Raw genomic sequence first — 72089 nt, 5'->3', positions numbered from 1 at the left:
TTCGTAAAAATTTGAACTAAAAACGCTTATAAAAAAAAATTGTGACTAACGATTTTTAATTTTTTTAGCTACATTAAAAACAACTCATAAGGAACCTTGTATTAAATTTTCAAAACTTTTTGGTCATCCAAAAATTTTTTATCGACACTTTAAAAAAATTTCTCAAAAAAATCGAAAATTTCAGTGGTCTATAAATAACTCAAAAAAAGTCAAAATTTTTTGAAAATTTAACTATATATGGATACTACTGACATTAACATTTGGTGTCAATTTCAAGTATTTTCAGTGATTAGTTTTTGAATTACAAACATAAAAAAAAATCGATTTGGTCGAAAACTGGTTTTGCGTAAAAATTGCCGTTTTTCCGTTATTTTTTTTTGTTTTTCTCGATTTTTTTGAAAACTGTTGGAAAATGTTAACTTTTTACCTCTATAATGCACCAAGGATATTCACTTTTACATCGGAAACCACCCCCATTGTTTAAAATTGGAGCATTATTTCGACTAGTTATGCTGTACACAGACACAAAAAAAAAACACACATCATTGTAAAATCAATACATTCATCACTTCGTTCAGAATCTAAAAAAATCACAACGATCGTCAGTAGTTTCTGAGAACATATCACTCTAAGGTTTTAAATTTCACATTTATATAATATTAGATATATATATATATATTATATATATATATATATGTATACTAGCTGATCCCGTGCACCTCGTTGCCCGTTAAGAATGCCAATTCTATAATATGATTCACTAAGACATTTTCATTTACTATTTTGATTCTCAAAAAACTTATACTACGAATGTACGAATTATTTCTATGCAACATATATTGCAAATCATATATTATTTGTTTATTTGTATTGGGAGCAATAGACAAACGCCTTTTCACTTCATTCTCTGAGTCACCCATAAAATATATCTGTAAAAACTTTTGTTCTTCTGTACTGGTGGGTAATAAAAAACCAGTTAAATGATAGAATTGACCTTGAACTTTAAATGTTGGCATGACATTTTCATGTCTAATTTCTGTTGCACCAAACGATGTCATTTGGAAAGCCGAATTATAAACACGTAGGTATCATCTCAAAAAAATGTTTTGAATTTTCATGAGAAAAATGTAAAAGACTTTTTAATGGTTCAGGTGGATTAGCAATGTCTTCAAAAATGACTTTTCCTTCTGAACAGCAAAAACTTGCAGACTCTTTGGACCATTTCAATGCACGACAATAATTACATTTTAAATGCATACTTCCTATGATAACGTGAGAATCATTTTTATAATCTATTAATTTATCATAAGTAAATGCCGACATTTCACGGCAACGCCATGGAACGCGTCGTGGTTCAACTAAATTTTCGTCAATAGGAAAATCGTGGGTATTGTTAATTTTACTTAATCTGAGTAAACTTTGACGTTTTATTATATTCGATGAACGACTTAAATTAATTTTCCTTTTCATTGTGATAATTTTTAATAATTAAAAGAAACGAATAAAAATTTAAAAATTATAAAAATTAAATTAAAATTAACTTATTATTAGTACTGTTTACTATTAAAATGCAGGCATTATTCGACAATACATCGATAGATAAAAATTAAGCAGCGTTCCGACTTTTACGAAGGTTCACTTAAAATGTCGGTCGGTCCGTCCTTCGTAGCCTACAGAACCATAATGCGGTGAATAATAATAACTATTATATTCAATCATAACCAATAGAGACTTTAATATAGTTTATTCCTTGCTGTACAGTGATGTCATTACATTATATTATATGGGCGAAAAATGTTACAAAAATGGGGACAATAAATAATAATAATAAAAAGTTGTTACTATGGTTATCGAATGGACAAGGAATGCCCGCACTGCCATGCTCTTAAATTCAAAAATGAGCCAGTCGGCATGTGTTGCGCGTCAGGAAAGATGCAACTACCTAAAGTTGAAACACCACCTGAACCATTGAACGGTTTACTTATCGGCACAGATCCAGATTCCAACGTGTTCCTGAAGTCAATTAGAACATTCAATTCATGTTTTCAAATTACATTGAAAAAAATGTAATTGTAATGCAATTTTAGCGCTAAAAAATGTGGACGTTGACGATTTTAAACTGAAGATACAACAGTTGTTGCCAGGGAACATAGTATCATACAAATCTATTGATACAGTTTGCGATGCAAGCGAAGCTGTACATTTTCCAACAGAGATTTTGAACTCACTAGATTTGCCTGTCATGCCACCGCATAATTTTCAATTGAAGTTTGGATTTCCGATTATTTTACTACACCATTTGAACCCGCCACGACTGTACAACGGTACACGAATAGTCATTAAAAAATTAATGAAAAACGTTATCAAAGCCAGCATTTTAAATGGCAAGTTCAGAGGTGAAAATATATTAATACCACGAACTCTATTATACCTAAAAATTTGCCAATTCAATTTAAACGTAATCAATTTCCGATTAGATTTGCATTTGCAATGACTATCAATAAGTCCCAAGGCCAAACGATGTCTGTTTGTGACTTAGATTTGAGTACACCATGTTTTTCACACGGACAATTATACGTGGCATGCTCTCGAGTGGGTAAACCATCCAGTTTGTTTGTGTTAGCTAAAGATGGGCTTACAAAAAATATTGTTCACGCTATAGCATTAAGAAATTGATATTATTTGTTTATGTTACTGTTGTAATTAATTAATAATATAAATAATTTTGAGGAATAAATTAGAATTAATTAAAAAAATTAATGTTCGGTGTTTTGCTATTTGTTATTTGGCTCCCATGGCTGAATTGCACTTACTGCAGTGCGTTACACTTAAAAGGAGTTGAACAATCATAATTTTTTTGTGATTTTTTCGGGCCACGAAGTACACAGGATCAGCTATATTATATATAAATGAATGTTGTGAAATGATTGAAATGTTGAATGATCTGTGGGAAGAAGATAGGCTAATTTTAAAAGGGTTAAATTTGGTACTTTTTATTCATCGGATTAAAGTACGTTAAGGCAAGGTTAGGATTATGTATTAATTGATTATATTAATCCACCGTATTATGTCAAACTTGGTATAACTTTGATACTTTATTAGAGTTAAATCATACACTTATGTACAAACAGCACTAGGCCCGCGATCTACCGCAGGTAGATTGCTTACCTGATAATATACTGCTGTGAATCAGAATTTTTATTCCAGGCAACAGAAAACTTAAGATAAATTTAGAATATCATCCACCGAATATTAAATAACGAATTGAACAAAGTTTGAGTCATATAGAGTTAGTATATTTAACGAAAAACGAAGTGCATGGAATCAGTTATATATATATATATATATAGATGATACGTGTGTGTAGGAAGTGGACGGGGTTCAGATCAGAGAGTGGGAGAGTGATAGTGTGTGGTGATTTGTGTTAATGTGTGTATATTTGTGTGTGTGTAGATACTTAAAACTAGTGGACAATTATAAAATAGGTAGGTAGCTGTTGAAACGCTGGAAAAATTATAGTAAAATAACCCACGCAAAATAAAATATTAAAAAAGTAGCGATTCGCGCCCTCAAACTGTATATTAAAAATATGACGAGTTGTGCACTCAAAATACAAATTTAAATATATAAATTGCACGACAGCAATTAGCGCACATAAGAGACGTTATTGCGACAACGCTGGAGAGAGAACTTAACTTTTATTATAATATAAAAGCTCATGCCTTTGGGGTAATGAAATATAATACAACCGGTAATTTGACGACGGCCGTTAGCGCGTCGGTAAGTAATTTTAACATGTTATATAATAATTCACAGCGACAATATAATAATTAAACACAGATGACATTGACATATTATAAGAATAATATTTACAGATACATAAAAAAAATAAACAAAAATAACGGACGACACGCGTGTGTGTCGGCCGGTGACAAATATAGGCCGTTGACCTATGTTGTAGACTGCAGACTAGGTGGGCGGTTGAAGAAGAAGATACACATCCCTATCTCTGGGCGCAAATATTCCCCCCCCCCCCGTTGAAAATCTTTATTTTCATCAGTTATACTAGTATATCCTCTTATGTAGGCAATACGCATAGCTTTACGGTAGGTCTCTTTATTTCGGCTCCGTTTAAAATTTCCTATCACTCTGTCCTTAACTTGGTAACTATACCTAATTTCTATCACGTTGGCAGCATACATTCGTCCTTTATTATCACAATATTGTCGATTTTCAGTGGTGTGGTTTTCGCAATCCACTTCCCTCTTAGTTGAAATTGTGGCAAATATTCCAATTACCATCTACGCCAAAACGTCTGCACCAACAATTGTACATAAATGTCCACCTTCGTAGATGACCAATATTTTCGTTTGACAAGTCCGGTTTAGGAGGAAGAGTCATCGTTCCCCCAATAAGAAAATGAGCCGGTGTAAATGCGTCCACGTCGGAAGAATCACTACTCATAGGATTTATGAACCAAGAGTTAAGACAAGCTACGATCTGACACAGCAACATATTCAACTCACTTAGGGTCAATTTGGCTTTCTCTATCATTCGGGTAAAATGATGCTTAGCACTTTTCAGAGCCCTTTCCCATAAGCCGTCAAAATGTGGCGCTGCCGGGGGGTTAAAGCGCCATTCTATTCCCTCTAGTGTCATTTCAAGACCTGCGGTAGTTACATACGATTTTAGATTTTAACTCTCTTTGTGCACCGACAGAGTTCGTACCATTATCGCTATAAATAGTAGTATAACGTCCTCATCGGGACAGAAATCGACGTAGAGATGCTATAAATGAATTGCTAGTCAAATCTTATACCATTTCTAAATTAATAGCCCGAAACACAAAACATATAAATACAGTTATCCTATGTCGACTACCCGCGGTATACCACTGCAAATTGTCAACAAACCAGCGAAGTCCACTCCGGTTACGGAAAACGGCCGTGTGCATTGGACCCTTTGTCTTGGTAATGGCCCAACGTGCACACCTAATACATTTTAACACGCTTGAGCGCGCTACTGTTCGGCCTTGCAATCGAACACGGTCAAATGGTCGTCGCCGTTTAGCCGTCGTCACTTGGCCGTAAAATCATTTCGACGTAAGACCACTTCGCCGTTAAGAAGTACCTGATGTCCCAACAGGATATATATATAGATCAAATATGGTTATGGTAAAAATAGTTTATCACTTTCCCATGTTTGGTTAGAAATATGAGGTTTATCATAACTTATAATCACGTTTATAGCGATAAATAAACAAAGGTACAAATAACCTACATAAGATATTATTAATTTAATAATAGGAATTTTTTAGCTCATTGTGGGCCGTGTATTCTGAACTTTTTTTAACTTACTCATCAGTACCAAAATGGCAGGTGCAGTAGAAACTATTCGTCGGCGTAATGTTTTTGTAGATTACTTCTGTTTCAAAATAAATAGTATACATTAAATACACATAAAATTTAATAATTTAACACGTTCAAAATAAAAGTTAATTTTAAAAATGTTTACACTTCTGCCAAAACCTAACAGAAGAGATCCTTTGCTCGATACTAAGTGTCATATTACAATTTTTAATGGTAATAAATAATAAGTTAGTTATCAATTTCTTTATAAGCTTATACTACATTAATAACCTACCTACTTAGTTATTCTGATATAATGTATATTGTGAAATCTCCCTCTCTATTAGTTGTAATAAACAATATTTTAAAAAAAATTTTTATTTATAAAGATAGAATGTGCATTAAGTCAGTCATATGTGTGAAACATAAATAAGTCGATAATTTTCATTAAATAAAAATAATTTATCTAAGATGTTTTTAGGAAACGATATAAAATTAATTATTATTTTTAAATTAATACAATTAAAATTTAAATAAACGTTTTATATTTGAGTATTGAGTGTCACTATCTATATTTTTTGTCAATAAGTTTTTAAAGGTATATGATTTCAATATGTATAGTACTTACTACTTTTGGAATATAAAGGACGTATGTTTTGTGGTAATATTTAATAATTAAGTTATTATTACAACTAAAATGTTTTTCATAATAATGTTAATATTTGTGATATATTTTCAAACTACACACATAATAATAGTGACTATAATTATTATCTAATCAATTTATTACATTATTATATTATAATGGATGCTCACTTTTACACAAATATTAGGCCATATACTTAGAATAGCTAATTAAAACCAAAACCAAAATAAACTATATTATATTTGGAGTTCAATGAAATAATAATCAAACAAACCAACTGATTCAATAAGGAGAAAACTAAACATTGGATTTTAAGAATTAAGTATTTAAAAATAATAATTTGAAAAAATTAATTAAATTATCTTTAATAATGCTAGATTACTAGCTTTCTAAGAATTTATATGCATTAGCTATATATAATGGGGAACATATTAAATATCTTAAATTAACCCAACAGACGACTGAAAAATAGAATAAAAATAGATTATAGGTGGTATGCTATTTGTCTCGCCGTGTCAGATGAATTATTTTTTTGGTGGGATTACGTGTATCCCATCGTGCCGGAGAGTTTTAACCAATCAATTTAAAATTACACTATGAAAAGCAAATAAGTATGTGTTGCTGCTACTCCTTTTCCTTTATTTATCTAATAGTGATTGATAAAAATTATTAAATTGTATTTGTTTGGTAGAGATCAATTGTCTTTGTTGTTTAAACAAAAGAGTAACATTTTGATGAACCCAAAATTCAGAATGATGATCAGTCTACAAGACATCAAGTCAGTATTTCTGCAGCTAAAATCAATTCTATAATGATGTCAAACCTATTTCAATCCTCTGTGGACGGTCTCGGTACTTATAAGCGAGTTGAGACTTTTGATTAATCCATTTAAATTTCCGCGCAAATTGCATTAATGTTATCATTATAGACTCTTATAATATTAATAAATTACAGCAAATACAATATCTTTTTAGCTTTTACCACGTTCATAATACCTGTTTAAATGTCTTTAAATAATTTAATACATATAATTTATTTAAAAACTCATGAATAAAGAACTATAAAATAACTAGCAATAAGCTCGTGTTAATTGTTTAGGTAAGGGAAAATAAAAATATGCAAATAAGTATGTTTTAAGATAAATAAATATTTTTTGTTTTAAATGTAAACAAGTGTCTTCAGCATTTTAATTACTTATACAATTGTATATTAATAATAAATCAATATTTTTAGTTCAATTTTTCCATAATATTAAGAAGTATCTGGATAAAATAAAATTATAAGTATCATAAAAGAGTTTTCATAATTTTATTTTTATGATTTTGGTTATATTTTATTATTTCTATAAAACGTCTTTAAGGTGATGATTATCTAATATTGTTACTATACTAGGGTATTTAAGTTACAGTGATAAATACAACTACTAACTTTACCATTGCAATCTCCAGTTGGAAACAGTTTTAGTAAGTTTAGCTTTGGAGTGGTTGTGTTAAGGGGATACGTGTTTTGGTTTTGAGAAATATTATTTTTACGAAACAGATATCATTTTATACAACATAAAACAATTAATTAATCAAGTTATACATTTGTTTATAGTAATTAAAATTTAAAACCAATCATTTATTAGAAATAATTGATTAATTGACACATTTCATCTCGGTTCAAAAATGTTCCTAACAAGCGGCTTCTACTGTATATTGTTTATTTACCTATTTATTTATTTTTGAATTTATTCAAATAGGTATAAGTTGTAAATATATTGAAGATTTGTTAAATAATGAATTGTTTGTTTTTGATTTTTGTGTTGACTAACTAATAATTTATTACTTTTGTTGTTTTTTATGTTTGTAAAGAAATGCCTGGTAGAAATCTTTTTTGTATAATAATAGATTATAATTTAATATTTTATTTTATTGGGAAGAAAGTTAATGTTAAATTCTTATTGTCTATTTGTCTATCATCTGGATTGGAATACTTTAAAATATCTAACAGGTTGATTGCACTGATACAGAAATATAATAATATGAAATAATAGTATTTGACAGCAATTTTGGTCTTCCTCCAATACAAAAGCGTTACAATGGCAACAACACGTTGCTCATGTGATTTTTCTAGTCATTCAAACTTCAAACTACATCCTAATTAGTTGTATAATTAACAAAATATTGTGTATGCACAAATGGGAGTACTCGATTATATCTTTAACATTACACTTATTATCAATAACTTACTATGTATTATACATAATACATTTATATAACATGTAATTTTAAAATACCTTATTTTAAAATTTTAAAAAACAGCCAGTATTTTTTATTAAATATATGAATTATTTATGAAAAACATTGTTTTAAATTTTCAATCATAAGCTACAAAAATTAAACATTTTAGAAATTTCCAACTACAAAATAATCAAAAAGAAGTAAAATACTTTGAAAATTATACCACGAGCAAAAAAAAGATCAAGTATTTACAAATATTTGTTTATTGTTGTGTGCCAATATCAGAAATTGAATCCAAAGTGGTATTTTAAATGAAAATTACAACTTAAGAACAAATAATGCGTTTATTGTGTATAAATGAAATACATATAACTAATATAAAGTGACGGAGTGTCGTGAAGGTGCTCCAGGTCTCTGTGGCTATGGTACATCTGCCGTTCCTGGTCTACAGGCTCCCTTATATGTGGTGCCACTCTTGTTTATATCGAACCGTAGTCCGTAGTCTTCTAGGTCAAACCAGGTGTCCTTGTAGTTGTTATTACAAATGAGTATCTATATTTGATAATATACTACAATACCACAGTATAATTATTATAATTGCAATATGAAAATACATTTTCATATGACTAAATGACCACACTCATAAATGCATTCTTATGGCAATGATTGGTGCATCTACTATCCTGACACGTGCCATGGTCATACTAACTTAGCCTTGATATCTCGTAGCCCATAACATTATAAATAACAATAAAAAATTAAAAAGCTTATAAAAAATATATTAATATATATGATCTTTAAGTAAGCTCATTTTGTTTATTGGTATGGAATCTTGAAAGATATTTTGGATATAAAAATAAACAGTTTTACAAATTTTTGTAACTTAAAATGAATTTTGCCAACATTTAAAAAAAATATATTGTCTATGTAATTTTGATATGCTAGACAATTTCTATAAAATTCTACCAAAAACTTTTATCAAAACAAATCCCATACCTCGTATTCAAATTAAAATCTTTGAATTTTGAACAAAAATATATTTACAATTCTTTTTTTTTAATTGCGATATAAATGTATATAAAATCTTGTTGACAGTGTTTAAGTAAAATAAAAATGATATGCTTAAGTCAAAAAAGAAATTAAAAATATATTATGAAAACTTTCAAGTTTAATGATGGCACAAAATACCAAAAGATTTTGAATATCTTATTTAAAAACGTATATAGGTAAAAAATTAATCTATACTACATTCTACATTTCATAAAGTGAAAAAAAAATCATCAAATTGTAATGGGTTATTTTATGAAATAATAATAGGAAATATTTGCTTATTTAATTAATTAGTATATTATGTTGGATTAAGGCTTTGAAAGAGCAAATGTAATTCCATCTACCTGTTATCGAAACAGTCAGTTCTATTATACAGTAGGTTGCAAAAATGTAATAGGCACATGGATATTATGATTAAACAAAAACAATTTGTAAATTATGGTATTGTATTTATAGATAAACATCAAAAAGAGGAGTTGTAATTTTTACACAAAAGTTAAAATAAAATGCACATCATAGTTTTATTAGGTAAAAACTAGCAAACATTTTAGTTTAATAACTGCGTCCAAATAGTGTAAATGACCCAGCTGTTAGTCCGCATTCTGGATGTATACATTGATCATTGGATTTTAATTGTTCATCTCCCTTAGGTTGTTCAAATGGTACGCATAATGATTTTGCTCCCATTGTTGAAGCTCCAACTTCTGCGGTACCATCATCCCTATAAAATATTTAGTATAAAAAGATAAAATTATAGTAAATCTCAAACTCATTAACTCATATAAATGCATTTTCATACAATGTGGTATCACGTTTGATGTTATCCTCGCAGTTAGGACGTCCACAGAACGGAATCAATAATAAACGTTTTGCTGCTAAATGTGCAGCACATTCAGACCATTTACGACATATTACAACATTTTCTTTCAATTCCTTTTCTGCTTTAGCGTACATATCTTGCTGTATTTGATTCAATAATTCAGTTATTCTTACAACCATCTTATCATTTCCATCATTATCTTTTGAACATCCTTCTAAGGAAATAGTTAGTTTCTCTCCACTATCTCGCCGTACAGCTACCATTTGGTTTCGATCCAAGTCTTTTGGTCCAATTTCCAACCTCAATGGAACTCCCTAAAATTAGATTTCACAATATTACCTTATTTACATCACACATGATTTGAAATTAAATAAATACCTTTAACTCCCAATGGTTGAACTTCCATCCAGGTGAATAATTATCTCGTAAGTCTGTATCTGCTCTGATTATTGTCGAAGACTTATGATGTTGGGCAACACTATTGTCATTATTATCATCATCATCTATTAAATTATTTCCTTTCAAGCGGTTGCATACATCTAAACAGGTTTTAGTCAAATTCTCTTTGACTTCGTTTGCTGTACTAGCGCCTACACCACATGGTACTATAATTACCTAGATTTAAATTGTAACTTGTTTAATTAAGTAGTAATCAAAAGCTAATTTTAAAGCAATAATAAATTTCGGAAAAAATTTATACCTGAATAGACGCTATGCGTGGAGGTAAGACAAGCCCACGATCATCACCATGAACCATTACCATAACACCAATTGTTCTTGTGGTCATTCCAAATGAAATCTGATGAACAAATGTTTTTTCATGTGTATCTGGATGTTCAAAATGAACATCAAACATATGAGCAAAATTGGTACCCAGGTAATGGGAAGTGGCGCCTTGAATTGCTCGACCGCTAGACGCTACGTATGCTTCACAAGTAGTAGTGAATTCTCCTCCAGCAAACTTTTCTTTTTCTGTTTTTTTACCTTTTATAACTGGTACTGCCAGAATATTCTTGTAGACATATTCATAATAACCTATAAAAATCACATATTAATAATTATTCAACTTAATAAAATAACTTAATAATTTTTAACTAACCTAATATTATTAATACATCACGTTCTGCTTCTTCTCTAGTTGCATATGCATTATGACCTTCTTGCCACAAAAACTCTCTAGTTCTCAAGAATGGTTGTGGATGTTTAAATTCCCACCTCTGAAATAAATTAATTAGATACTCAAACATGTCTCCTAAACATTTTACAAATTAACGACAAAAAATATAACGTACCACAACGCTGTTCCATTGATTGAGTTTCAAAGGCAAATCTCTATAAGACTGAATCCATTTGGCAAAAGCCGGATACATTCCTGTTTCGCTAGTTGGTCTTATAGCAATAGGCTCAGCTAAATCTGTTTCGCCAGATTTGGTAACCCAAGCAACCTATCAAGGCATTAATTCCATTAGATCAGTAAAAATGATATTTTATGTTATTGAAATTTTACCTCTGGTGCAAAATCTGCAATATGTTCTTTTTCTCTTTCTAATGCACTTTGTGATACAAACATTGGAAAGTAGCAATTGCGTACATTAAGAGGTTTTCTTTTAATCCGGGCATCAAACCATTCTTGTATTAATTCCCATATTCTATAGGCCCAAGGCCTAATCACATAACATCCACTTACGTCATAATACTCAATCATCTCGCCTTTAACTAAGACTTGAGAATACCATTCTCCAAGATTTTCTGATACTTTTGGTACTTCTAACCCTAATTTGGTAACTTTTTTGGTGTTCGTATTATCAGTCGTTTTAGAAGTGGTCACGGCAATATTGTCTTTTTTTTTAGATTTTTTATCCTAGAATTATTAATTTTTCATGATGAATTAAACATTAACACAATTATGAAAATATGATTTTTTATTTTAAATTGACTGACTGATGTTGTTGATGATCTGCCATTTACAGTTGGAGGTTGATATTCTTTACCAGTCATTGATTTATAATCATTTTTTAATGTTAATAGAACTTTTACTTGTTCTTCAATATCAGTCTATATAAAAAAATATATAAATATACACATTTGAACTAATTAAACTGAAATTAAAATCCATATTTTTCAAATTTAATTCATAAATAATTTTCATCTAATTTTAGTATTTTTGCTTAAGTATTAACTATATTTTAGTTAATAGTCGATTTCGTTTTAATATAAATTGACTACTCATACGAAATTCATCTGTGTTAAATTTGGTTGCCTAATGCTAACATTTAGCATAATACGTGTGAATAATTAATATTTTTTATTTTCTGATTTAGTGAATAGATGATATTTCCAAAGCATTAAATTTACATAGCTGCCCCACCTTGCATTGCTGTTGTTTTTATCATTTAATAATAGTTAGATTTTTTTTAAACGATCCAAATTTGATTTCCTTTTCATTCTGGACCAATAACCAACAAATCATTGAATAGTGTAAATAATAAAATAGTGAAAAGTTTTATACTATTATTATACTACATCAACTATCCATATTATCCATATTCTTCTGCTAATGAAATAGTAAAGAAAATTATCGAACAAAGAGATAAAGTGCGGTTAATGAAAAACAATAATGCTTCCAAAGTATGTATATAGTTAATGAATGTATTAAAAAAAGAAGTTAAGATAAATAAAAAAGTGCATGGTAAAACAGGCTCTAAGGCTAATTTTGATTCTTATGTTAATAAAAATGATATTAGTTTTTTAATAATTATCAAATTTTTTTCATCGGTGTTCCCTTTATTTGTTATTATTAAAAATTAGTATTTTATTGGATAGTTGATGTAGTATAATAATAGTATAAAACTTTTCACTATTTTATTATTTACACTATTCAATGATTTGTTGGTTATTGGTCCAGAATGAAAAGGAAATCAAATTTGGATCGTTTAAAAAAAATCTAACTATTATTAAATGATTAAAACAACAGCAATGCAAGGTGGGGCAGCTATGTAAATTTAATGCTTTGGAAATATCATCTATTCACTAAATCAGAAAATAAAAAATATTAATTATTCACACGTATTATGCTAAATGTTAGCATTAGGCAACCAAATTTAACACAGATGAATTTCGTATGAGTAGTCAATTTATATTAAAACGAAGTCGACTATTAACTAAAATATAGTTAATACTTAAGCAAAAATACTAAAATACTACCATCTAACTAAAATTAGATGAAAATTATTTATGAATTAAATTTGAAAAATATGGATTTTAATTTCAGTTTAATTAGTTCAAATGTGTATATTTATATATATTTTTTATATAGACTGATATTGAAGAACAAGTAAAAGTTCTATTAACATTAAAAAATGATTATAAATCAATGACTGGTAAAGAATATCAACCTCCAACTGTAAATGGCAGATCATCAACAACATCAGTCAGTCAATTTAAAATAAAAAATCATATTTTCATAATTGTCTTAATGTTTAATTAATAAAAACAAACATTAAAAATAAAAATTCATAAATTTATATGACAAAAATATAAATTTTAAAAAATAGAGAAAACTCATACAACAACAAAAATCTAAGGCATAAATGAAAAAAAATAGTTAAAATACTATGTTTTATACACTATAACTAATTATATCAATATAAGTTTTAAATTACCTTAGCATTACTTTGGGCAATTGCTACAGGAACAGTAGTTATTGGAGTTGTTTTTGTGTGACCATCAGGTATATTAAACAATACTAATGGAGTTTCTTTCCCAGTGTGAATGCTTAAAAAACCATTTATTTTTAATGAATATTTTAGCCCAAACGTTTTCCTAAACTAAAACTTACCTAAATGGCTGGTTTGTTGAATCACATATAAAGTAACCTCTACGTTGTAATTGAATCACATCTCCTTTCTTTATATCTTTCAATTCCGAATCACCTAACATTTGCAATTCCCAACGACTATTTTCTGTATTTAAATAATCCTTAAAATCATCATCTTTGGCTAATACTGCTTTACTGATTAAATTATCAAAATAAACACAAACAACTGGTACCAAAATAGGCAAGACTTCTTCAGATTCTGAATTATCAGTACTAGGTAACCAAGTAACTTTAATGGTAGATTTAAAATCAGTGTTCCCAAGGTCAGACACTGCATAAATTTTCTCTATTTTATTATCTTGATTCCTAAAAGATTTAAATCACAAATGGTAATCTATAAGTGAAAAATTATAACTTCTAATTAATAATCATTACCTTTCAATACGATTTATTAAAAGATTGCCCCAGTTTATAAATGTCGCATGACGTCCAGCTTCTAATAACTCTGCATCACTATAATCTATAAGAATTTTAGGTGCTGCCCAGACACAATTTTTTAATCCTAGTTGGGAATTTTTAGGATGTCTAGGGACATTGTCAATTTTATATGCTTTTTTAACATCTTCTACCACAACTTCAACAGGTGGATAAGATAATACAGCATTTTCTTTATTTGAATTGGATAACAATAAAGTAGTATGCCTTGGTGCTATTAAATCAATGATACCGCGATTCAATGACCAAATTTTATCCCACTGCATAGCTGTAACAGTTCTGGAAGAGCCTTGGGCCACAATGAATTGTTTCAATGCTTCGACCTGCATACCTCTCCTTAATACACCACGAACAGTCGGCATGCGTGGATCATCCCTTAAAAAGAATTAATTATTATATATTTAACAAAATTAAGAACCCAACAGTAATTTCAATTTGTAAACTTTGCAAATTAAAATTAATTGTATACTATGCAATTATTAGTACATAAATTTATCAACTTTACTAACCATCCATCTACATGACCTTGTTCAACAAACCAAGTTAACTTTCTTTTCGACAGAACAGTATTAGTCATATTTAATCTTGAATATGACCACACATAAGGTCGGGTTTCATGGTTGCGAGTTCCGAGTTTTAATGCATCACAAAACCAATAATATTGTGCATCTCGATCAGTATACTCTGTGGTACGTAAACAATGAGTAACGCCTTCTAAACTATCCACAATAGGACAAGCGAAGTCATAAGTTGGATAAACTCTAAAATTAATTCAAATAAATTATTAATAAAAATAAAATATAATTACCTATTATATTAAATTTATTTTTATTTTTATTGAAATTACAGAGTTATCACTAAGTCAGATTTAAGTGGAGGCACATAGTTGTTTTTATCACATGTTTAAATTTATAAAATTAATTATACATTATACATCAAATAAGTAGAAATAATATCTTCTTGAGTGTCATACTATTATTTTATCATAAAAATTACTTTGTCAACATACTATAGACAAATTTTTTATTTCATATCCGATCATATTTCTGTATATCTAGATATCAAGGTTATTAATGACATTAAATGATTTACAGTGAAATGGGGCTATACTTTAACAATTATCATCATGAATTTTAATTAGTATGTTATCTGTTATGCGAGCTCAAATTGGAATGAAATATAACAGATGTTTTTCAAAATTTAAATACAAGCTACCAAAACCTAACTAATAAATTATCAATAGATTTTAGTTCTCTCATTTTTTTTTTTTAATTTAGAAGAATATGAATTTCAAATAATCTTATATCAACATTTTTTTAGTTTTACTAATTTGAATCGAATAGTTTACAGCATTAAAACTGCTTTGTATGCTATGTTTTTATGTCCTTACTTATACTTATCACCAGTTCTAGGATGGTGTTCTGGTTTACAACGATATATAGTAGGGTCACGCAAACATCCATTTGCCGATTGCATATCAATTTTGGCTCGAACACAACACTTTTGACCAATTTCTGTACCTAAAACCATTTGTTTCCACAACTCTAGGTTCTTCTCGATTGCTGAAATATAAGTAAACAAATTTAAAAAGTGCATAACATAATCAAAGTCCAGATAATATAAATAATACTTATAGTTAATTATTTATTTTAACAAAATTAAAAGAATGATTAAAACAATAATAACCACTGAAGTTGATCGACTCTAACATCTCTGATAAAATAAATTAGATATTATATTATTATATTGTCTAAATAATAAAATAAATAGCCATAACTTTTAGTTTATACTATAAATTATAGTAACCAAGATATTAACTTTACTTCATAACCCTGTTAAGTGCTTAAAATCATTTATTAACTGTATTTTAAGTATAATATTTAAATCATAACACTTACAGTTGTTTCGATTTATTGAATCTATCCGTTGTTCACGTTCCAAACGAATTTTATCTCCATCAGTGTCATCCACATAAGCTAAGCCTTCTTTTAACATTCCATTCTCACATATATCTAACATTTTATCAAAATGATCAGAAGTATATGTAAAAATATCAGGTTTAATTTTCAACATATCAACATCTTCTAATATAACCTTAAAATAAGAATGACCCAAATGTTAAATCTCATAGCTTACAATAATATGGTTTATATTATTTGTTTTAAAATCATTAAATTATAAATAGACAAAAAACAAATCAGAAATATTATTTTTTTACCTTCTCAAAATCTTCTTTTTCCTTTGCTGGATTTGTGTCATCAAAACGCATTATTAAACGGCCATTAAAAGCCAATTGGTAATGTTGATTTAAGAGAGCAGCTTTTGCATGTCCAATATGCAAATATCTGAAGAAAAAAAATTTAACATTATATTAAGTATAATGCAAAGAACAATCCAATATTTTAATTTATGTTCTAAAGATAATTTGTTACTATAAATGTTATAAAACAAATAGGTACTAACCCACTTGCTTCTGGAGGAAATCTAACAACCACTTTTCCCATTTCAGCTCCTGGTAATTCCACAAACTTTCCTTGTTGCTTACTATTTTCTTCAACCGATTTTTGCGGTTTTGGTGGTTTTTCATTTTTTTTAGTATCTGTTTTCTTATTCTTAAGGACAGAAGTAGAACCTATATATAAATAAATATATTATTAATTATTACTAGTATTACCTAAACAAATCATTAATTGTTGAAAAAAATTAAATACTTAAGATTTAATAAATGCAATATAGATTTAAGTTTTAAAATTGAGATAGGTATGAAGTAGGTAAAATAAAATGTAGAAATAACTACAATATGATAATTATAATGTAATTAGAACTTAAATAAAGGTGTGCTGTTGTTATTAAAATTAGTTATAATATTCTTATTATAACACCAAAATAAATACATTTATACAAATATATAATATAAACTAAAAATATGTAATCAATTTTATAGATTATAAAATTAATCTAGGTATATTAGACTAATTTTGTACATTTTATTAAACAAAAATGAATTGATTAATAATATAAACAATAAATATTAGTCAAATACAATTACAAATGTTATAAATAGGTTAGGTATTATTAGGAAAATAAATTTGTCTATTTCAATTTTTTTCGGATTGGTAAAATTATAATTACAAAACATAAAAATAAATTAGTTTCTTTGAGACTATACCTGTAAGGTAATTATTGAATAAGTAATAAAAGAGTTAAAAGTATTTTAAGGATCATATTATAGATGATTTTGATAAATGTTCACTAAATTAAAATTCAAACTCTTTTACAAAAACTGTGTACATAAATTATTAAAATTGAATCTAACATCTTTTATAACTAGCTGATTGACAGTTATTTTAAATACTAAAATAATAATATAATAATATGATAAAACATTCATCAGTTAATGGTAACTATTAAGGCACTAAAATAATTTATTTAAAATATTTGTATTGTAAATACAAATAAAAGTCACATCATAGAGTATTGTAGCTCAATAATTTATAAAATTTAGCATATTTTAATAACTAGGTACCTACATTAAAGATCAAAAATTACATAGAAAATTACCTTGTTTTTTTGCATTTGTGTTTTGCAAGTCTGGAGCAGCCAACTAAAAAAAACAAAAAATAATATACAGATTTGGTTTGTGTTATTGATTCAAAAAGAACCTGGATGACATATTTTTTACTGGCAAAAAAATTAAATATTAGTTGGCAGATAACTGTTATTTTAACGAACTGTCGACCGATACACACAGCATTGAGATTTCATCACAGCTATGACTATTACAAAATCTAACTAAAAATTAGCGACAAATCGTATACACATACTTTCGTTGTCTACATACAAACATAATATCATTTTATCCTGAATGTATGTGTAATTATTTAAACTTTCAACTGAAAATTGGTAAAAGTCGATCATCTTACCTGCTGCTCCAGACTGGCCTGATCTTTTTCGGGAGCGTTACTCATGTTCAATCGACTAATGTCAACGAGAAATCACAAGAAACGAGAATGCCACGAAGGGGATATAAGTCGAAAAACCCACGAATGGCGAAAGGAAGAGAAAGCAAAATTGAAAATAACGAATAAAGTATGGCGATTACAGCGTGTTAGTTATTGATAACAACGACGCGTCGACGCACACACATACACATGACGTACACATCGTGTGTGGTGTGCCCATAGAGTAATAATGTAGAGTAACCGTGCCTTCGATAATTCAGCGCCGCTAAAAGTATGTTTGTAGCATGATGTATGTGATAAGAAGGTATGATGAATATGATTGTGATGAAAAATAAAACACAAATTTTAAATATCACGTTATCACAGTATCATCATTGATATGATTATTTTGATTATACAAAATATAAACATTATAAACACAAAATACGTTATCCTTATTCCTTTCTATATTCGAAAAGGTAAAATGGAATTAATTGCGAGTTCTATAGCAATTGCTAGCAAATTACTGGTATTGGATCGTGATGAAGTTACTCAAAAAAGTGATCTTGATGATATTTGTTTTTATAATTGGTTCCAACAAACTAAACGCAATAGAGCAGTTAGTAATTTTGAAAGTCGTTCCAAAATCAAATCCTACATTGGTTCAGTTGTTTTAAAAAATACGCCATCAGAATTTATATATCATTTCCGTGTGAGTCATGAAATATTTGAAGTAAGTTGGTCCATGGTTTATTGTTTATGGTAGTGCGGTGCCTGCCCTTTTTTCAGGTGTAAATAATTACCTTTTATATTTTAGATACTTTTGATGTCATTACCACCTAGAAGTAAATCAATAAGAGGAAGACCATTATTGGATAATCTTTTTGTTTAATATTAACTCTATGGATGTTGGCTAATGAAAAGGAAACCTATAGGTTAGTATGGCTCTAATGGTTGAATAAATTTAATTCTAGCTATGTTAACGGATGTTGCTTTTAAATTAATTTTGAATATGTCCACATGAATAGCGTTTGTAATTGTAGTTTAGTGATAATATGTTAAGTTCTCAATTATTACATGTAAAAGAATATGTACACTAACTGTGTAAGCAAAATATTTTGAAGATCATAATAACTTGTATGTTATTTAATTTGTAGACAAACTGGAGAGCGGTTTGGAATTAGTGAAAGTACTGCTTTTAGAGTCTTTAAAAGTACCATTTCATCGATTTCTAACTTGGAAGAGAAATACATTGTATGGCCCACAGGTAAAAGTATAAATTGATCATACGTTTATCTATATATTTTATTCGTTTTTTAACTCCTCAGAATTGGCAGCCCAAAGAAACATTAATGGATTTTATAATCTTAGAAAAGTGCCATTTCCCGGAGCGTTTTGTGTAGTCGATTGTTCACATATACGCATAAATGGTTCACTAAGTGATAATAGTTACCTTAATCGAAACCACTATCACAGTGTCATTATTCAAGGAATATGTGACTTTGAGGGTACTTATTGTATTGAATAAGTAGTTAATTTATATTAGCCATAAAATAAATTAGGCATCATTTATAAATACATTTTCCATTTCAGGAAAATTCATTAATGTATTTGTGGGATATCCTGGATCATCGCATGATGCTGCAGTTTGGGTCAACAGCCCCGTACATAAACAATTGATGCAAAATCATTATGAAGTTATTCCACCAAATTGTTTCATCTTAGGGGATTCAGCATATCCATTATCAGAGTTCCTAATGAAACCTTATCGTGACAATGGGCATTTAGAATTACACCAAAAAAAATTTAATACAATATTAAGTTCAAGCAGAGTTGTTATAGAACAGGCATTTGGTAGTCTAAAAGGTAGATTTCGAAGATTAAAAGGTATTGAAACATTATGTGTTGAAGCCGTTTCCAAAACCGTAATTGCAGCTTGTATAATACACAATATGTGTTCAGATTCAGATCAAGGTAATTTTAGATTGCAGAAGATTTTCTTTTTTTAGTTCATTATTTAATATTTAGAAATACATATTCTAGACTTTGAGGTGGATGATCTTGCTGACGATTCATTTTTTAACTTTGAAGCTGAAGAACACTCTAATTCACGGACAACTAGAGCATCTGATGCACTAGCTATAAGAGATTCTATTGCTAAAAACTTATAAGCTATAACATTTTGAAAAATATATTATTTAAGATAAAGAAATTCTTGTTTTTATTTTTTAGTAGTCCTTACTTAAAAATAATTAATGTGAAAAAAAATAAAATATATAAAAAAAAATAAATAAAATTTAAGAAACAAATAATATTTTTCAGTCTTCTTGAACTAAGAATAAATAATACAACATAAATAATAATGAACTCCATATTATGACTATGTACAATATTATAGTTATTATAGTTAAATTATAACATTTAACTCTTATCAGCTAAACATTTTAAAGCCGAGGCTATATCGGAAAGTGCTTTAGCTTCAGTTTCTCTGATAGTCAATAACCTTTTTTGATGCTCTTCCATTTTAACCATTTCTTCTCTCTTAAGATCTATGTATGCATCCATACCATAAGATCTCTTTTTTGACATAGATTTTTTTTTTGGAGATGGTTTTAAGGGAGACTTACTCGTAACTGGTAATTTACTAGATAAAATGTCTTTGGCAGGTGAAGAATTGTGTTTTGATGTAGATGCCAATGTAAATGAACCTTTTAAATTAGTAGCGGGGGGGTTTATATTGTCTTTGGTTCCAAAGTGCTCATTGAAATCGTTATAATATTCCCAAATAATTGAATCAGTACCGGTACTATTTGATTTTTTAACATTTGCCTTATATGTTTGCCATAAGTTTCTCCATTTTCTGTCACAAAGTTTATCTGTTAGGTTAATCTTATTTTCAAACGCAGAGTTTATTTTTAAAGCAATTGACCTCCAAAGTTTTATTTTTTTACATGATGGCCGTTGGAATAATGGGTCGCATTCAATTCGTTCAGATATTAAAGCTTTTGTGAGTATTGAAGTCCAAACTATTTCACTATTTTCCTGTGCTATTTCTGAAATTATAAATGGAAAAAAAATTAAGAAATTATTTTCATATCATAAGACTCTTTAATTACTTACCTTGTTTAGAATCAATATTATGGATAGAGTGAGATTCTTCATCATGGCTAGATATGGACTCATCCAAAGAATCAAATAAGCTTTTTTTTGCTTTAACACTATGGTCACTTTTTTGGGGGTTCCAATAGGTTTGATGGTCATCACTAGATTCTCTTGATTCTAAACAATAAATACAAATAATTTAAAAATGAATATATTTTTTTAATTATTTGTAAATAGTGAATGTGAATGTAATTTATTACATCAAGTTATTGCAGTCAATTATTTTGAATTATTGATAAACACATATAGGAATCAGTATCTTAAAAAAATTAGAAAAATAATAGATTTATTTCTCAAACACCAAATTTCTCACACTATTTTTACTTATATTTATCAATTACAAATTTTAATAAATGGGTACAATATATAAAGATGTATTTGAGTTTATAGTTAATTGTGTTACTAGTTACTATACATTAATTTTTTCTCAGTGCACATAAGTTCATAATAGCAGTAGGAATATACCTATTAAAAATACATAGGCACATTTTTTAATTATAACCATTTAAAGTTCAAATATTGACAAAATGTATTTAATTGAAAATTTACAAGCTCTTTAGTTGTTAAAAATGTATAAAATGTTTAAATTTTATAGTTAAAGATTGAAAATTTAAAATAAGGTTCCACATAAGTAGTTAATTCTGCTGCAAAAAAAATCAAAAAATATAGTTTTTTTTTTAGTTATTTCAAGTTCAAATTTACCCATTACCCCACAAAAAACATCCAAATGCAACAACTTCTTAGGCCTTGTTATATAATAGTGAGGAAATACATGACAATGTTTCTTGTTTATGTTAGACATTATTAACATTAACAGATTAAATTACATGTTGTTATTAAATACTCACTTTCATAGCAGGCTTTTTGTTTTTTATAACTTTTAGCTGAAGAAACTGTAGAAAGGGATATTCCTTTTAACTTCAGCTCTTCAATATCTACAAATGCATATGTCATAGATTCATCTGTACAAAAAAAATATAATTCAAATCACTGTCTTACCTTGTCTTAAGTGGTACAAAAAATGTCAAAGATTCAAAAAATGGTCTTCAAGTGCATTTAAAAATTAGAAATTCTGAATTTTAATACAATATGCATAATTTAACCATAAAAATAGGATGAGCATTTTTTAAAAATCACCCTACCTAACCGAAAATATATTTATTATAACATGAACTTTATTCCATAATATATTATTTAGGATACTTCAATACTTGTACTTAGTTTTTACTAACCTGGATCCATTACTTTGCAAAGGACTTCGGTACCATCTTCGCTATACTCGGGCTCGTTGTTAGGGTTCATCACCAAACTCAAAAATGTCAACGCCATTTTAATGTAGGTAATGTTAGCAATGTTAGCATCGGACGATAGTATTTAAATTTAAAGGCAGAATGTTAAGTTAATTGTTATAAGTTATAATATCTAACAAACAATAGACAAAGACAATTATAGCGAGAAGCGGGATTCAGGAGTACATAATAATATAAATATTATAAATTAAGTTGTTACCCGGTATTCGGTATGTAGTGAGCACCACACATAGATGGGTATTAAAAATAATGTGATAGTCAATTTATCGCCGGTTTGATTTGATTAATGATTATTAATACATTAATTGGCGCAAAGACGGATTGTATTTTAGACATTGTAGCAATACCACAATTTAAGATTTGGCGGTAAAATCAAAACTTTATCAATATAGTGTTATCGGTAATTATCAATGATTCATCTAACCAGCATATTTCAGATCTGCTGAAAACGCTGTTTGGTTCGCTAGGTTGTGATGAATTAAAAAACGCCATCTATCACAAGCAGCGTAGTTTTGCGCTGAATTAAAAAACGATAATTTAAAATTGCTGACTAAGCGATACAGCAGCGCTGAATTATCGAAGGCACGGTAAATGTGCCGTGTGGCAAAGCATCTGCAAGCGTATGGCACTATCGAATTATTCCACTATCGATAGTATCGAAACATTCGTAATAAATCTGGTTCATCAAGTATTTTCAATTTTTATGGATCGTATCTAGTGAAATGCAATTATTTCATGGTGCATTGGTGCAATCAGAATTTTACGATCGGGTTAGGTTGTACTTGTGCAATAAATTTATAATAATAATATATTAATATCGGGCCTGTATTATTTGTTCCACAAAATATTTGTTCCAATTACTATTTGTTCCACAAAACACTTGTTCCAAACGTGGAACAAATAGTTTTTGGAACAAATAGTAATTGGAACAAATATGTTGCGGATCAAATAGTAATTGGAACTAATTATTTGTGGAACAACATAATATATTTAAATTACCCCTATATTTTATTCCATCATAATATTTGTTCCACATTACATAATATGTCCCACAAAAGAATAATCATGGCGGGTGTGATAACAAAAATAAATAAATAAATAAAAGTAATTTTATTGATGTAAAAAATAACATTTTTGTTGAAAACTCAAAAATCAGAATATTTCTGTAAAGCCTTGTTTCCACGGTGACACTATGCAAATTGCATGACATTATACAATTTATTATTTTTCATGTAAAACGACTATAGTGAAAATAAAACAAATAAATTGATATAAATGTGGTAAATCAATTATTATTGAATATACCTACGTATAATTATTAAGTACGTCGTCGTCCGTTGACTTGAGACTACAGTACTTACCGGCTTATTGCATATAATCAATGATTTAATCTATCACTATGTTAATTTTATTAATGATTGCGATAGACCCATAAATAAGCTCATAGGTCTATGGACTATGGTTGCAATGAATACCTATGAGCAGCCAATGCAACGGCTGTATTCATATAATTGTTATATTACATTACAGTTAATAATAAAATTGGTATTTATAAAAAAGAATTTGATGGAATCCTATGGCACAAATCACCTATTTTTCGAAGAGGCATGTTTTGTTGTTGTTTGAGGACAGTGGAACTCGCAGATCAAAAGTGGGACCATGTTAAGTATAACACTGGGTCATTGGTTATATGAAAAACTGTAATGTTTTGGAAACATACTCTGGTGATCAATATTAAAACAAATTGGCGGGATATTTACATTACGATTAACATTGAAGGAATATTCGACAGTATAAAATGTCGATCGTAATCATACAAATCGAGTATAGTTAGTACAAAATTAATGCCATACACGAGTACGGAGTAGGTAGGTACTTCATTTATTTATCTTATATTAGGTACACCAACTTTTAAAAACTTTGCAATTCTGAAAATATAGGGCTCATCGATGCAAGCCAAAAAGTTAAACTGATTCAAAATTTCAAAATAAATCGATTCAGTTGGAAATAGTCATGTTTTTCAAAAAAATGTTTAAAAATATTTTCTTCCGAATTTCGTAATATTATGTATATTTTGTGTATATATAGGCATATAGCAAAGGATTAACAACCAAGAGGGGCTCCAATGTTATGTTAGAAACAAATCGGAAGACTTCATCTTTTTGTGAGAGGGCTAAGCTCCCCTAGGCCATAAGCCTCCTATTTATGCATATAGGTATATTGTGTATAGAAAACTATTGAAAATATATATATTATACAAAATATTTTACACTCGCATTACTAAAATACAAAATACATTAGTGACAAATTATTACAATATAATATTAGATTATTAGCTACCTATAAAGATATATAGTATATATATATAGATAGATACAAGATTTAATAACCGCATTCAACCTGTTTTACAGGAATGGCTCCTAATCCCAGCTACTTCAGATCTAAGGTAGTAATTTTTTGCACATATAATACACAAATGATAAGTCTCTTAGGTCATAGGCTCTAACACCTCAAATTCTAACTTGAATTTAGCATTGCATATAATATGATTTCATTTGCACGGAACTATATTGTGACAGTGTACGTTTCCGAGTGAGATTAATCGTACATCATAGCACAAAAGGTAGTGAAAATGTAAAATGTATAAGTTCGATGATACGGATATTTACATAGATTTCGTTAAAGTGGTAAATTTAACGAATATTTAAGTAATTGTGTCGTTAATTAGTTGTTAATATCCATAAATCGTAGAAACTAAACAATTAATCAATACCTATTCGATTAATCAATAATCACGATTTTATTTTATGTTTAGTCGATCACCAAATGGGCGGATCAAATGAGCAGACGATTGGTGGAACGGACATTTTTCATGAAAATTGAATTGATCAGAATAAAATATAAAATGTTTCAAAAATCTTGAATTTTGTATTTTTTTGAAAAATTCAAAATATGTAGGTACTAGCTGTAGGTATATCGTTAGAAAAAACAACATAATATCATGACTCTGTTGGTGACAATGTTACCGTTTTTGTGTAAAAACAACTCGTAACAGATTTTTTAAACTTTCATAAAGTATTAATAATACGCTCCAATCTCCAAGTATATTAATTTGGTTTAGGATTTTTGAAAATAGACCAATAGTGGTATACCTACCGTATTAGTGTACCTAATAGGTAATAAGGTTAATAGGTACCTAACGAATATTATTTTTTTTATAAAGCTTATAGGTAAATAAATAAACTAAATAATTAGGTAGGTATATAAATATATAATTTATTTTACGATTATATTTATGTATCATTAATTTACGTAGGTATAATCCTTTTAAAAGGGCTATAGAGTATATGTATACCTATACTCTGGAAAACAACGTATTTTGGAAGATTGTGACACACATTTTACATTTTTAACTACATATCTAATACGCGTTTATTGAGTACCTATATTATAGTTTACATATTATAGGTATATAATATACAGTTTAAAATTTATTTGAATTCAAATATAATACCTATATAATTGATACTGTAAATAACTGCACATATTATATAATATGTAAGTAAGTACCTACAATGTATATTAGGTACACAATTGCACATATAGTAGAGAGGTACAGCAACAGCTATTAAGTATTAAGTAAGTCATTATATTACAAACATACATGAAGTCGGGGTCAGCGAATAATATTATACCACCCCATTTTTTTTTTTTTACAAATGGCTGATACGTGACAATAAACATTTTTAAATTTTTACTCAAAAGTCAAAAAATAAAATTGAATAAAACATATTAAACATTAATACTTAATAGTATTATGTTGAAATTCTGTGCACACTGTACACCTTTGGACTTGGGCTTTGGTATGAGTGTATGACGGAAAATCCTAATTATTTTAAATTTTCGATCAACTACAATATTATATTTTTAACAAATGTTAATACCTATTTAAAAATAATAATATACTATAGTCTGTGTTACTGTGTTAAAGGCAGATCTATATTTAAAACGCAGAAAATATTATATAGGTAGTTTAATAATATTTTGTTTTATATTTTGTGCGTCCGCCTATGATAATAATATTTATGTATAATAATATAACCATGCATAATTAATAATATTAGTAGGTAGTAGGTACCTAACGTTACAGTTATTTCTGTGAATTTTTATTTTTATTTATAAAGAGTAGGTATAGATATGTTTTTTAGTAGTTTGAAGTATAATGATATCAATTAAAATGTATAATAATTTGAAGCATTCCGCCGACAATTATAAAGGTCCTTTTAAAACTCTTTAATTGTATTCAATATTCAAATGATCGGCAATAACGGTTGGGTTTAAATGGCTTCCCTGTCATTTATCAATGTACCATCATCTGTATTCTGTATGCTGCAGAACGTAGCGGTACCTATGTTATCTTAATAAAAGATATGTTATTCAATTAAAGACTGATTACGGAGAATTTCTGTATGATTATTTAAAAATAAAAATACAGATGGAATTCGGCTGCAATTATTTTTATTTTTTTTTTTTTTGTCACACGATTGTCGGTTAAAAAAATAAATAAAACAAACCTTGTTCTTAGCTGAAAATCTACTGATTGCGAATCGTTATTTAAACGACGGTCCGAAATTTTTTCTGACTTCGTCGTCTTCATCCATTATTCTAATAAAAATAACTGTCAATAGTTGGAAATTTTGAATTTTCCCGTAGAAATTACATATTATAATAAACTACTTAGGTTATTGATAGGTGTAATAATTAGGGCTAGGATTTATGTGCAATAACAAATTATAAAATATAGATACATTTTATTTACCAAAATATGCAAAAACAAATTTTTATTATTTCTGGATTTATTTATTAATTTATCATAATTCATAACTTACTGCTATTAGTTATTACTTATTACATTAAATATTAGTTTATACCTACAATTATATTAAATATTAAATTATAATATAATTCCATTAAATATTAGTTTATATTATCACGTGCTATTAATATTGTAGTGATCTCTCACTATCGTTTATAAATGAGTGCTTGACATCTGCAGTTGGATCAAGTTGTTGGGAAAAGATTACGGTTTTTAAAAGTGAGACAAAGACACAATGTTAATACAAGAGTTTATTAAAATTAAAGTTATAATTTGTTACAATAAAAACAAGTGTATAAGAATTTGAGGACAGCACGTTAAGTAGCTGCCCGAGAAAAAGTTAATCTTAGAAATTCGGACATAGACTAGCTCTATGCGAATGTGAAACTAATTCTAAATTTTAAGACGGACAGAGACCTGTATTTATATGGTTCTCTGTACCCCCTGGTTGTACATGATAGAGACTAGGAAATGGACAAAAAGGTGTGTTATAGAATGTTGTCATCGTAGCTGCAAAAGTGGTTTTGCGCCCAAGACACTTGACACTGGATTGGACTTGTTGTTGTGCTATTAAATCAAGGCGTGCGCATCTATGAATTATGTGCATGGCTTGATTGTCAAAAAGTGTTAAATAAAAGTCGTTTGTGACTGTGTTTTCCATACGCTTTGATTCTTGGAAATTGCCATCAGAATTAATTGCGTATCGCTACGAGTATGCTAATAAAATATTTAAAAGCGAAGGACATTGTAGTACATGTAGATAAGTTAAAATAGAAAAGAAAAATAGTGAGACGACTCCGGCGGCTTACTACATTCCTCCCCTCGAAGCTGGAAGTCCCCGACTTTCTTACTTAAAACCGTAAGGTTGTAAATTTGCATAGTGGGGCTCCGGGCTATTTCTTGCTGTAAGTGGAAATTCAATTATGTCTTCGTTTTGATTTCTTGTTACTGGTGGATTAAGCTCTTGGCTTTCTTCTTGAGTACGTTCTGAAAATTGGGTTTTGCATTTTTCCGTTAATTTCGTCTTTATGCTGTGTATTATCATCAGTGTCATAATTATAGCGACAAAACTTATGGTTATATATAATGCATAGTTAAACATTTGTTGTATGTCTTGAATTTCCTTGATTTCTATGTTGATTTTGCTTTGACTGTCCAATTGATTTTTTGAGTTAGACACTAAGTGTAAGTCGTCCATGTTATTTGTTTTTACATGATAGTCTTTCATTAAACCGTTAGTCTCTGTTCGTGGTGAATATTGGTTACGATCTATTATTGATTTTGAATGTAGCGGCGCACTAAGAAAGGATTTTTCAAAATTCGCATTTTAAAGGGTTGCTAAAACGGGGATTTTTTGATTTACGATGGAATTTTTGTTTATAAATAGTTGCTATAACAACCTGATTTATGTGTTGATACATTTACATTTAGTCTTTTTTAAAGTTTGTATACATTTTATAAAGCTATATATATGTATTGTTTTCCAACTGTTAATCGCTGTTCAGTGTATTGATAGTGCTAATAATAAGTGGAATTCACAATTTAATAATAACAACCAATTATATATAGCCTATAGTCGAAGTTATCGGCGACCCGCGATTGCAACACACAATAGGTACGGGCGGTAGACGGTCAAAGTACAAAGATAACGCGAAATGGTGAATACGTGCTGTCTACAACTCCGTCAGCCCTACTCACTCCCCACCATTGACGATTAGCCACCGTTGTCATCGAGTTATTAAACGTGAATGGGGAAATGGTATCTCACATGAAATGGTGCCTGTTTATTTAATTCGCTCTTCTATCTTATGTACGGAACTGAACAAAAACTGGCCAGAGAAATACGCAAGCTTATTGTGAGCCACGTAACAAAAAATTGGACGGAGTTTTCTATCATGTCTCACGACAACAATGGGGATAACTATATGAACTCCGCTGAGTATTTTGCTGACATTTCTCAACTATATACTTACGGTGGTTTATGTGAATTGGTGGCCGCTGGATAATTGTTCAACTACGTTTTTGAAGTTTACCGCAATTATCAGCTCTATGAGCGTTTTGGTATTGAAGGTTACCCTGTGTTGAGGATGCGTTTTACGCAAAATCTCTCTAGGGGTCATTTTGATGTATATCTGCCTAATGAGTCAGAAATATTGATCCCTCAGAGAAATTCCATATTACAGCAATCACCTTTCTCTTTATCCCTGAAGAATGGTAGAAAACGCCGTGCCAGATACACTGGCAATATAAGAAAAAAACAACTTAAAAACTCTGCAAAGACATATGCACTTCGTAATCCTTTAGTGAACAGATCTACAGTTGCCAGGTACCAGCTAGATAATCCTGAGATAGGCAGAGCTGCCGGAAAGTTGAAAGACTGACACTTCCATGGAAAATAATGGTCAACTAAGGAATGACGTACAATCCTGACCTGGTTTATGAGGCAGAAAAAACTATAGCTCTTGGTTCTATGAACCACAAGTGCAAATACTGCAATGCTCTAAAATGGAAAGAAAAAAACCCCGGAAAGTGCTGCAATAATGGCAAAGTGCAGCTTCCATCTTTTAAACATTTGCCAGAACCTCTCAACAGCCCGCTTATGGACAGACACCCCCATCATAATCATTTTATGGACTTTATACGAAAATATACCATATTGTATACTTCCGCTCCCTCTTCAGTCAATATTTGGTCGACATATACGCAAAAATTGAAACTGAAAGGTTGAATTTTATTAGGAATCATCAGAAACAGCTAAGAGCTGAGAACTATATTCATCTCAAAGATGCTGTGGGGAGGAATGATGTTAATGCAATTGATCGAGGTCAAATGGTAGAAAATAACTTTAAAAAACATAGTCTATCAGAGAGAGATAAACTACGACCTGAATACCTTAACAAAGGTAGTAGTGAGCAACGAGGCCTTACAGACGAACGAGCAATACAATGTCTATAGTCGGATAATGCACAGCATTAAATCTGATACTGGAAAAAATTTTTTCTTAAGTGCTCCTGCAGGAACAGGAAAAACTTTTCTTATAAACTTGCTTTTGACAAAAGTAAGGAGCAATCGTAGTATTGCTTTGGCTGTTGCATCTTCTGGCATTGCTGCTACGCTTTTGGAGGGGAGAGGACGGCCCACTCAGCATTCAAACTTCCTCTCGATCTCATTAACATAGAAACGCCAATGTGTAATATACCAAAACAAAGTAATATAGCCAAAGTGCTTCACAATTGTAAGTTTATTGTTTGGGATGAAAGCATTATGGCGCATAAAAGAGGTTTTGAGGCACTTGATAGATCTCTTAAAGATATAAGAAATAAAAATGAAGTGATGGGAGGAGCAACTGTTCTTTTAACTGGAGACTTTAGGAAAACTTTACCAGTTATACCAAGAGGAAGTCGAGCAGATGAAGTTCAGGCTTGCATAAAAGCTTCTTATTTATAGCTGTTAATAGAACAACTTTCTCTCAAAAAGAATATGAGGGTCCACCTGGGAGGTGATGTCACAGCTGGAAAATTCTCTGAACTTCTACTCAAAATAGGAAATGAAGATTTTCCCGAGTTAGCTGGGAAGCTGGTTATCACTAAGGATTTAGGTTTAGTAGTGACAACACTACAAGAACTTATAGTTCAAATTTATCCTGATATTGCCGATATAAAAAACAAATGGTGGATTGGTTATGTGAGCGCGCTATTTTGACCCCTTAAAAATGACAGGGCAGCTGTGATTAATGAAATTCTTCTTAAATCATTTAAGGGAACAGAAATGGACTATAAGTCTATAGACATGGTACTGAAGACAGATGACGCAGTTCACTATTCTCTGGAGTTCCCCAACGCACTTAATCCCCCTGGCTTTCCAGCACATAAGTTAGTCCTTAAAGTAGGAGCTCCAATTATGCTGTTGCGAAATCTTCACCAACCCAAACTCTGCAATGGTACTCGACTGTGAGTGAAAGCACTCCAAAACAATGTAATTGAGGCAACAACAATTACAGGTTGTGCTCAAGGAGAATCAACGTTTATACCACGTATACCACTTTTATCATCAAACTATCTATTCGAATTTAAAATACTGCAGTTTCCTATCAAGGTATCTTTTGCAATGACTATAAGTAAGTCGCAAGGGCAGTCGTTGAAGATAGCAGGGATTGACTTGAGTGATGACTGCTTTACACATGGGCAATTTTATGTGGCATGCTCCAGAGTTAGTTCCCCTACAAGCTTAGTCATTCTTGCCCCAAACGGAAGAACAACCAATGTAGTTTATAAGGAGGTGCTATAATAATAATAAAAAAAATAATAACAATATTCACATCCTATAAATAAATGTTATCATTGAATCTAATAGTGCTATAACAATAGCATTAACACACACACACACACACACACACACACAAACAATTCAATTGTGAATTCCACGTAATATTAGTACCATCAATACAATTAAATTAAACATTAACACACGGCCTATGAAAATGCCAAAAGGGGAACTAACACACGGCAACGCCGTGTCGGGTCCGACACGATTCACTCATCAACGCCCAGACCAAACCGCTGGGTGTAGAGACCTCAAATTTTGTACAGAGTTGCCTTAAGCAATTTAGCGGCTCACTAAGAAAGGATTTTTCAAAATTCCCATTTTAAAGAGTTGCTCAATTGGGATTTTGTGATTTACGATGGAATTTTACGTTGATAATTTTGGTTTATAAATGGTTACTTAACAACCTGATTTATGTGTTGATACATTTACATTTAGTCATTTTTGCCACAAGTGAAAAAACAACCAATGTAGTATATAAGGAGGTGCTAATAATAATAATAAAAAAAATATAATAATATTCACGGCCTATAAATGTATGTTTTCAATGAATCTTTAACACACCCACACACACAAAATTAAATTGAGAATTTGACGTGATATTGGCACTATCCATACAATTAAATTAAAAACTAATACACGACATACGAAAATGCAAAAAAAAGAAAGTAATACACGGGCAACGCCGTGTCGGGTCAGCTATATATATAAAGGAAAGTGTACTTTACCAATAATCAACGCAGAGCCGAACCTATTTGAATTATCAACTTGAAATTTCGAGGATAGATTTTTATAATAATTTCATCGGGCACTAAGAAAGGATTTTTCAAAATCCACATTTTAAAGGGTTGCTAAAACGGAGATTTTGAGATTTACGATGGAAATTTTGTTTATAAATGGTTGCTATAACAACCTGATTTATGTGTTAACACATTTATCACTTTATTATTACAACTTATTATTATGTATAAAAACATGATAACATGAAGTCGTAAAATACCCTACGCATTTAGGTGTTTTACTTATTATTTTCGAATATTAATTATTAATGCGTCTTCGTATACGCAACCCAGTTTATGTACGGTTATTTCTAATTTTTATCTAAAATTGTTTAAATTCTTACAAATTAATAAAAACTTATTAATAGGGTTATCGAATGTGAGCTGGTGGCAGCCGGACAATTATTTTTGGTATTTATTGAGGTGTACCTCAATGATGAACTGTATGAAAAATTTGGATCAGAAAGGAACCAAGATTTCAAGTTAAAGCTCTGCACAAAAATGTAATCGACGCTATACTTATCACTAGGAAAGCTAGAGGAGATATAGTTTTAATCCCGAGAATAACGTTGATTCCAACTGATTATCTCTTTGAATTAAAAAGAATACAATTCCCACTCAAAGTTTGCTTTGTTATGACTATTAATAAGTCTCAAGGACAATCATTGAGCATGACAGGGATAGACTTGAGAGAAGAATGTTTTTCACATGGACAGTTCTATATCACATGTTCTAGAGTTAGCTCTGCCAGTAGTTTGGTTATTTAGTAGTTTGGCTGCAAATCAGAATTTTTATTCCATCGAATATTAAATAACGTATTGAACAAGGTCTGAGTCATATAGAATTGGTATTTTTAACGGGCAACGAAGTGCAAAACGAAGTAAGCAATACGAAGTCTGTCGGGTCAGCTATCATTATTATTAATATAATATAGAAAAAAAATCTCGGTTTTCACTTGAGGTGATTTTTGCGCGGGCAACGCCGGGTGGGACAGCTAGTATATTATATTACATTAAAGTATAGACTTAAAAAAAGGCCAATAAAAGTATGAAATTCACAACCTCACAACCAATGAGTTTGTTGACAAAGTTTTTCCCAGATTACAGAAATCGTGAGGGGGTCAGTGCTCGGGTTATTAGTTGGTAGCAAAATGTATGATGTAAATACAACCAATATCACCATTCTAAGCGAAATTCCAGTCAACACAACGTACCAGTCTATCGATACCATAATGAATAAAGACGAAGTTGTCTAATAATTGAATTGCCAAATTCACTTGATTTGTTAGGCATGCCACCGCACGTTCTAAAATAGAAATTTGACGTGCCTACCATTGTTCTACGAAATCAATTCACCACGACTCTCCAACGGTACCAGGCTTTTAATGAAAAAGTTGATGAACATCATTATCGAAGCTAAAATTTTAAAACGAAAGTTTAAGGGCAAAAATGTACTTTGTGTCATTATTTGGGTTGATTTTTATATTTTATTATAGGTCACGCAACGGAACACCGGATCTGTTGAAGAAAACGGAAAGGACTTGAACTAAATTTATAACCGATGCAATAAGGACTTTGGTGTATTGAGTAAGGGGATGACCGGGGGATGGTCGTTTTTTCACCAAAAAATCGAGAGGTACCCCCCCGTTTTGAACTTTTATCATTTGCCGGGTGAATACATCAGTAGACCACTAATGCACAATGAGATTAGTTTTTCAAAAAAGGTCGATATCTCGGTCAATATTGGTTTTTCGACCCCCCTCCAAAGGACCGAAAACACTCCCTGGATGTCGTTCCATAGGATTTGTCGATAAAATCAATGGGTTATCGGAGGCTAAAATTAACACATCTCGCGAATTTACGTAATATTACCGACTCCCCGCAAACAAAACTTCCCCGTTCAAAAACTTCTGATTCCGCTTTCAAATTTTTGCGGAAATGAATACCGTGAACGTTTTTGAGCGGGGAAGTTTGGCGGGCGGGGGTTTGTATATATTACGTATATTCACGAGATGTAAAAATTTTAGCCTCAAATAACCCATTGATTTTTTCAACGTATCCTATGGAACAGCACCCGGGGAATGTTTTCAGTCCTATCGAAGGTGTTCGAAAAACCAATATTGGGTGGATACTTATTTTTTACGAATGTTCCAAGCTTATGATATGTATACACTATACTTAACCAAAATCTCCCAATATCTCCGTAAAAATTTGAATGATTTTTTTTTTGGCCTTTTATTTACATAATATAAAAATAATATAAACAATATACCTATTTAAATTTTTTAGTCCAATTGATTCCAAATGATATTATTGTTGATTGGGAACCGGTTGGCACAGTTGTAAAGATTAACAATCCAATTATTAGAACTAAACGTCATAAAACTAAAGTGTACCACAACGAGGTAAGTATTTTACTTACCACTGGAATAAAAACTAAATAACTAATAAATTGTTATATTATTTTTAGAAAGTCATACAATACATTAAAGAGACATTATTTGAATTACAAAAAATAGGCTATGTTATTATTCCTCTTGACTTAATTAAAATTTGTTTAAAAAACCACGGGATATTCAATGTTAAAATTTCTGACTAGGTACATAACCAAATTCGACATTCAAATTCAAAATTCCTTTAATAATACATTTAAATCAATCTTTCAAAATCAACATTTAATTAAAAAAATTTTTTCGGTCATCAATGAACACAAATTATTTGATACACTTTACACAAAAACTTTATAATTTCAACAATTTTAAGAGATGATTTTCAAATTAAAAAAACAAAAAAAAAAACAATTATCTATAAATTCAAATTGAAAATATGTGATGCCATTGACAGCCAAACTTTGAAGAGTATGATAGATTTTGAAATGATGTAAGTTAATTATAAACGAATATATACATATTAATTTACATAATATATGGGGGACGAGGTGGCCGGGTTCGATCCTCGACCACTGGGCGGCATTTTTCCTTCACTTATATTTATTTTTTACAGTAAGCGAATACCAAAGGATATATATAATAATGTTACTTTACAATTGGAATATAAAATCGAAAAAAATGATCGATTAAAACATTTAAAATTTTTCAATATTATACCGGAAGTGTTATACGATAAATTTAAACAATATAATGATGATTATTTGTTTATCGAAAATAAAGAAATCTATATACATAACATTTTAAACGGAACAAATTTTGTAGAAAATATGTCATATAATAAAGAGTAGGACTATTTTTATATTATTCACTGTATAAATTTTTAATTATATACATTTACATTTATTTACAATTATTTACAGTAAACAGAATCCAATCTTTGCAAAATTAATGCATGACACAATATTTGATATGATGCTATGTGCACAATTTAATGTTGTTTACCAACATATTGATAAATTCTATGATTTAAACGACGCATTAACGGAAGGAGGGTATTCCATATATCGCAATGAATATTTTTATAATTTTAGACATATAGTTTCGAAATTGGAGGATTTAGAAAAAAATAAATATTTTAATATTGATATGATAGTGTAAGTTCCTGAAAAAAAATTAATTTAAATTTAAATCACAAATAATTTTTACATATATACATCTATTTACAGAAAGGGTGTAACTCAGTATACTCAGTGTATTTAGATATTGGAAAGTATTATAAAAAATGTATAATAGAAAAAATTAAAGATTTTACAAATATTGAAGTCATAATTATTGGTATATTTCAATGGTTAAATAAAAATAAATATGATAATGATTTTACCGTAAGTTATTTACATATACATATTTTATTAAATATTTCCAAAATGTATTATATATAGTTATAATAATTATAATTTAAAAAAATTGCAGATGAAATGCCTGATAAAAAACATAATAATATTTTCCAAAATAATAAAATTAAATTTTAATGAATCATTTTCAAGTTTCCTTCTTAGAAAATCAGTATTTACTTTAAACAACAAAAAAATTCTCAAACGCTTCCGATCCTCTTTAAAATCTCCGTATCATTACTCATTAAACCAAAATTCATTTTCATTCAAAAATTTAAACAGATCCAAATTATTTTATACAATCGTAAATATACCTCTTTCTGTGTTTCAAAACTATTCCTGGCGCTATAATTTAAAACCTCACGATTTCGACATTTCAATTAAAAAAAAAAATTAATTTCCTTCATCAAAATTTAAATTCCATCCTCTACGATCACCTAAAAACAAATCTAAACTCCTTCCATTCTGATTTCCGCCTCCATCTAAAATCCTATAACTCTAATATTTCAAAAATCGACAATTACATTAAAGAAAACAGCTTAAAATTTATGAAAAATCATATGTTTATATCATCAGTTATAGATACACCAAACTCTATAAGTACTATACTTTATATATATATATTATATATAAATTATAATTTTTATAATTATTATTTATTATTAGCGGCTAGTAGGTAAGAAAAAAATGTACATTTATAAACTGAAATTAATATTTTTGAAAAATATTATTCATTTAACAAATTATGAAGTATTATTAGTCTATTAAATAGGTAGTTGTGGTAAAACCTAATGACAACTAGATCCTAAATTGTAAGATGAAATGAGAAGCAGTACGTATCCGACGTTCGTTCGTTCGTGATTACATTTTAATTATTATTAAAGAACTTATAACATGGCCCCACGGAAAAGAAGTACTATGTGGAATCATTTTCGTGATTTAGAAAATGATAAAGCAAAATGTGGTTATTGCTCCAAAATATTGAGTGTTGCAGCAGGTTCATTTGGTAATTTAAGCAGACACTTTAGAACTGTACATCCTGCAGTTATTTTGTCGGTGCCAAAACCCACTGAAATAATACATGAAAAAGATAGTATAGACGATCCCGGTATTTACATATTAATTTAACTATTTATTTGAGATAATTACAATTTTAAAAGTTCAAACTAACTAATGATTTTCATAAAATTGACAAGGTCATAGTATTATGTACATGGTGGCATGGTGAAGGGTGTTTTATGACCCATAGGCGTCATGTTGCGATTTTTTTTTCGGAGTTGGTTACTTATACTTATACTTATTTTTATGATAAAATATAACTGTTATAGGAATTCCGGTAAAATCCAATACCCCACATTTTAATATAAAACAGCAAAGTAGTATTACTAATTTTATACAAAGTAAAAAGCCAGTCTCTATTGTTAGATAAAAACAACTAGATGATCAAGTGACAAGAATAAAACAAGGTTTCTTAGAGTTTTTAATTCTAAATAGATATTATCCATTTCGTATGGTGGATGATAAGGAATTTCGAAAATTTGTTAAGATGCTAAACCCTGGATATCAGCTTCCATGCCGACAAACAGATTCAAAAAATTTAATTCCTAAATTATACAACTGTACATTGGAAAATCTAAAACAACAAATAAAAAGTTCTACAGCTGTTTCACTTACAACTGATGGTTGAACATGTATTAATAATAGAGATTATTTAGCAATAACTGCTCATTTAATTGCTCCTAATGGCACACTTTCTTCTATATGTCTTTTTTGTGAAGAATTCAATGATAGACATACTTCAATAAATTTGGCAAACTACCTAAAAAACATTACAGTTGAGTGGGACATCGATAATAAATTTGTAGCTATAGTTACTGATAATGCTCCAAATATAACAGCAGCAGTACGTGAAATGAAATATCGACATATTGGATGTTTTGTACACTCAATAAATTTAGCTGTACAGCATTCTTTGGAACACATATCGACACCATCAAAAAAAGTCAAATGTATAGTAGAATTTTTAAGAAAAGTAGTTCAGCTCTTTCAAAATTATATTCTGCACAAAAAACATGGGTTTACCTGAATTAAAATTAAAACACGATGTTGTGACTAGGTGGAACTCCACATATGATATGTTAAAAAGAATTATTACCATTAAGGATGCCGTATTATCAACTTTGGCAATACTCCAAAGTAATATTCAAGTTTTAACACCGGCTGAATGGGAAGTAATAGAAAAAGCTGTTGAGGTGTTACAAATATTTTATGAAGTTACTGAAGAAATTAGCTCTGAGAAAACAGTTTCAATTTCAAAAGTGATAGTATTAGTGAGTTCTATGTTCCATACTATCGATATGTTCGTTTTAGATATTAATATTCCTAGTGAAGTAAATCAAATGGCTATTTCTCTCAAGTCTGAATTAAAAAAAACGTTTTGATGAAATTGAAGATAATGAATTAATTTCTCAAGCAGCAATCCTGGATCCTAGGTTTAAAAAATATGGTTTTAGAAGTGAAAATAAATTTGACAAGGCGTTAGACATTTTAAGAACAAGGATAAGCAACATAAAATTACCATCAGATTCTAATCCAGAACAGTCATTAGAAACAGTAACAAGTACTTCCAAACCATCTTCTTCTCTGCTCTGGAAAGTTTATGAAAACAAAGTTGGGCAATTAAAATCCATTCAAAATCCTACAGCTGCTGGTATAATTGAATTGGATAGATACATGCAAAAACCATTGATTGACAGACACGATGACCCATTGAAATGATGGCATGAGCGTAAATCTATTTACCCTAGACTTCACACTTTTGTATTAAAGCGTCTTTGTATAACAGCTACAAGTGTGCCATGCGAACGCATTTTTTCTGTAGCCGGTCAAATAATTACTCAAAAGAGAAATAGTCTAAACACAAAAAAAGCATCTCAATTAATATTTTTACATAATAACTTATGAATATCATTTAATTTAATAGTACATACCAAATCAATTAATCTCTTATATTATTTATATTATTCATTTATGACAAAATGTATTATTGACACATTACTATATTATACCAAATTATGTTATTATACATATCTATTATACTATGTTTTTTACATATTACAATATTAGACTAAATTACATGTAATAATTACTACTGACACACCTAATCTTAGTATTTATATACCTTTATCTTTTTTTTATCTAACAATTATTGTATTTTATTTTTAAGTGTATAAACATCATAATTTTACGATCTGTGTCAAAATCTCGAAAATTTGCAAGTAACTTTGTAGTTTGTAGTTGAAAATTATTAAATTATTGTGACTGTAATTAATAACTAACTTTAATTTTACTATTAATATACTTTTATCTTATTTTAACATTTTTATAATATGAGTAAAAGTATTTAGTTTTTACTTGCTATTAATTTTTAAATACTTCTTTAAATTTGACGAACACGTGTTAGGTTAGGTGCTGCGAGTAAGTGGCGAGTGCTGAATTATTGACTGACACCTAAGACGTAAAATAAACATCGTAAATCAAAATAATCGTAAAGCCGTGTAGTTCATGTCGTATTATCGTTCAGAAACTTTATGAACTTGATGAACTACACTACAGTTACTGTACTACTACTACAGTCTACACTCCGGTAGAGCTCTTAAGTTCGTGAACGAATAGTTCATAGTACTAGTAACATAGTTCACATGCGACGTCAATACGTCATGCACCCATGCCTAGTTGACAGTTGTCTACCTAGTTCAGTTGTTCAGTAGTTCACAACCTAGGTTTATAAATTATAAATTATAGATTATAATCTATAAACCTTGGTTTTAAACAACTACATAGTTCAGTTCATAATGTTCATATCATTCACACTTCTTATCAATCATAGTGACCATCCTTAATAGTTAATACCAACATAATCTTTTTACGAACTGTGAACTATTAAACAACATACACTGATTTAGTACGGAATAGTTCATTTTAAAGAATAGTTCATATGAACTATTCGTTCACGAACTTAACAGCTCTATTATGTACGTCTCTTTATATTATACGTTATGTTAATTGATAATAATACAAGTTAATAAGTAATTTGTTATGTTTTTATGTTTTAAATTTTATTATTTGTTTTAATAATTTATAATACCTAGTTCCTAATAACTAATAAGAAGGAAGTCATATTTCAAATAATGAACACTCGCTCTAGTCGTTGTAGGAAGCTCATTGCTTTATGCACTAATAATAATGATGATAGTTAGTAATGATTTCGAAGTATTATAAATTATAATAATAATATATTGCTTACTAATTTAATAACAGAACAATATTTTGTTATATTTCAATTAAGTATTATGAACAGATCATATTCGAAAAAGGGATGAATCGTTTGCAGCTAAAAACTTTGACAAAGAAAAAGCTTCAAACTGCAATAATTTTTGCAGTGCTACATTTGACTTACAAAGTGTATTACAGATTCCTAGTTCTGATGTCTCTAGTATGTACTACAGTAGAAAACTTTGTACTTACAATTTAACTTTGTATGAGGCTGCACCCCCACACAATGCCTTTTGTTTTTTAAGGACTGAAATAAACGGACAAAAAGGAAGTTCAGAAATCAGTACAGCTTTACTAAAATGGATTGAACAGCTCCCATCAAATATAAATTATATTTCCCTATTTTCTGATACTTGCAGTGGTCAAAATAGGAATAAATATAGGTACAGCAGCTTTATTCTTATACATTGTCACGCATTCAAAAATTGATGTTATAACACATAATTTCATGGAGAGTGGACATTCGTACATGGAAGTGGACAGCATGCATTGCACAATTGAGGCAGCAAGAAAAAATATTCGTGTGTATACTATGCATGACTGGCTTAAATTTGTCGACTAGTTCGTTCTAATAGGTATAATAAAAAATATTCTAGCTACACTGTTCAAGAATTGAAATATACTGATTTTCTTGACTTGAAAAGTTTAGCAAGTTTAATAATAAAAAACCGTACAACTGATATACAAGGTAATAAAGTGAATTAGTTAAAAATTAAGGTTTTAAAATATGAGAAAACTGAGCCTGGTGTTATACAGTTTAAATATAACTATTCAGATGAAGAGTTTTAAAAAAGTATACGCGTTAGTGGAAGAGGTAGAACAAACAAAATATCCTGATAACCTTAAAAAATAAGATCTCATGAAACTTTGTAAGACTGAAGCCATTCCTGTAGAATTCCATGAGTGGTATCAAAGTATTCCGACATGTTCAAAACAAAAGGATACAGTGATAATCTCTGAATCTGAAAATGAGTCTGATTAATATAATTTATTTTAAGACTGATTAAAATAAAATAAGGTACCTACTGTAGTTATTTAAAGAACTTGTCAATAAAAAGTTATAATTCTTATAAAGTTTACATCGTGTTTTTATCTAATTAAATATTATAAAAGTAATTTAATCTTTTATTTAAAATTCAAAATGTTGCTCATTAGTATTATATTATTATAATTAAGTTATGTGATACACAAAATTCTTGTAATTGATTAGAATTATGATAATAACTAAAATATATTGTTTATGTTTGTTGTTATAATGTTGTTTATTTTAAAGTATAAGTAAAGGTATAAAAATATTGTGTTCTATTTTAAAGCTTATAATTTTTTTTTTAAATCTGTTCAATTGTTTTTAAGAAAAAAAAAAGTATAATATTGTATTTATTTTAATTGTGATGGTAAAAATAAAGTTTGTTATTTTAAAAATTTAAGTAAAATATTAATTTGATTGATCTTAAGTTTTAGGAAAATATGTAATGACTAAATTAATCATAATATAATTATATTATAAGAGTATAATACATTTTTCATAGTTAATTATAAAATGTTTAAGTGAAAAATTGTCACTTGGCCACTTTTTACTCTGAAGTTAAGTTGGTAATTTACAAATAATTAATTGAAATAATAATTATCTAATACAATTTTTGTACCATATTGGTAAGTATAATATTTCGGTTTTATTGATATCAAGTTTGTTAATTTTTGAATTTTTTAACCAAAACTTTTTGAATCACAACTTTTTCAAGTTCGAATTTGGTCTTACAAATACTTACTAATGGAACGCTTTGCAGGGGTGAAAAATTTTTTTTAAAAAGTTGAAGTGACCCGGCTGGCCAAACTTTCAGGGATACATCGAAAGTTGTTGACTTACAAATTCTGATTTTGTGCTTACAAATAATTACTAATGACTTACTAAAAGATTTCCAAATATGAGTTAGGAGGGGTAATGTTGGGCGGCTAACTACACGGACATTTAAACCAACATTCATTTTCCTCAATCAAAAATTTAAACAATTATAAATTATTTCATACCATCGTACGTACACATCCTGATTTATATCATTACTACTTCAGAAACCATAACATAAAACCCCATCAATTCGACTTTTCAATTTTAACAAACAAAATTAATTTCCTTCACCAAAATTTAAATTCTTCCCTTTACTATCACCTCAAAACAAATCTCGTCACTTTCCATTCTGATTTCCGACTCCATCTAAAAACATATAAATCTAATATTACAAAAATTCATAATTACATAAAAATAAACAGTTTAAAGTCCATACAAAATAATAATTTAATATCATCAGTAATAAATACACCAAATTCTATAAGTAAATCACAATCATCATTTTATCCAAGGTATGTTATTTTTTTTAAATTAAATCGACGTCTCACCAGGATGTTTTTTCCTTACGTTCATAACATACCCAGCCATGCGGGTGCGACGTCCTCTTAACTACCTGATTATTTGTTATAATTTTTTAATTTTTTTTTTACAGGAGTAATGAATTGCAAATGTATATGGATGAATGTATAAATTGTAGTAATATACTAAAATAACAATGAAATATTGATTTTTGTTTTAAATTTAAATTATGTAAAACTATATTAAAAGTGAGTCTATGTATACTTAACCGAGTGAGTACCACCAAATTACAGGATACTCTATGTGAAATGTAACATAAAAGGACTTGAAACCTTGACTGTAATATTGCAAATGTTTCTGGCTACCGTCCCTGCTAGTTTCGTGTAAAAATACTAAAAACCCTGGGTGCACTGAGCTGACGGCTGGAAATTGACAGTTTAACGTGTAATCACCCGGTAGATGTGCAAATTTTGATTTCAAAAATTAATTACTTATCGAATAATAGTACTACCGACTTGAAACCTTCACTGTAATATTGCAAATGTTCTTTGCTACCATCCCTGGTAGTATATACCACGAAATTTTCAAAATATTTTGCTGATTTTTGAGCTTTTTATAGGCCTAAGAAGTTTTCGGTAATTTTTTTTTAAATGTCGATATAAAAAATTTACCTTGTCAAAAAACTTGAAAATTTAATACAAGGTTTTTCATAACTTTTTGTAAGTGAAAATTAAAAAAAAAGTTGAGCATATTTTAAAATTTGTTTTTTATAAGCGTCTAAAGTTAGAATGGCGAAAAAATACGTAAAAATCATGAAAATTCGTTACTTTTTTGGATTAAGAAATTCATAAAAATTTTTCTATTTAAACCTAAAATTTGAAAATTTAATACAAGATTCTCCATATGTGTTTCTATTTTTATATCAGAAAAAAAGTTTACCAGAAAGTCAAAAACAATTTTTATGAGCGTTTGAAATTTGACATTGGATATTCATCCGTAAACTGACGATTCCTGGCATTCCTGGCACCTATGTTTGGGACCATCTAAATGAAGGTGTTGGTGCTCCCGCATAGTATCTTTTCTTTTGAATAATTTGGGACAATATTGACAGGCATAGGTCCCAGGGTTGTGGACAACCATGTGCCTTTTAAACCAACAATTGTATTTAAACCATAAGTCACATTCGTTGCAATGATATTTAAAAGGTGAGTCCATGTCACTTGTGCCCGTTGATTTTATTGATCCTTCGTCATCTAATATGTTTTCCACTACATCTTCATCAGATGAAGAAGGGTCAGTGTCCGAAGATCTTTGGTCAACTGCCAATGTCTCTACTGTAATATAAGTAAAAACTTATGTCATAATTTAATTTAAAAAAAGAAAAGAAAAATGCTTGTAGTTAAACTATTGATATGTGGTTTGTACAATTGAATATTGTGTGAGCTATATATGAATATACTTGACGATAGGGCAGAAATTTCCCACGATAAAAGTAAAATGTTTAAAAAAAAACTGCTGTATTACCTTCTGTTTTAAGAATGTTCACTGTATCTGGTGGGTTGTCCCCTGCCATAGTCTCTACTGTAATATAAGTAAAAACTTATGTCATAATTTATAATAAATAGTACAAATAAAATAAAACACACACATAATTGACACTACAAAATTTTCAGTATAATACAGAACAATAATTTATTTAATGATTACAAGGTACATAAAAATACAATAGTTTCTCAAATAATTTCTAATGATAAAAATTTAAAAAAACAAAAAACTAAACACATTAACAACTATAAAAAAAAAATAAATAATGCGATTAATAGTAAACAATTGAAAAACATCATTGAATTTGAAACTAGGTAAGTTTCTTATACATTGATATATGCATATTTTCATATTTTAAACATCTATTATTTACAGGAAGCAAATACCAAATAAAATTAAGCAAACCATTCCTATTAATTGGAATATTTCCAAATTTGACCAATTAAAGAACCTGAAAATGTTTAATTTTATACCAAATATCGTATTTGATAAGTTTAAAATATTTAGTGATAACTATAATTTTATAAAAAATAAATACAACACTATCCATAATATATTATACAGAACAAATTTAGCGGATGGTTTTTTGTCGTATATACATTTATAATATTGAACATAGTAACCACTCAATGTTCTTAATATTAGTCTGCAATATAAAAAAATTGACCATTTAGTTTTTGATACTATAACTATTTTCTTTAAGTTTATATTGTTGTTAATTTGAAATATGAATTATATACATATTTAAAATGGTCATTATATTTTTAATTAATTAATTAATTAAATTTTAACTAATTATTACTTATTTATCATAGGGAATAAGAAAATAGTAGTGTCCTAACGGACCATAGGGACTTTTAAGTATAGTCCTTAAATGACCAATGGGACTTATTTGTCCCACTCCTTAAAAATATATTAAAAAACCTACAATTTCAAATTTCTTAATTTCTAAATTCATCAAAAAAATAATAATTAATAAAGGTGCAAAAAAAAAATCAAATTTCTATCACCATTTATTGTTGATCTTATTTAATTTAACCAATAAATCAGAATTGAAATATATGAAGCCTGCACATAGTTATTGAATGTTCTCATTTATCGTCATCACACTGTGAACATTTTTAATTATTTACATTTACACATTTATTGAAATTAATTACAGTAAACAGAATCCAGTGTTTGGTAAGCTCCTGCATGAGGCATATGACAACATAATTATGTGTGCAAAATTCAATATTTTATATGAATATATTGACAGCTTTTATGACACCAATAGTGTGTTTACCGATGACGGATATAGAATATATAAATATGAATTCTATCATAATTTCCGTGAGATCGTTTCCAAATTGGAAAAAATTAGAAAGACATTTGTACTTTGATTTTGACATGATTGTGTATGTATCTAAAAAAAATAATTTTACTATATACTATCAACAAATTTATCATTTATCCTTCAAGAACATCTTCAAACAAACTTAAATTCCTTCACAGAAGATTTCCGCCTTCATCTTAAAAAATATAAACGACAATTTATCACAGAAGTTAAAATGTTCTAAATGTGATTCTACACCAGATTCATTTTTTCTTTTTTCCAAAAACTCGTTATTTCAAATTTTGGGTTTTCAAATCCGTTCGACCTAAGTACGACGTTTAAAAATCCTTAATAACGGTTTTACGAAAAATCAAAAGCATACAACTTGTGAAGCTGGTTAAGGGGATCAATTTTTTGTCTTACGACTTTCGTCCTATCTCTCGCGGTTTTCCCGTAAAACATTTCGTAAACGAGAATTTTCATTTTTCGAAATTTTACCCCATTTAAACCTAACCCCATTAACTTCAACTTATCAATCTTAAAAAAACAAACTTTTCTTCTAAAACAAAACTTAACTTCAATCATTAAAAATCACCTTCACACAAATTTAATATCATTTACTTCAGATTTCCGTACGCAACTTAAAATCTATAGAGAAAATATAAATAAAATTAATGAATACATAAGAAGTAACAGTTTAATACCCTACAAAAACAAAGAATTAACCTGCCTGACAAATACACCTGAATCCATTATAAAAAAGAAAAAACCTTCATTTTATCCAAGGTATACTTAAAGTTTTAATTTTCAACTGATTTACCTCATTATGTGTTATATTTATTTTTTTACAGGGACAATGTTCAAAAAATAATAAACGACACAAATTTTAACTATTTTAAAATTCTTAAATAATTTATACATTTTACTATAAGTACTATAAGTAATACTACCTCTTTGTAACAATTTAATAAAAATATTGACAAGTAATTTGATATGTTGGAATTTAACACTTTAATTATGTAGTTTTTATAACCTTGCATAGTCGGTCTACCGCGGGACTCACCCGGATAAAGCTTATCTCCTTTCCGATGGTCGTGTAAAATCAGGCTTTCGACTTAGAGCTTTGTAAGTGGTACGAGTGCATTCCCGAGTGCATTTATTATCGTTCTGTAGGGTTTTTGTATACATCAATTGCAAATAACGACGGTCCGGCAGGTAAGTATAACATTTACCGCAGAATCGCACATCCAAAAATAATATTTTCAGTTATAAGCTCTGAAGACCGTAATTCTTAGTTCATATTTTTGAAACTCGAACACTTATTTTTTCAAGCCCATCGTCTATTATAGATACTCCGAAAAGAAAAAATATAAATGACTTAGTAGATATGCCCACTCCAAATTCAAAAAGGTTGATTTATGCAGATGAGGATGATACACCAAGGAAAAAAAAATTGAAAATAGATCAACAAAAAATTAAATTACGTAATAAAAATATCCAAGTTAGTAAATTAAAACAACGTGTAGTACGGTTTAAGACTCGTAACACTTTACGAAGTCTTTTGTATCCACATCGATTTAAATCAAATAATGCTAGAGCAATCGTAACAATGCAACTTAGAAATAAGCAAATACCTTGGACACTAGAAGAAAAAAATCTAGCTTTAACTTTGTTCTATAAATCTCCAACAGCCTACAATTTTTTAAGGCAACAAAATATTAACTTACCAGTAGCTCTATTCTGTAACTCGATACCGAGTTAACGAATTTATTAGATAGTGATCACTATCGACGTTTTCTGAAATGTATCGAACTTCGTTATCAACCATGTGTTTCTGTAAATGACTCTATCGATAGTTTGTGCTTACAACTTGTGCTACCGCAAAGTCGATAAGAAACCGACCGATAGTATCAATTATCAAGGAGATTTTAAGTTTTGTCCAATCACAGTGGCTTTGTGTATCAAGTTTTCTTATCAAAGAATATTTGCAAAAGTGAAAACAGAAAATTTAAAAAGTGAAAACCATAAAATCACTATGTAAAGGGCGACTATTCAATCGTAAGTACTTTTATTATTATATATCTACTATCTGACTACCTATTTGGGTTTTTGAAATACACAATTTTATTTAGGTATTTTTTATACATTTATTTATTAACTTTTGATTATTATTTGAATACCCTTAGTGGATCTCAAAATGAGCAAGAGACAAATTTAAAGAAGGCAAGACAAGGGAGAAGGAATGACAGACAGCTGTCATTCATGATAGATTATATGGTGCAAAACCCACACGTAGCTACGGGCAAATTTCATACTTTGAATGGGAAAAATAGTTTAGCTGGCTCATGGGAAGACTTGGTTACAAATTTAAATAACCTTCGTAATCCTGGTGTGAAGGAAAAAAATGTTAAGTCATGGAAAGAGGCAAGTAGAAACATACATTTTATAACGTAGAAATAATAAAATACTACCTAAACTTAACTAGGTATAAAGGAGTTTTTTTTTATCTTTATTTAATATTTTACATGTGAATTATGTTATAATTATATTTTGTTTAATAAAGGCAATACTCGTATATTTACTTAAAATTCCGTATGCATATATGATGATATTTATTATATCATTTAAAATGTAAAGTTTTCATTAAATTGAAAAAATAACAAGTTCAATCAAATGTATATATTGACATTATGATTAAAATTTCAAAATTTTAATTTTTAATATCTTATTTAGGAATCAAAAAACTAATATTATTTGATAGTTTTTTTGAAAACATGGGCATGTAATTGATTTTATTCGTAATTTTAAGATTTTCAGTCCATAATACATTAAAAATAAATGAAATATAAAATTTACCCAACAATTTTAAAAGCGTATTAGATTCTCAAATAATCTTTTTGGGAGATATTGAATTTTCTCTAAATCCCAACATTTACTTATTAAAACTGATTAAAGTTATTCATTTGTTATCTATTCAGAATGATTTATTTTTAAGTGTTCTATTATATTATTAAAAATTAGCAATACCTACCTAAGTAAAAAAGAAGTAATTTGGTATTTTAATACAATTTTATAATGTACTATGAACCCTATACTATTGCTGCAATGCTGCCCAAAAATAAATAACATCATTGAAAATTAATTTTATGGTCCACTTGTAGCAGTCTCTGTTTGGAGTTTCACTGATACCAATTTGTAATTGTATTATATTAAGTTCTTTAAATGCTAGTGGCATGCATAAAAATTGTTTTAAGAATGTGTAGTTTAGAGATTATTTGGTAAATGTACCTAGTTAAATATAGAAAAAAGAAAAAAGATTTCACTAAGCAATAATGAAAATATCATTAACAAAACCTCCTATGTGCTAAAATTTTAACAAAATACTCAATTTTTCTTCAGTATAAAATTAATATGATAGTAATGTTGAATAAATTACTAAAACTACTTACACTACTTTTTTGTTGCTGGATTTTAAATGTGTAACATATTTCCAAACATTCCTAGTTTAAATTTGCATTATTAAAAATGTAAAACTATTCAACACAATTCATTAATTTTTATTTTTATCTTTATATTTAATTTTAGTCTTAGAGAGATTTAAAAACCAAAGTTTCAAAAAAAGCATCTGCTTTAAGAAATCATAAGAAACAAACTGGCAATAAGCAAATTGAATTAGCTGAGTTATCTGAGATTGATAATAAGGTTTTAGGACTAGTAGGATACGATTATGTTGAGGGGACAGTATGTCCAGATTCGTGGCCAGAAGAACTGGTTAGTTTGTATTGAAATTTAGTATTTATTTATTTTTTTTTTTTGTTATAGAATTAAAATTTATTGTTTTTTAGCCTGATGATGTTGAGCAATTGGCTGGTGGTAATTATGATATTTTGAATATAGTACCTACTCCACTCATCATTAGGCCAAACCAGGATCCAGATATAATTGGTTAGTAATTGTATTTAATATATAAGTATTATAAACTAAAATTAAGTGTATAACTTGTGTAGCTCGTTCTATTTTTCAATATAATATTTTGTTTCTAAAAAAATGGTATCTACAGTCGATTTGTTAATTTGTATATGTATTTTGTGTTTATATTTTCTACTTTTAGAAGCTGATGCAGAGGAAATCATTGACGATCCTTATTATACTGTTGAACTAATAAAAGATAGTACAAATGAAATAAGTTCACTTATAGAAACCAACAAGACAATGACACCACACATTCTAATAAATGTACCTGCTGAATCAAATACATCTTTTATTTCTGAGACATCCATTGTTCATTCATCTGGCAAACAACCCATATTGCCAAACATATCTGCCGAACATTCTAAATTTTCAAACACACCAACCACTAATTTAAAAAAGACTAAAAGGGGTAATTAATTAAGAATTACAAATATAGAATGATTTATCTAGTTGTACTAATAAACATTTTTAATTCTAGATGTCAAACTTAATACACAGTTAAGCAATGCACGTGCGGTATTCACTGATTTAGCTAAAACTAACAATCAACAATTGGAGGTACTTTTCTAATATTTTATTGAAATCTACTTAACTATATTATAGATAACTGAACTAAATATCAATGTATATTTTAGTTGTTAACTACTTCATTAAACATGTTTGCTGAAAGCAATAAGCAAATGGCTGCTGCACTTAACAAAATGGCTGAAAATGATGAAAAAAGACTGTTAATGGACGAGAAACTTGTTACCATATTATCAACTGTAATTTCTAAATTAAATTAATTTTTTTGTTATTTCTAATATTTTTAGTTAAAAAAATTAAGATCATATCTATATTTTGTTTTGTTTTATTATTTCCTGGTACATACAATTTATATTTTAATTTGTTAAAAGTCTAGATAAAAAAAATATATATGTTGTTTTGTTTTAATATATATTAAGTTACATATACATAATTATAAATTTAGTACACAATTTTAATTTTGTTAATTTTTTAAAAGATAAAAATAAAGGGTTGTTTTGCTGTATGTTATTTATTGTTTTCATAAATCACCATCAATATAATCAGGAAACCAATTCTGCATGATTTGCTTTTGAATCCGCATTGCTATAGCTCTAGGTCCACCTCTCTCCATCATTTCATTATCTTCATACATGATAAAAATTTCAAACACAAATGCCCGCAATTAAATGTGTTATAACGTTGATGCCTAGTGTAATTATACTGTATGTTACATCCACTGAGGTACAACTGTAGTTCTAGTGAAGGCGGTAGATTACCAAAACTGTCGTAGTATGTAACTTGTTTTCCAATTTTTTTATACGCTACCCAATGAGTTCCTGTACTTTTTTCAATGTCCAAATTGATAACCGCTGATTCTTTATGCTTTGGTCGTGGAGGTAACCTATCTCTAGAAAACACTCCGATGAAATGAGGTATTTTCATTATGCGCGCATGTTTTATAATTTCGTAATCATACAGCGCTCTTTTGGGTAACGTAGAAATTAGTTTTTTTGCCGTTTTGGAGTTTTCTTTAAAGATTTACGGGTACCCTTTCTTTTATACGAACCACCTCCGTGTGGAGCGAGATATAGTCCTTTTCCTTTCTCTATTTTATACGTGCCGCCTTTATTAGGTGCGAGATATAATCCTCTGCCCAAATGCGAAGGTTCATTTCTATTAAATTCACTAACGGTTTTTACAACGTTAGCAATGCCACCTGTTAGCGCTCCGAGTGCAGATAAGCCAGCAAAAATTGGTATCAACGGTAACATACCACCAGTTTTCGGTATAGGTATAACACGAGGTACTCGAGATTTCTTGCCGTTTTTACGGAATATTTTTTTAGCTGCCGCAACACATTTTTTTGTTAATTTCATCAGGTTTTTTTCATTAATATTTTTTTTGAGTACATTTTTAGCCGCCTTTATTGCAGCTTTGAATCCACATCCTGCACCAATTTTACGTTTGGCCTTCATGCCCGTTGTGACTAACCACGCTGCAGACTTTTCTTTTAAATTTGAGTCTTTTGACTTGAATCTATTCCAAGCCCTATTTTCTAATATATAATCTGCTTTTTGACGATCTGTCAAAGATTTGCTGTGATCATAAGCGATATCGTGTTCTTTACACGCCGAATCTAAAGGATTGATACCTTTATCACCACGATCCAACCGTTTTCTCAATTTTGTCCCCGGACCGCAGTACTGATAACCTAAAATGATAAATAAAAACTATAAACTTGTAAAGTGATATTGTTAGTTTATGTGTGTGTGTATGGTAGAGTGTATAATTACCTGGTAAATGAAGTTCAAGTGGTAATTTATTTATAAGAGTGTTAATTATACCTCCGCCTTTATTCTTGTTGTTTCTTCGAACAGGTGACATCGTGTAATGGTCAGATTACAAAGATTACACAGCTATTTATACATAATCATTATATTATAATGAAGTTTGTCGATCAACAAATAAAACTTACAGTGGAAAACCATCGACCCACCTACGACTCGTGAATCAAGACATGGAGCGCTTTTACCAAATACCTGTCGTGCTTTAGTTGTTGGTCCTTCTGGATGTGGTAAAACGAATTTAATTTATGCCTTATTGACTAATATCAATGGTATACGATTTCATAACGTTTATATATACTCGAAAACACTCGATCAACCTAAATATAAAATGCTTTGTAAAATTTTAAAAGATGTGGACGGAGTACAGTTATTCACTTTTCATGAAAACGATGAGGTTATCCCTCCAGAAAAAGCATTACCAGATTCTGTTTTTATATTTGACGATATTTTATGTGAAAATCAGAATATTGTACGTTCTTACTACACGCGCTGTAGACATAACAACATTGATGTGTTCTATCTGGCACAATCATTCGCACGCATACCAAAACAACTTATTCGAGATAATAGCAACATGATAATATTATTCAAGCAAGATGAGACTAATTTAAAACACGTTTACATGGAAAACTGCTCTGGTGATATGAATTATCCCGAGTTTAAAGAGTTTTGTACTTTGTGTTGGAGTAAGGGGAGATTCAATTTCGTCGTAATAAGTAAGGACTGTGAACGTGACAACGGACGATATCGACACGGTTTTGACACGTTTGTCGTTATATAAAACACTATAGTACGATATTAACCATGGAAGACGATAGTACAGTGTTGAACGAATTAGTTATTGCTAAGGAAAACATTAAACGTAAATTTGAAGCATTAAAAAGAGGTGATGCCGACATTCAATCTTATGTATCACAAACATTTAAACCAATAATCGAGCCTCTGAACAAATTACATAACCAATCGCCAACACCACAAACTTCCGAAGCAGGTAATGATAATGACATTTCGAATGCAATTGAAGATTTAGCTACCGATAATCGGACGGGAACTTACCGGTCATTAGAAGAATGTGAGAAAGATAAAATATATGGTCCAAGAAAAAAATCTGATGGTGTTATTAAAATAGGCCATGAAGAAGTAAAATTTAAAAACAATGAAATAATTATCAATGATTCATCTTATCAGCTAACACCGGGGCTTGTTGAGTTATTGTTTTCTAGATATCCAATGCAATATACTGATAGTGATTTAAATACATATAAATCAATACTTATTCAAACATCGGCACATTTAACGCTGGAAGGTACAAAAATTAAGCAAGGTGGTGCAAAGTATAAACAAATTATTTGTAAGCTATTTTCCTCGGGGGCCGGTGTGCAATTACAAACGCATAATTTAGTATATTGGAATGATCCGAATGAGTTGGTTGATAGATTAAGACTTCTTTTAGCCTCTCAATCTGCGGGAAACACCGGAGTTTCAAACGAAATATTATCTATTTTTGAAGAACTCTATGAATCCGGTATAACAAAGAAAATACCTAATGTCTAAACGTGATATAGCAATCGAACTTCACAGACCGGCTAGGAAAAATTATACTAAACGAACAGTAAATGTGTACGGAAAAAACGATTTATGGCAGGCAGACTTGGTCGAGATGATACCACTTTCAAAGAAAAACAATGGATACAAGTATATTCTCTGTGTGATTGACTGCTTCACGAAATTCGCCTGGGCTATTCCATTAAAAACAAAAACGGCTTGCGAAGTGACCGGTGCCATGTCAAAAATACTTATAAGTAGATCGCCTAAACTGCTGCAGGTAGATAATGGAAAAGAATTTTACAATTTGAAATTTGACATGTTAATGACAAAGCATGATATAAAAAAGTATAGCACATATTCAACGACGAAAGCTTGTTTTGTAGAAAGGTTTAACCGAACTTTAAAAACAAACATGTATAGAGAGTTTACTGCTCAGGGTTCACATAAATGGTTATATATTTTACCCATCCTGATAGATAATTACAACAATTCAAAACATAGAACGATCGGGATGATACCAGTCCAGGCGGAAGAAAATCCTGCACTAGTGACTTTGAAACAACGCACAATCGTTAATAGGAAAGTAAAATTTCATGTTGGAGATAAAGTTCGAATAAGCACTCAGAAAGGAGTTTTTACAAAAGAATTTTTACCTAATTGGTCAACAGAAATATTCACAATAGTAAAAATAAACAAAACAGAACCACCCACTTATCAGTTACACGATTATCATGATGAACCAATAGCCGGTTGTTTTTACACCGAAGAAATATCTAAAACAAATTTTCCTAATGATTATTTAATCGAAAAAATTATACAAAAGAAGGGGAATCAGATATATGTTAAATGGATAGGGTTTAACAATTCTCATAATTCATGGATAAATAAGAATGAAATTAAAAAATAATTGCAGTCAATGTTCAGAAGTGAATGTGCTTGGTACCACGAAATTATTTTTCAATATTCCATACGGTGAGTCAGCTTAACAATATGTCTTCGGCTATTTTGGACATTCATTGCATTCTCGGAGTCAACAACAAGTATTTTATTAAAGAAATGTCTATAGCAGACACTGAAACATGGACCCATCAACACTTTATATTTAAACATACATCTTTAAAACAAGACGCAAAAAGTCGAAGCGTAAACAGTTGGCTTGAACGGTTGCAACACGATTTATCATTGGAATACAGTGATATCGAGTATGGAGAAATACAGAAAATATTTCAATCATTAACATTTGATAGAATTTACGTCAAAGGTTTGCAGAAACAAAAAATTATCGAAGAGTTCATGCCGCACGCTACCGTCTTCAACATTGAAAACTTAGAATGTCCACGGCTTAGTCGATTGAACGGAGAAACACTACCATGTTGTATTTTTCATATGGATTTTAATCCTCAACAATGTACATTGTATAAAGTATTTGCATTAAAAAAATGGTATGTTTATAATGTTTAAGATTGTATTCTATTAATTAAATAAACAATAATAATAATAATAATAATAATATTTTAGCATTGTTGAATTATTTTTTACTATATAACATGGTATAATATTATTAAAAATAAAATCACACAGATATTTACATGACAATAACAATAAATTATAGAATATATATATATTATGTACACAGTATAATAATTTTTAACATTTAGTTGTTCAAGTACCCCCATGGTAACGTTTCTATTATGTCACCTTCCGAATACATAGCCATCCGTTTGTCGTATTCCATTTTGAAAGTTTTTGATGTAAATGTTGTTGCTAATTGCTTAGTTTTGGAATTTCGGGTTATTTGTTGAAATTGTAGTTGTACCTCCTTTATTTCGTCGTTCATTATTTTCTTCATACTGTCCATATTTAATTTTTGAATATTTTCATAACCAAGAGAAAATCCTTTTATTTTTGTTGTTGTCCGGTTTTCGTTATCTGTGTGTGCTATGCTTTTAGGACCAGTCGACACCCAGTCTGTTATATGTACACCTGGACCTAATTCATCAGTCCATTCACCTAGCATGCACCCTGTCTTTACTTCGACATCATCGAAAATATAAAATACGCTATCTGTGTCGTAATACACTACTTTCTCACCGAGATTGTCCAACATGTTATACAATTTTAATCTGGCATTTGATGTTGTGAACGCTGCTATGTAAATGTTGGTATTATGCTCGTTTCCGACGTATTCGTTAATTTGTTTATAAGACACTTCGACTAAATCATCCGTCAAAAACACTATGTTTTCAATTTCTAGTTTACTGTCCAACAATACTTGATACCATCTGTCCGGTTTTGATATGATCTCGGTTTTTGTTTGATTAGGTCTTTGTCCAAACTTACCCCAAAACGAATTTAGGCATATTTTAGCAAGTGCTCTTAATCCAGGATTTTCTTTTATATTTTCTACATCCAAATAAATTCCCACTGCATTTTTTACTGCTAAAATATAATCATTAACTGTTCGATAGTCATTTTTCCAAGAGCTAGTTTCTAGCTTAATTTTTAAAAATCGTTTTATATATTCCTTAAACAATGTATTAGATTTTTTTTCAAAATGTTGCACTTCATAAATTTTTAGTATTTTATAACCTTTCTCTATAGCTTTTTGCACTTCGTCTGTGGTCCAAGTTCCTGTAAGTGACTTCTGATCAGCGTTGTGTGTACACTGTCTAATTTTATCAAGATGACATTGATTACAAAGTGTAAATACTAATTTTTTAGATTTTATCGGAAGTACGGGATGATATAAATTGGTCGGTGGTAATAATTTGCATTTGATAAAACCATACCAATTTGATTCCGAATATTTTTTAATTGATGGATTAAAAATCTTTTTAGGATGGCCTACGGGGTAATTATCATAATACATTACTGTCGGGTATAAACTGCATACATCGATGTATTTAATTTTTTTATTTTTAACCATTAATTTTGTAGCGTTAGTTCTTCCTCCGAAAAATGCATCTCGTGGGTTTAGTGGCTCAATCACATCATCTGGATATTGCATCATTTGTTTATAATCGGCGTGCTTTCTCCATTTACAACTCCATATTTCTTCAACTTGGTACCCATTTTCTTTCAATTGAGTTGTCCGTCTAATTGTGTTGTTGTATAAATCGGTCATGGAGTGTTTATTAAAGGGGTTTGTATCATTAGGGTTGAAGCAATCCGGACAGCCATGCCAGAAACATCCATGATACTGATATACTTTTTTTTCCGACACATCATAACCGTCGACTTTAGCACCGCATATGACAGCTTCTCCGCCGTTTAATGCATGCTTTATATTTTTATTTCCATTTAATATTTTGCTTTTCAACCACTTGATTGATTCGTCTGAAAATTTCTCTTTTTTCACATTTTGAACGACTGCTATAGTGGAATTTGACAAGTCACTCTGCCGATAAATTGCCATACATACACTCGCAATGGTTATGTATTTAAAGGGGTCAATGTTGCACACGTCTAAAAATTGTTTTCTGAGTTCTAAACATCCTCTTCGTAGAATGTCAACGTCCGAATTACAATATTCTTCCAACTCTTTTTTGAAATTAAATGTATAATTGTTATTTGTCATTTCATCATGCCAATTTATAAAAGCTGTTCTTTGTTTCGTTGTCATAGTATTATAGCCGTAATAAGATTTGTTCGGTAAAGGTCCTATATAACATTCATTTTCTGGAGTATTGAAAAAATGTGGAAAGTATCCTTTTTTCGCTTCTGTAAGTCCAAACGTTTTTGGGAAGTCAGATAGTTTAGACTGTATAAAATTAAGGCTATCGATGAATTTTATGTTCAAGCCCCCTTCTTTTATTTCGAGCATCATAACTTTTGTCCCGTTACGAATTATTTCGTATTTGACTGTTGGCATGTATTTTAAAATGTATTGTATTATAAAATATGTATCGTATGATTTTGAATTGTGTGCTATGTATGTTGTTCCTTTCATATCTTTACTTATTGCCCATTTGCAAAATTTATCATTAGCCGTGGCCACGTCATCTGTCGAAAACACATATTTTGTACCTTCAAAATTTTGCGCAATTACCATATTTGGTATGTGTGTTCCTGTGTTTTGTTGGGCTTCGTAATCGAAAAATATATAATTCGTTGTGAACGTAGTCTTTCCGTTTTTCTGATGATTTGTTGTTACAAACGCAGGCTTCCACACAATATCCTCCTTTTCCTATTTTTCGTTGCATAAAACATTCATGTAGACACAATTTGATGTTTTCTTGTTTGCAATTATGGCATTTTCCATATCCGCAAACGCTATTGTGTGTGTGGTCATTTATTTGTACTATTAAATTACATCCACTGCATTTATACTCCTTATCGCAAACATTTCTATGTTTTCTTAAACATTCGACATCGACACAGTAACGGTTGCACTCTTGACAAAAAATTTTTTCTTTTCTGAAGTCATGGATATGATATTTTTCGTTACACAGCTTACACTTTAGCCCGGGTCCTTTTTTACACACGTGTTTATTTTTATTATTATTATACCCCGTATCACATAATTCGCAGTAGTATACACGTTCCTTAAACGAAGGCATGGAATAAATAGTATGAAAATGATCATTTTTTTTCAATAGATAAATCTTAATTCTATTTTCATTTCCCGAGTAGTCGATTTCACAAAAATTATCCACATTCACGACTTTCACTTGAATGTTCAACAATTTTTCGACGTTTTCTATATCGCGGTAGGTAAACGGTCGGTTATCAAATATTTTTAATTTTTGACATAATTGCTTTGTCAGACTTAATATTTGTAGTTACCATGTTAATAAAAAAATTATCACACTCTAAATCGTTACTACTAGTAACACTTAAAGGCAATCTAGATAAAGCATCTGCATTACTATTCTCTATACCTTTAATAAATTCTATTTTGTAAGTATAACCAGATAAAAATATAGCATAACGCTGTAATCTATAAGCTGACATAAGAGGAATTCCTTTCTTTTCACCAAAAATCGAGACTAAAGGTTTATGGTCAGTCCTCAAAATAAATTCTCTACCGTACACAAACTGGTGGAAATATTTAATAGCAAAAACCAAAGCTAGAGCCTCTTTATCAATTTGAGAATAATTTTTTTCAGACTCATTCAACGTTCTAGAAGCAAAAGCAATAGGCTTTTCTGATCCATCTGACATTTTATGTGATAACACAGCTCCCACACCAAAAGGACTAGCATCACTAGCTACTATTAGTTCCAAATGTGGATTATAATGCACCAGAACCTTATTGGATAAAATAGATTCCTTAATTTTAGAAAATGCATTACTCTGATTCAAATTCCACACAAATTTAGTATTGTTCTTTAACAATGCATATAATGGACCAGCAATAGTAGACATATTTTCTACAAACTTGCCATAATAATTAACCAAACCTAAAAATGCCTTCACATCCTGTGTACTTTTGGGTATTGCCACATTATTAATTGCTTTAATCCTTTCATCCGGTATATGAAGACCATTTTTATCTACCTTGTAACCTAAAAAGGTAACATGATCACTAAAAAATTTACACTTTTCTTTCTTTACCGTTAAACCCGCCTCTGAAAGTTTATTTAAAACAATATACAATCTCTCACTTAATTCATTGTCATCTCTCCCAGCTATTACAATATCATCATAAAAACATACAGTTCCCGGTATACCACTAAGTAACCTCTCCATTTCTCTCTGTAGTAACCCTGGAGCTGAAGCTATACCATATGGTAATCGATTAAACATGAACAACCCTTTATGAGTAGATATAGTTGTTAATTTTTTACTTCCTTCACTCAGTAACAATTGCTGATATGCTTGGCATAAATCCAACGAACAAAATTTTGCAGCACCTTGAAAAACATTCATTAGATCAGCTACTCTTGGAATAGGATACCTATCTATTTCTAAATACTTGTTAAGTGTAACTTTATAATCCCCACATAATCTTATAGTTCCATCACTCTTAATTACAGGGACTATAGGCGTACCCCAATCAGAATTTGTTACAGGAATTAACAATTTAGTATTAACTAATCTATCAATCTCATTACTAACTTTATCCTTTAAAGCAAACGGTAAAACTCTAGGTTTAATAAAAACAGGTTTAAAATCTTTTTTAAGAATTAAATCAAACATTTTGTGCTTATAACAACCCAAAATATCATTAAAAACAAATGGAAATGTTTGTACCACATTCTGGTATGATGTTAATTTACATAATGAGTAAGTACCTGAATGCATTGGAATACTCAATTCAGTTAACCATTCTCGACCAAGAATCGGAGGACCACCTTCTTTAACCACAACCATTTCCAATTCTTTATTAACATTGTTATATTGAACTTTAACTTTTAATATACCTAAAGGCACAATAACTGTATTATTATAAGCCTTCAACCGTATATTAGACTGTTCAACTTTGTTCAAATATTCAATCTCATAAAATTTTAAATCTTTAACATTCATAACAGTCATACTAGACCCAGTATCTATTTGAAACTCAACAATTTTATCCTGAACACTCAATTTCACACAATAAGGTTGAACATAATTAACATTAACAGTTTCTAAATTATATAAATTATCCAAGTTAATATCAATATTACATTGTTCCAAATTATTAACTTTTTTAACCTTAGATTTACATACTTTTTTTAAATGACCTATCTTAGAACAATTTGAACAAGAATATGATTTATACTTACAGTTTGGTTTAGTATGACCAACAACACCACAACAATAACAAACCATCTTGCCAGGTACACCCTTGTGGTTCGATGATTCCTTCTTTTCTGCTTTCTGACTTGCTTTCCTACTGTCCTTAGCTGATTTGTTGCTCTTCTTCATAAATTCTTGATAATTCAACTCTTGGCTTTCCCATTTAGATACATCCTTGTCTGCTGCTTCCATTGACAAACACAACTCCACACTTTTCTTGAATGTCAGATTAGTTTCGGACAACAAACGTTTTTTAATATTAACGTTTTTAATACCATATACAACTTGGTCTCTTAATGAATCATCCAAATTTGCACCGAATTCACAAAATTGTGAAAGTTTTTTAAGAGATGTTATAAACTGGTGAATCGTTTTATCAGATCCCTGCTTCCTCTCTTTAAATTTATAACGTTCAGTCAACAAATTAGGTTTCGGATTAATGTAATTTGACAACAATTCCTTTAATTGATCATAAGTTTTATCTGTAGGTTTACTAGGTATACACAGGTCTCTAATTAATGAATAACCGTCATTACCCAAAAACGTGAGAAACATTAATTTTTTCTTATGTACATTAATTTCATTCAATAATACAAATAATTCGAATCTTTCAATCCACGCACTAAAATCGTCGTTTTTAAAATTAAATTCAGAAATCTGACCAGTTAGCCCTATGCTACTATTCGAGTTAGATCTCTTAACACTACCACTAGTAGACATTTTGACCTTTTCAAAAAAAAAAACTAGCGGTTTTGAAAACAAAATTACTCACGTGGTTTTCACATATCCCTTCGTCGCCAATGTAATATTTCACGAGGCTACATAGTATAACGCAAGCAGTGAGCACTCAACGGTTACAATACGAAAGAAGTTTATTTAACGATACACATAATTAAAGGTTATACATGAAAATATATACATAGAATATTATAACCAATTATAACTGTGGTAACAGTGTTACCAAATAATTACAGACATTACAATTTCTGCCATTCCGTAGGTCTTTTATTTGGCTATCGGTTAATTTATGTTCCAATATATCAGCAGTCTTGTACGATAATCCAACTAAAATAGCACGGGGGCAACATAATTCATCTTGATTATTAATTTCTGTTACACATCTTTTGTTTTTGGTAAAAAGATTCAAGTATTCCCAAGACGGTTAGGTTAGGTATATTCCCAATAATCTTAGTTTTTGGATTTGATTAAACACATATTAAGTGTTTAATGATATTCCAGGACATGTTGAATTATTATAACTTATAACTTAACAAGCGTTCTTGTTCAAAGTTTACAATATTGTCATCGTCATCCGTTTGCGACCCGTGTTTACGTCTGCATCTGCTTTTATGATTTGATGTATAAACTTATAATTTGTATTTTTATCGTGTAAAAGTATATTAGTTTTTTAGGATACTAACGACTTTATACTGTCACTGACCACTAAATTCTAATATTATTTTAACATTTTAAATTCTGTTAGTAACGAGTGGTTTAACATTTTTATTTAGTCCATTTAAAATTTTTATCCTGTCCAGCGACTTGATTTACAGGCAAGTTATACTTTTTTTAATTATTTTCTCTCTTAATTTTAAGGACAAATTTTTACTCCATATAGTTAGAAGTAAGCTGTTTACGTGCTGTTTTTCTATAGGCGTAAAAAACGAAATACATTGATTGTTGTTTTTTTTTTATTTTATGTATGAAATGTAGATTTTATTGTGCCGCTCATGGTCTCCAACTGCCCCCAGATGCAACTGTTACATTTATTAGTAGGTTTTTAGATCTCTTTAACCCTACTATTAAAATAGTGCAGTTGCATGCTGCCGTGAATCTTCGGATGAAGTCAACATGCAGGGCGTTAATGTTTAAAAGGACCAACATATTGCAGGCCTTTTCTAAGACAAGATTTTACCATGGTCTTGGTTCTTACGACCAAGGTTATTTCAAAGGATTTCCGAAACCAATGCACCAAGTAATTTTTGTTTTCATTATAAACTCAAAATATTAAATTGTAATTATAATTTTGTAATTTATAATTTATTGCCAAATTGTACATATGTTCAGGGATATAACCCCGCCGTACATATACTTCGTCATGGGTTGGGTACGATCGGGGTTGTTACCTGGCTGTTGCTTGGTGGAAGAGATTTGAGAGACAGCGAAATGGCTCAGATTAGAGATTTAGATGACGTTGTGGGCCAGTTTTTATCATCTATGTCAGACTTTCTATCGGACGCCGTCACGGGGAGTGGCGTTCGTTTAGAATGTGTATTGTCTGGTAAAAATTCCAGTGACGTAATATCATTGTTGTCAACGTATGGATCCCGGATGGTCCAATTTTGTTTATCAGAAAATTTATTGTTATATTCATCCAAAAATTGGCCATATTATATTGACTCGAGAATAACTGCCATTCTTCGAAAACTGAAGGAGGCCATAGACATTGCTCATACAGTAAAACTGGATAGAAACGTTCGTATAATTTTTTCAATATTTCGTATTTCTATGTTGGGTTTGTTTGCCTTAATAAATTTGGTAATTTTTATGTTTGATTTTTTAGGTTTTGGCTGATATTTATGATTTTGAATTAATTTTGAGATTTCACGTATTCGGGGAATCTCAGTTTTTGGATTCCAACCGATTATCGGTATTGTTTCCCTGTAGGCAGATTGTACCGGGCCGTCGTCGGAAGAGTCGACGCGACGACGACGGCTTTGTCCGGTATAATCCATCTGCAGTTGGTTTTAATATACAATTCCATCAAATAAATTTGTTTGGGCATGTGCCCATCGGGCCCTATGTTAGGAAGGATTTAACAAGATCATTTGGTATCGTGACTGCCGATGTCCTGTCCTGTTGCCCATTCGAAGTTAGTTGGGTCGTTTCAATTGTTTGAATCTTTTTTGTCTTTTTTTGCTTCTATTTTCAGGCCGCTGAACATTGGATAATTTTATTGTACAACATAGTATCCAGGGATTGTGGCATGGCACCGGCCGTAAATTTATCCCAATGTTTTATGATTAAAAAGTTAGTCAGAGAGTATGGTGAATTATCGGATAGTACAATAGGTTCCCTGTCTATAGGAGGAAATATCTCAGCTGAAGATTTGTACTCCAGATTAACTATTCCCCATTCGTACCGTTTATACATAATAAAAGCACTATTTTTAAAGAGAGGAGATTTTAATTTGGTAAAGTTAAATTTAGCACAAATTGTTAAAAAACTTGAAGTTATACCAGTGGTATATGTTTTCCCAAATACTCACTGCGGATTGTAAGTTTCTTAAAAAAAAAAATGTTTTTTTTTTGTCTTAATGTTTATTTTTTAATGTATTGCAGATCTGATTGGGTATTCGTTGGAAATGACGATTTAAGAGCTAAATCTATCAAAGCTACAAAGGCTGAAATGGCTGAGGCCGGGCGGTTTCACCTCTTAGGTAGAACAATCAACAATCAAGACATTGATGAGGTATGATTTATATTTTTTAGATTCTGAACGAAGTGATGAGTGCATTAATTTTACAATGATGTGTGTTTTTTTTTTTTGTGTCTGTCGACAACATTTGGAGCAGTAAAAATGCTTCGATTTTTGACTTCAGCCCCTCTTTGAAAAGGAAATTGAATCTAGTTGGTACTATAGGAGGTCAAAAGTTAAAAATGTTCAATATTTTTGAAATGAATCGAGAAAAACAAAAAAAAAAAAAAAAATGACGGAAAAACGGGAATTTTTACGCAAAACCAGTTTTCGTCAAAATCGAATTTTTTATTTTGCTATAACTCAAAAACTAATCGATGTAAATACTTGAAATTTTCACCAAATATTTATATTAGCGTTCTCCGTACACAGTTAAATTTTCAACGAAATTTTGACTTTTTTTGAACTATTTATAGACAATTGAAATTTTCAATTTTTCTAAGTATTTTTTTTTTAAAATAACGATAAAAATTTTTTGGCTGATCAGAAAATCTTGACAATTTAATACAAGGTTTCTTATAAGTTGTTCTTAAAGTGATAAAAAATAAAATCCAAAATCGTTAGTCACAATTTTTTTTTATGAGTGCTTAAAATTCGAATTTATACGAAATATGTCAAAATTGCGAAAATTTGCAAGTAATTTTGAGGTTGGAAAATCGTAAAAATTTCTTTTTTTATAACTAAGTTTTGAAAATTTGATACAAGATTCTCCATAAATTTTTCTTCAAATATCTGAAAAAAAACTCTACCGGATTCAGACAAAAAATTTTTATGAGTGTTTGAAATTTAAAATTTTACAAAACCGCGTTAAATAACGGTTTAGCCTCAAACGGTTTTTGATATTTGTTGTTATTCAAATAGTATAAGTCGTAAATACTTAAAAATTTTACCAGTTATTTAGATTGAAATTTTCCTCACATGATTTAATTTTCAAAATATTTTGAGTTTTTTTTGAGCTATTTATAGACAACTGAAATTTTCAATTTTTCTGAAAATTTTTTTGGCCCTATCAAAATACTTGAAAATTCGTCAAAATTATGAATATTTGCAAATTATTTTGTAGGTATAATTCATAAAAATGTTTGTATAGGTAGCTATAAGAGTTGAAAATTTAATACAAGATTTTTCATGAGTTTAGCTTACAATAATTATAAAAGAACTTAAATGTTGGTGTATTCAGGCCAATAAAACATAAAACACCTTTTCACCAACCACTGGAAATTATATCCTAGGCTGACAAATCATCTTCGTTCAGAATCGTTTTTCGTATACAATGATACCAATGATTGCATTCAAATTTAACCTACCCTAGTCCGAGGTCCACCCCACCCCCTAATGTACAGCAGAACGGTACCCACTTGCCCACTTTTTTGTTTTTAATTTTAAATTTTTTTTATCCTTTTTTTTTTTGTTTAAGGAAACCATGAGACCGAGCATTCAAGAAGGTGCATCGTCAGATGTATGTATATGAAATACATGTTAAAAAATAATTTTTTTAATTTTTAAAAAATTGTATTATTTAAAAAATTTTTTTTTTGTTTCTTTTGTTGTAGAGCATTCACTCATTCAAGGAAAGACTAAATGAACTGGCTGAAGTGTGGAAGACAAAGCCGTTCTGTGTCAATCCATATGTCTTTGACACAAAAGTGCATTATCCATTCGGTGCCGGCAGTTCCGCACCGGAGGCCGACATCGTATATAGATCAGTACCTATATATAATGCATCCGTGCTTCGTCAGATCAGTCAATCTGTGACCAGTGGTGCCGCAAAAAGGCAATCATCTACAGCTGACATAGGTGCCGGTGTACCAAAAGCACCTATTGTGCGTGAGTTATTCGTCGACGCTGTCACGGGAAATCCAATCGGTGATAAAATCTATCCAAAAATAGGCTAAATCTACGTTCTTTATTCATTATTTTTATTTTTTTCTAGTTGATCCTCCCCAAGACGAAACAACAATATTAAATCCATCTGTGGTCAATTTACCAACAACAATTTCGCCAACAACCAATTTACGTTCCGGTTGTAATGAATTAAAAATGCGGTCACCTACGAAAACAAAATATTCCTCAGAAGAAGAAAAAATTCTTCAAATGCTTATACTAACTAAGGATCAAATACTGAATACCAGTCAAGGGTTATTATCTTTGATGAAAAGATCGCCTTTTAATAAGGTTCCTCGGTCCTTAGTATCACTAAGGACAAAAGTGAGGGACCTCAAAAGGAAACTCATTTAATTGGTCTGTTTTTTTTTTGTAATTTTCACGCTTGTGATGTACTATTATTATTTGTTATTTAATTTTATTTATATATAAACTTTTGTTTTATTTTAATTATATAAAATTTCAAATTAAATCTTTTTTACTGACTATGCCATAAAAATATTGTTTACATTACTTATTGATAAATTTATATTCTTTTAAAATTCATATTTTGAGAAAAAATAAGTTTTTATTATTATTTTGTATAAAAAATTGTTATGTTTTGTTTAATATGTATACCTTTTCCATTTTATTACTATTTTCAAAAAATAAATATTTTAATATATTAACAAAAAAAAAATGCTTTTCATAATTTCACTATTATCCAAATATAGTATTCTAATAATAGATATATAAGCAGTATCTATAGAATATAATCAATAAAATATTTAATGAACACCTTTGTAGGTATATATATTGGATCCTAGATAGCAAAATTGTAATGATAATAAATAAAATTATATTATTATTATTTCATTAGTTATATCATTGATTTTATAATAGACAGATAAGCCATGCCGTAGAAAATAGTGGCGACCGATTCTGTGCTGTCAGCCGCTACAGAGCGCTGTTGTTGTGGCTGTCAGCTCGGTGGAGAACTTACCTTGCCTTAGTACCGGTTATGGGCGGCGGGCGACCGACAGCATTGTTATTCAATATTTATGATATTTATTAATAAATTTGACGCCTTTAAATTAGATTGCACAGGACAATATTATAATGCCCATAATTATTAATAAATAATAATGCCTATTATTACAATTTATTGTATACACTACACTACTACAGTGCTACACTTGAACAGTTGAACAGTTCACGAATGGACATTCGTAGTTTAACGTCTCAAACAAAATAATATTATATTGTTTCCATAATTCCATGTTATAAACCGATGTACCATCCAATTTTATTATTTTTTATTTGAGATTTATATTGTTTTTAATAATGCCTGGAAATAAATGCCAGTATTTTAATTGCTTAAAAAATACAGTTAAGTATCCTGGACTAAGCATGTTTCGATTTCCAAAAGACAGAATAATATCTGAAATCTGGGCAATAAATTCTGGTAAATAATATACTTACAAATAATTACAAGATAATATTTATTATGTATTTTAAATTCACTCTAAAATATCAAATTAAGTACTGACTTGAGTAATTATCACCAATTATTTAATAGGTAATGTTAGTTTACTATCACTGGACGTGGAAAAGCTATACAGTAGATACCTTTGCCAAGAACATTTTAGCCCGGATGATTTTATTTATGCGTACGATAAAAAAAAAAACTAAAACCAAAGGCAGTTCCATTCAAATTTAATTCAGTAGTTGAAAATCAACCGTCTACGTCATCTGGTACGAAATAATTATTTTAATATGTAGGGGAGATCGGGGTCCAGTGAGGAATATTTTATTATTTCCCCTATTACATTAAATGTAAAAAAGCGTGGTTAAAAGAGTAACGCTCTGATCTATAGTAGGTCACTATGATTGATATATTAAATTTGAATCCAATGATAGGTATCATTGTAAACGAAAAGCGATTCTGAACGGAGACAACCTGACATCTCCATTTTTTCGAAAATTACCTACTTTTTTGTGTATTCCAATAAAAAAAAAAAATTATCCGTCGATTGGTGCAAAAATCAGCAGACATATCTGATCATTAATTACGGAGATATAATACAAATAGAGATGTCTGTTTTATTTATTGGTACAACAACAAGACTTCTTCGGACTTCGGAGATGTCATAATATGGAGATGTCTGGTTGTTGAACTCAAGTTTTCAATTATTGTAGACCAAACTTATGGAAAATTTTGTGTTCGATTTTCAATTCTTAGCTACTAATAAAATTTTTTTAAATTTTAACTATGAAATAATTTGCAGATTATCATAATTTTGTCAATATTTGAACTTCAAACGCTTATAAAAAAAAATTGTGCCAATGTATTTTTATAATTTTTTAATCACTATAAGACTAACTTACAATGAACTTTGTATTCAATTTTCAAGTTTTTTGATTAGTCCAAAAAATTTTTATCGATATTTATTTTATTTAAAAAAAAAAAATGAACAAAATTTAATATTTCAAACGACTATTAATAGCATTATAATACCAAAATATTTTGAAAATTAAATCATGTAAAGAAAATGCCAATCTAAGTAACTGGTGTAATTTTAAAATATCTATGACTTGACTTTTTAAATTATAACAAATATATAGGTACTTAAAATTAATATCAATATAAATGTAATAATATAATTGTCTTAAGCTGACAGATCGTGTACGTGATATCTATTATTGAATTCAAATTTAACATATCCATTTTATAATTTTATAATGGATGACCTACCCAATCGACACCTACTACCTATATACAGCTACAGCAGCAGAGCGACTTTCCCGGTTTTTTTTGTTTAAGGTAGAAATACATAGAATACTTAATCTTGTATTAAATTTTCAAATTTTAGATATGAATTGAAAATTTGTATGAATTTCTAATTCAAAATAGTTCTCAAATTTCGTAATTTTTAATTTTTGAAATTGACCATGTACTACATCAGTGTTGGGGAGTAGCTTAACATAAGTTACAAGTTACCATAACCAAATTACTTTTTAAGTAATTTAATGATAATTTAATTAGTAATTACATTTTATTGTAAGTAATTTGATGATAATTTAATTACATTTTATTGTAAGTAATTTATATATTATTTGAGTAACTTTTTTGTAGTAATAATTATTACTAAATTACTTAATTACTCGTTACTTTATTTGGTTTAATACAATATGCACTAAAAAGCGATCTAAAATTAGTGACTGTAATTTTGAAAATTCACTTTTGTTTAAAAGAAATCTGAAAAAATAAGTTTTTAAATTTAATCTGAACCCCTCAACCCCTCTGTTATGGCGACCCAAGAAAAAATTGTAGAAATTTTCAATACAAATTTCGAAGTGACCTTTTTGTTGGTGACTGGAAAATGTAAACAATCATTAAATCATTTTTCATTATTTCACACAATAAATAAATTATACAATTCATCAATATTGATTTAAAATTTTAACATCTCGATGGGCAACGAGTATATTTTTAATTATGTAAGTATCTATGATTTAGATTTATTTTGTTATACTTTCTTAAGTACCAAGTACCCATTCACATATATAAAAAAAGGCTTAGGTGGGGCTAAAGCCCAATCAGCCCTATCCGTGCGCACGCCTATGATTAAATGTGTAGCAAAATAAGTATTTGTTAATAATTTTATATTGTTGATTGTCATTATTTAATATTTAGTTTATGTATTGTTATGTATTATCGTATTGTACATAATATGGTTTATTAAGCTCAAGTGATATTTTTGAAAAAAGTAACTTTTACTGTAATTGAGTTACTTTTTAAACTCAAAAGAAATGTAACTTGACCAAATAAAAAAAAAAAGTAACTTAAAAATAATTTAATTACAATTTTGATAAGGAATTAGAAATTAAATTAAATTACCAAAAACCAGTAACTTCCCCAACACTGAACATGTACACATAGCCTATTTTTTTTGTGACTTGTGAGTTGTGACCCTTTATGATACTGTACATTTTATTTAATAGAGTAGATATTATTACTGAAAAATGAATTAAAATTATTTTTCAAGGTTCTTTAAAGTCATATCAAACAGCAGATGAAGATGATTTAACATTATTGACTCCAATCAAAACGTATGACAAATATAAAACCAGTACTGAAGTAGAGTTAATATTTCCTAGTCCTAGTTCAATTATTTCTACTCCGCAAAAAGAAAAAATTTCCGATTTAATTGATATGCCTAGTCCTTATTATAAAAGAAAACATTCACATGATAAAGATCCCGATACGCCTAGAAAAATAAAATTAAAACAAAAAATCAAAAAAAAATCAAACTTAATTCATAATAAAAACAGTCATATTTCTAAATTAAAAAATTATGTTTCTAAATTTAAAGTTCAAAATAATTTAAAAAATCTTATAAATGCATATCAATTTCCATCGTGTAACTCTAGGGCATTAGTAACTATGCAGCTAAAAACCAAACGTCGTACATGGACAACAGAAGAAAGAAATTTAGCTTTTACTTTATTTTACAAATCCCCCACTGCGTATAATTTTTTACGCCTACAAAAAATTAATTTACCTGCTCCGTCAACTATTAGACGCTGGATCGGAGAATCGAAATTCTTGCCTGGTTTTAATAATTACTTTTTTGATCATGTTCAAAAAAAATTTGAGCATAAAAGCTATAAAAAGAAGGCGTGTAACATTTGTTTTGATGAAATGTATATCAAAGAATTTTTAGAATATTCGAAACAATATGATTTTATTGAAAGATTTCAAGATTTAGGAACTTACGGTAGAATGAATAAAAGTGCAAACTGCGTATTAGTGTTTTTAGCTCGTGGTATATATTCTCAATGAAAATTTCCTGTGGCATATTATCTTTCTAATTCTGGCGTAAAAAAAGAAATTTTAAAGGATTTAATTGTTGACATTTTAAACAAACTATTTGATATTGGCTTATGCCCGAAACTCATGGTATGTGATCAAGGGACATCAAATCAAAGTGCTTTAAAATTGTTAAGTGTTAATGAAACTAATCCATTTTTTTTCGTAAATGGTCATAAAATTTATTCTTTATTTGATGTTCCCCATTTACTCAAAAGTGTTCGTAATAATTTCATTGATGCTTGTTTTCAAAAGAACGATCAAATTTTTTCATACACAGACATTAAAAATACTTATGATTTAGATAAACTAAGTAAAAAAAGTAATGCTCTTAGTAAAATCAATGACGCACATATCCATCCTACGTCTTTTCAAAAGATGCGTGTGAAGTTGGCTGCACAAGTCTTAAGCCATTCTATGTCATCAGCTATACGTACATGTGCAGAAACTGGTCAACTTTGCAGTAAAACTGCAATTGATACCGCAGATTTTATTGAATTCATAAACAATTTATTTGACTGTTTAAATAGTAGGTCACTTTATAGTAATAATCCATATAATTCTGCACTAACTCATTCGGGAATTGTCAAAACTTTGTTAATAAATGCTTCAAAATATTTTATAAACTTGAAAAAAATCAAAAAAGGAAAAATTTCACAACCACCATGCTTTAAAGGATTTACACAAACTATAAATGCTATTTTACAATTTTTTGAAGAAGAAAAACGTAATGACATTTTTTTTTTAATTACAAATCGACTTAACCAAGATATGCTTGAAAATTTATTTAGTATTTTTCGGCAAAAGGGGGGCTATAATAAAAATCCAACTTCAAGGACAATAAGGACTTCTATTAGAAGTATGACGCGGCCCCGCGTAATAGCCATTTGAATTCAAACGGCATTTACGCGGAATGCCGCTAATTACTTTTCTTACCAACCGCCAGATGACGACGGACGACACCGACGTGCGATAACCGCACGCGGACCAACCGAGCCGCCGACACCGCGAACCGGACCGAGACGAACTAGTCTTGTGACCCGCGCTTACCAGCACACAGCTAGTCGACTCTATCCCCCTTTTCTTTTTTCATCACTATTTCTTTTTTCTTACAGGTTTTTTGTTATTCGCCTGAGCTTTCTCTTACTGT

The 72089-nt window shown here is 29.5% G+C and overlaps 10 protein-coding genes, 1 long non-coding RNA gene and 2 pseudogenes across 11 annotated transcripts; 9 read left to right on the top strand and 4 right to left on the bottom strand.

Moving 5' to 3' along the window:
• The first annotated feature begins 1854 nt into the window (after positions 1-1854).
• On the top strand, positions 1855-2676 carry LOC114124439 (uncharacterized). Its single transcript, XM_027987692.2, has 2 exons — positions 1855-2066; positions 2478-2676. The coding sequence occupies exons 1-2, from the start codon at positions 1855-1857 to the stop codon at positions 2674-2676; spliced, it is 411 nt and encodes a 136-aa protein (XP_027843493.2).
• A 1590-nt stretch (positions 2677-4266) lies between these two features.
• On the bottom strand, positions 4267-4659 carry LOC114124451 (uncharacterized). Its single transcript, XM_027987703.2, has one exon. The coding sequence runs from the start codon at positions 4657-4659 to the stop codon at positions 4267-4269; it is 393 nt and encodes a 130-aa protein (XP_027843504.2).
• A 5035-nt stretch (positions 4660-9694) lies between these two features.
• On the bottom strand, positions 9695-18488 carry LOC114123043 (bifunctional glutamate/proline--tRNA ligase). Its single transcript, XM_050205979.1, has 17 exons — positions 18322-18488; positions 17960-18002; positions 16862-17030; positions 16617-16743; positions 16297-16492; positions 15789-15960; positions 14908-15159; positions 14339-14773; positions 13925-14269; positions 13749-13860; positions 11594-11947; positions 11379-11531; positions 11186-11303; positions 10787-11121; positions 10465-10701; positions 10066-10400; positions 9695-9987 (listed from the first exon to the last, which is right to left on the bottom strand). The coding sequence occupies exons 1-17, from the start codon at positions 18364-18366 to the stop codon at positions 9819-9821; spliced, it is 3597 nt and encodes a 1198-aa protein (XP_050061936.1). The 5' UTR covers positions 18367-18488; the 3' UTR covers positions 9695-9818.
• LOC126551790 (uncharacterized) lies at positions 12155-13517 on the top strand. Its single transcript, XR_007605675.1, has 2 exons — positions 12155-12714; positions 13403-13517. It is a non-coding gene; the product is annotated as an uncharacterized LOC126551790 (long non-coding RNA).
• A 335-nt stretch (positions 18489-18823) lies between the features above and the next one.
• Positions 18824-19378, top strand: LOC126552192 (uncharacterized). The gene is made up of 2 exons (XM_050206876.1): positions 18824-19072; positions 19157-19378. Exons 1-2 carry the CDS (start codon positions 18824-18826, stop codon positions 19229-19231), a joined length of 324 nt encoding a protein of 107 aa, XP_050062833.1. The 3' UTR covers positions 19232-19378.
• Positions 19049-20510, top strand: LOC114119430 (putative nuclease HARBI1). Its single transcript, XM_050207029.1, has 5 exons — positions 19049-19274; positions 19497-19606; positions 19668-19847; positions 19933-20313; positions 20383-20510. Exons 1-5 carry the CDS (start codon positions 19246-19248, stop codon positions 20508-20510), a joined length of 828 nt encoding a protein of 275 aa, XP_050062986.1. The 5' UTR covers positions 19049-19245.
• Positions 20511-30951: 10441 nt separating this feature from the next.
• Positions 30952-38256, top strand: LOC126552337 (uncharacterized). Its single transcript, XM_050207028.1, has 7 exons — positions 30952-31107; positions 31165-31371; positions 31447-31637; positions 33158-33271; positions 33319-33539; positions 35078-35193; positions 38116-38256. Exons 1-7 carry the CDS (start codon positions 30952-30954, stop codon positions 38254-38256), a joined length of 1146 nt encoding a protein of 381 aa, XP_050062985.1.
• A 6003-nt stretch (positions 38257-44259) lies between these two features.
• Positions 44260-44842, bottom strand: LOC114130877 (gastrula zinc finger protein XlCGF46.1-like). The gene is made up of 2 exons (XM_027995951.2): positions 44794-44842; positions 44260-44603 (listed from the first exon to the last, which is right to left on the bottom strand). The coding sequence occupies exons 1-2, from the start codon at positions 44840-44842 to the stop codon at positions 44260-44262; spliced, it is 393 nt and encodes a 130-aa protein (XP_027851752.2).
• Positions 44843-47969: 3127 nt separating this feature from the next.
• On the top strand, positions 47970-50886 carry LOC126552336 (uncharacterized; annotated as a pseudogene).
• Positions 50887-53259: 2373 nt separating this feature from the next.
• On the top strand, positions 53260-54009 carry LOC126552335 (uncharacterized). The gene has a single exon (XM_050207026.1). It carries the CDS (start codon positions 53260-53262, stop codon positions 54007-54009), a length of 750 nt encoding a protein of 249 aa, XP_050062983.1.
• A 1766-nt stretch (positions 54010-55775) lies between these two features.
• Positions 55776-58054, bottom strand: LOC126552334 (uncharacterized). Its single transcript, XM_050207025.1, has 3 exons — positions 56927-58054; positions 55967-56497; positions 55776-55853 (listed from the first exon to the last, which is right to left on the bottom strand). Exons 1-3 carry the CDS (start codon positions 58052-58054, stop codon positions 55776-55778), a joined length of 1737 nt encoding a protein of 578 aa, XP_050062982.1.
• A 4635-nt stretch (positions 58055-62689) lies between these two features.
• On the top strand, positions 62690-63717 carry LOC126552095 (uncharacterized). Its single transcript, XM_050206586.1, has 2 exons — positions 62690-63201; positions 63290-63717. The coding sequence occupies exons 1-2, from the start codon at positions 62893-62895 to the stop codon at positions 63623-63625; spliced, it is 645 nt and encodes a 214-aa protein (XP_050062543.1). The 5' UTR covers positions 62690-62892; the 3' UTR covers positions 63626-63717.
• A 3693-nt stretch (positions 63718-67410) lies between these two features.
• LOC114120260 (uncharacterized) lies at positions 67411-70912 on the top strand (annotated as a pseudogene).
• Positions 70913-72089: the final 1177 nt, after the last annotated feature.

The sequence above is a fragment of the Aphis gossypii genome, chromosome X (assembly GCF_020184175.1).
Source record: "Aphis gossypii isolate Hap1 chromosome X, ASM2018417v2, whole genome shotgun sequence".
NCBI lineage: Eukaryota > Metazoa > Arthropoda > Insecta > Hemiptera > Aphididae > Aphis > Aphis gossypii.
The sequence above is the reverse complement of the archived record's forward strand: the minus strand, read 5'-3'. Positions and strand labels throughout refer to the sequence as shown.

Coding starts and splice junctions, on each gene's coding strand:
- LOC114130877 (XM_027995951.2), bottom strand. CDS start 44,842: ATGGCAGGGGACAACCCACCAGATACAGTGAACATTCTTAAAACAGAA. Junction 44,604..44,793: donor GAACATTCTTAAAACAGAAG/GTAATACAGCAG, acceptor CTTATATTACAG/TAGAGACATTGGCAGTTGAC.
- LOC126552095 (XM_050206586.1), top strand. CDS start 62,893: ATGGCTCAGATTAGAGATTTAGATGACGTTGTGGGCCAGTTTTTATCA. Junction 63,202..63,289: donor CAGTAAAACTGGATAGAAAC/GTTCGTATAATT, acceptor TTGATTTTTTAG/GTTTTGGCTGATATTTATGA.
- LOC114124451 (XM_027987703.2), bottom strand. CDS start 4,659: ATGACACTAGAGGGAATAGAATGGCGCTTTAACCCCCCGGCAGCGCCA.
- LOC114119430 (XM_050207029.1), top strand. CDS start 19,246: ATGTTGGCTAATGAAAAGGAAACCTATAG. Junction 19,607..19,667: donor ATACATTGTATGGCCCACAG/GTAAAAGTATAA, acceptor TTAACTCCTCAG/AATTGGCAGCCCAAAGAAAC. Junction 20,314..20,382: donor GTGTTCAGATTCAGATCAAG/GTAATTTTAGAT, acceptor TACATATTCTAG/ACTTTGAGGTGGATGATCTT.
- LOC126552334 (XM_050207025.1), bottom strand. CDS start 58,054: ATGGTAATTGCGCAAAATTTTGAAGGTACAAAATATGTGTTTTCGACA. Junction 56,498..56,926: donor CTAACGCTACAAAATTAATG/GTTAAAAATAAA, acceptor TTAAAAATTAAG/CTAGAAACTAGCTCTTGGAA. Junction 55,854..55,966: donor GTGTACATATAACAGACTGG/GTGTCGACTGGT, acceptor AAATATGGACAG/TATGAAGAAAATAATGAACG.
- LOC114123043 (XM_050205979.1), bottom strand. CDS start 18,366: ATGAGTAACGCTCCCGAAAAAGATCAGGCCAGTCTGGAGCAGCAG. Junction 16,493..16,616: donor AAAAAGAAGATTTTGAGAAG/GTAAAAAAATAA, acceptor TCTTATTTTAAG/GTTATATTAGAAGATGTTGA. Junction 14,270..14,338: donor TTAATAAATCGTATTGAAAG/GTAATGATTATT, acceptor TAAATCTTTTAG/GAATCAAGATAATAAAATAG.
- LOC126552192 (XM_050206876.1), top strand. CDS start 18,824: ATGGAATTAATTGCGAGTTCTATAGCAATTGCTAGCAAATTACTGGTA. Junction 19,073..19,156: donor TGAGTCATGAAATATTTGAA/GTAAGTTGGTCC, acceptor TTTATATTTTAG/ATACTTTTGATGTCATTACC.
- LOC126552337 (XM_050207028.1), top strand. CDS start 30,952: ATGGCGCATAAAAGAGGTTTTGAGGCACTTGATAGATCTCTTAAAGAT. Junction 33,272..33,318: donor GAAAGGAACCAAGATTTCAA/GTTAAAGCTCTG, acceptor ACTTATCACTAG/GAAAGCTAGAGGAGATATAG. Junction 33,540..35,077: donor TTCTAGAGTTAGCTCTGCCA/GTAGTTTGGTTA, acceptor TAAATTTTTTAG/TCCAATTGATTCCAAATGAT.
- LOC114124439 (XM_027987692.2), top strand. CDS start 1,855: ATGGACAAGGAATGCCCGCACTGCCATGCTCTTAAATTCAAAAATGAG. Junction 2,067..2,477: donor CAAATTACATTGAAAAAAAT/GTAATTGTAATG, acceptor ATTTCCGATTAG/ATTTGCATTTGCAATGACTA.
- LOC126552335 (XM_050207026.1), top strand. CDS start 53,260: ATGGAAGACGATAGTACAGTGTTGAACGAATTAGTTATTGCTAAGGAA.